Source organism: Scylla paramamosain, chromosome 23 (genome assembly GCF_035594125.1).
Source record: "Scylla paramamosain isolate STU-SP2022 chromosome 23, ASM3559412v1, whole genome shotgun sequence".
Classification (NCBI taxonomy): Eukaryota; Metazoa; Arthropoda; class Malacostraca; order Decapoda; family Portunidae; genus Scylla; species Scylla paramamosain.
The window spans coordinates 14,120,963-14,192,509 of record NC_087173.1 but is presented as its reverse complement, the minus strand read 5'-3'; the positions used below and the strand labels follow the sequence as shown (position 1 = coordinate 14,192,509).

Below are 71,547 nucleotides of genomic sequence, written 5' to 3'. Positions count from 1 at the left end.
ACTTGAAACAATGATCTTGGCAAGAACAAACTGTGATTCAATTATTGTAAACCAGCATGTTACTGAAGTCTCATCAAAGGGTGGTGGTTTGACGGCAACACCTGCGGTCACGGAAGGAACACTATCCTGCGACGCACTAGATGTAAGTAGCGAACCCTCGTCCTGGTTCGGCATAGTTCCAAGGGCATAGATTCCAAACAGGACAAAAGTAAAATAATAGAGTACCTGGAGGACCAGCATATAGTCACTGTGTAGTTATAGTCTGCCACCAATCACCACAGACCGTAGGCCATCCCTGCCTCCACGATGATCACGTTACGTCTGGTCACTCCGGGGTCACCACATGTGGAGCGGGGATCGGTACGGAAACCTTCCAGACAGGTGCCCTGAGTTTATTTGCGGGCGCTGTTCACAGGCGCAGTTAGATTCCTCAGACACGGTCACAGCAAATATACAACAACAGAGAGGCCCAAACTCCAGGTTGTGCTTAAATCACAATAAAGGAAAACCATTGCAGGCGTGTATGTGTGGTGTTTTTGGTAGGCGTCCAGTCAGCCGAATGCCGAGACCGTGGCAGTACCCAACGAGGTGTAAACCGCATTACTGGAACCTACCTCGAACTTCTAATGGTTTATCTATGTACTCCTACATGTGTGTGTGTGTTTGTGTGTGTGTGTGTGTGTGTGGCAAGGAGGGGGTGGAAATAACTATACATGACAGAAAGGTTTAAATGTGTGTGTGGAGGAAAGTGTGCATTAAAAAAATAAATAGGAATACAGAATGAGTGAAGAAGAGGATAATGAAGGATAAGGTAGAGGAGAAAGAATACAGCAAAGATGAAGAAAAAGATACTGAAAGATGAGATATGATAAGAAGGAAAAAGAATACACTGCAGGAGGAGAAAAAGGATGTAAATGAAGGATATAACAGAAAAGTATAATGAAAGATAGAATAGAAGCAAAAAGAACACAGGAGGCATGAAGAAAAGAATATTACTGAAGGATGCGAGAGGAAAAAACACACTCACCAAGGCCAACAAAAAGGAGGGAGAGAGAGAGAGAGAGAGAGAGAGAGAGAGAGAGAGAGAGAGAGAGAGAGAGAGAGAGAGAGGAATAAAATAAAATAAAATAAAATAAATAAAAAAATGAAAAGGCTCACTGAGGTGCCAGTCTCTACATGACAGAGCCAAAATAATTACTCTAAAGTTAAGAAGTGTCTTGTATAAGGAAGTACAGACACAGACAGGAGCTCCAGACTTTACCAGACTGACACCAATACTCACGTGGCAAAGAGGACTCCATGTACCAGCCGGCAGGGACAACAGCAACCTTGGCTATGAGTTGCTGTCTCACGTCTGATGCCTCAAATATGACGTTCTCAAAGGTGAGCATTGACACGGCCTCATCTGGTACATACAGCCTGACAAAGGGTCTGTTGTCAGTATTTGTATTGGGAAGATATGGGTGGTGTTTATTTATTTGTGTATGTCTCTCTGACGTTTTTATTTTATTTTATTTCTTTTTTATGCAGGAGGGACACCGGCCAAGGGTAACAACCCCCCTCGCCCCCTCCACCCCCCTCAAAAAAACACTTCATGCTGGTCCCTGAATAGGGTCCAAAGCGGTAGTCAAAACCTGAAGGATAAGTGTCTTGAAACCTCCCTCTTGAAGGGATTCAAGTCACAGGAAGTGGAAATACAGAAGCAGGCAGGGAGTTCCTGAGTTTACTAGAGGAAGGGATGAATAATTGAGAATATTGGTTAACTCTTGCATTAGAGAGGTGGGCAGAATAGGAGTGAGAGAAAGAAGAAAGTCTTGTGCAATGAGGCCGTGGGAGAAGGGGAGGCATACAGTTAGCAAGATCAGAAGAACAGTTAGCATGAAAATAGCAGAAGATAGCAAGAGATGTAATATGAGAAAGAGGCTGAAGACAGTCAGTTAGAGGAGAGGAGTTGATGAGACGAGAAGCTTTTGATTCCACACTGTCTAGAAGAGCAGTATGAGTGGAATCCCCTAGACATATGAAGCCTACATGGACAGATAAGGTCCCTGTACAGAGTTAGCAGCTGAGGGGGGGGGAGGAGAAAGACTGGAGGACACATTCCAGAACATCTAACTTCATAGAAGCTGTTTTAGCTAGAGATGAGATGTGAAGTTTCCAGTTTATATTATAAGAAAAGGGCAGACTGAGGATGTTCAGTGTAGAAGAAGGGGACAGTGAGGAAGAGGGGATAGTTATCTGAAAGGATGTGTTGGGTTGATAGATGGAAGAATTGAGTTTTTGAGGCACTGAATAATACCAAGTTTGCTCTGCCCCAATCAGAAATTTTAGAGAAATCAGAACTCAGGTGTTCTGTGGCTATCCTGTGTGAACTCTTTACTTCCTGAAGGGTTGAACGTCTAGGAAAATAATTTGAAAAGTGCAGGGTGGTATCATCAGTGTAGGAGTGGATGGGACAAGAAGTTTGGTTCAGAAGGTCATTGATGAATAATAAGAAGAGAGAGAGGGTGACAGGACAGGACCCTGAGGAACACCACTGTTAATAGATTTAAGAGAAGAACAATGACTGTCTACCACAGCAGCAATAGAACGGTCAGAAAGGAAACTTGAGATTAAGTTACAGAGAGAAGGATAGAAGCTGTTGGAGGGTAGTCTGGAAATCAAAGCGTTGTGCCAGACTCTATCAAAAGCTTGTGATATGTCTAAGGCAACAGCAAAAGTCTCACCAAGATCTTTAAAAAAAGGATGACCAAGTCGCAGTAAGGAAAACCAAAAGATCACCAGTAGAGCGGCTTTGATGGAACCCTGTACTGGTGATCAGATAAAGGTTGTTAAGTGATAGATGTTTAAAGAATCATCCTGTTGAGAATAGATTCAAAAACTTTAGATATGTAGGAAATTAAAGCAATAGGACGGTAGTTTGAGGGATTAGAACAGTCACTATTTTTAGGAACAGGCTGCATGTAGGCAAACTTCCAGCAAGAAGAAAAGGCAGATGTTGACAGACAGAACTGAAAGAGTTTGACTAGGCAAGGTGCAAGCATGGAGGCACAATTTCGGAGAACAATAGGAGGGACCCCATCAGGTCCATAAGCCTTCCGAGGGTTTAGGCCAGCAAGGGCATGGAAAACATAATTGCAAAGAATTTTAATAGGTAGCATGAAGTAGTCAGAGGATGGAGGAGAGGGAGGAACAAGCCCTGAATTGTCCAAGGTAGTGTTTTTAGCTAAGGTTTGAGCTAAGAGTTCAGCTTTAGAGATAGATGTGATAGCAATGGTGCCATCTGGTTGAAATAAAGGAGGGAAAGAAGAAGAAGCAAAGTTATTGGAGATGTTTTTGGCTAGATGCCAGAAGTCATGAGGGGAGTTAAATATTGAAAGATTTGGACACTTTCTATTAATGAATGAGTTTTTGGCTAGTTGTAGAACAGACTTACCATGGTTCCAGGCAAAAAATATAAAGCCTATGAGATTTTGATGATGGAAGGCTCAAGAACCTTTTGTGGGCCACCTCTCTATCATATATAGCATGAGAACAGGTTGTGTTAAACCAAGGTTTGGAAGGTTTAGTTCAAGAAAAGAGTGAGGAATATACGCCTCCATGCCAGACACTACCACCTCTGTTATGCAATCAGCACACAGAGATGAGTCTCTGACACAGAAGCAGTAGTCATTCCAAGAAAAATCAGCAAAATACCTTCTCTGGTTCCCCCAACTAGCAGGGGTAAAATGCCAGAGGCACTTCTGCTTATGGAATGCTGAGGAGAGATTGGAGCGATGGGACAAGCTACAAATATGAGATTGTGATGGGAGGAGCCCAACAGAGAAGAGGGTGACAGCATAAGCAGAAGGATTAGAGGTTATGAAAAGGTCAAGAATGTTGGGTGCATCTCCAAGACAGTTACGATTATGAGTAGAGTGTTGCACCAATTGCTCTAGGTTGTGGAGGATGGCAAAGTTAAAGGCTAGTTCACCAGGAAGGGAGAGGAAAGCCAAAGTTGGTGGTGAACATTGAAGTCTCCGAGAATGGAGATCTCTGCAAAAGGGAAGAGACTCAAAATGTGCTCCACTTTGGAAGTAGTCAAAGAATTTCTTATAGTCAGAGGAGTGAGGTGAGAGGTATACAGCACAGATAAATTTAGTTTGAGAGTGACTCTTGTCATAGGCAGATGGTGGAAAACTTGGAAAATTCAATAGTGTGGGCACAAGAGCAGGTTAAGTTGTTGCACACATAAATGCAACATCCAGCTTTGGAGTGAAAATGAGGATAGAGAAAGTATGAGAGAATAGAAATGGGGTTAATGTCAGTTGCCTCAGACACCTGTGTTTCAGTGAGGAAAAGAAAATGAGGTTTAGTAGAGGAGAGATGGTGTTTTACAGATTGAAAATTAGATCTAAGACTGCGAATGATGCAGAAGTTAATGAAGAAAAAATTGAGGGGGATGTCAAGACACTTAGGGTCAATACCAGAAGAGCAGTTCGACCTGGGGACGTTTGTGGTCCCCTCCCCAGATGGAGACTTTAAGGCTGGTGTAGGAGTTGTCATGATAATTTTGAATTTTGAGTGAAGGGTGTATGTGTAATTAGGTGCTTGTAGTTTTGTGTGAAGGAAGAGAGTTGTCTTTAAAGGGCAGGCTGTGACTTCCACCTTGTATAGGAAGACACAAAGAGAACTGTTCAGTGAGATCATAGCTGGATTTAATGATAAGTTCACAGCACTCCCTGATCCAGTGCTTTAGACTTCACTGGGAGTAATCATTTCAGCAGATGTCTACTACCTCCTCCTTGTAATATTCTCTTCTGTTTCTCACTTGGCATACCTCTGAATAACCTCAGTGTCCCTCAGCAGTCTTTGCCAGCAGTTCACCCACAAATGTCTGGCCCTGAGGAGGAGAGAGAAGAGGCTCAGGAAAGAAAATACAGTACAGATGCAATTTCTCTCAACTCCTGCCCTTTCTTATGGAAGGATAACAGATGAGGTATAATTTTACTTCCTTCATCTATCTATTTATCTATATACCAGGCCACCAATCCCAGACAAAAGCACCACTCACTCACATACACATCACTCACACTCTTAGGCCCATCAGTCTCTGGTGGGAAGGAACAGTCTTGTGGACCACCCTACAACACCCTAGCAACCATACTTATAAAACTCTGCTATGGTTACATCCTAGCTAGTAAGGGAACTTGAATTATGGGACTTGAGTGCTAAGTGACTGTCCTAGCAGGGGACTCTGTTGAGTTACTTTCTTAAGGTGCTAACACCACTACCGGCTGACATAAGCAGACATGTAGTGCTTTTTGATGAATCTTGCATGAAACGGCTGATAACGAGTAAAAATGATATGTATAATAAAACAAATATATTCATTTAATGGTTCTCAACAATAATCTGACTAGTTTAAGCTTAATTATTGAAGGTATTTATTTACCACTGTTGTCATTTTGTCAAAACAACAATCAGGTGGTGCCAACTTTGACTGCACACCAAGGTGGTGCATGCATCACTGTGTTACTGATGACCCTGCTGGTGGTCTGCTGTGAGGGCCCCAAGTCATCCACACTGATGTGTTGCATCTTGCCTGTTGTGAAGTACCACAGAGTGATGGACACTTGCATCTCAGGGGAGAGAGCCTTATTTCTTGAAATTGGTCTCTTCAGTATTTCCCACACAAAATCAATCACAATGATCCCAGTACAGACCAGCCGATATGTCTTCAGCTCAGTCATCCAACTCATTCAGGACTTCCTTCTTGTCATGAAAAGTCTGTTGCTGCTGCTGGCAGTGTCAGTGGAGTTAATCTAGCACAGCCTTGCTTGCTGATAGGATGCAATCTTAAAGGCAGGTTCACACTGGCTGTGATGCTACACTAGCTATACGATGCGTATGATGCAAAGCTGTGTAGCTTCCAGTCATTACTGCTTGTTGCTCCCCTAGGAAGAAAAGGTGCAAACTGTTTGCTATGGAACAACTTATAGAAGAACTACAGAAATACCCGTGGTTGTATGTTGGTCTTGCTGGATTTATTTCATGCACTCAATTTCTTTTTCTTTGCCACAGCTAGAAGCAGTAGTTCCTCCTCAAGAGACCACAGAGCAATGTCTCCCATGATGCTGCAGATGCACTGAGCTACTGAGTGATGTGACAATTGATGCAAGCACTGTCTGACAGCACAGCATCATTTACGGTGTGAATACTCACGTGGCAAGCATCGCATCGCCAGCGTCAGGCTATAGGATTGCACAGCCAGTGTAGCATTGCAGCCTAGGTGAACCCATCTTTTATGATGCATCTTGAGGACTTCAGACGGTATCTTTCAGAATTTAAGTGGCAAGTTCCACCATATTGAGGATGTAAAACGATGATTTAATGTTTAAGCAGTAATTTAGTGATAATGCATATGGTCCCAGGAGGTTTGGCTTAACAAAATGTAAACTTACAAGACTGTGGTCTGCTTTTGGTAAGGTTTTTTGAAACTGTTAACCGACAAACATGATTTATTTTTACTTACGGTAGCTATGATGCCTATTTAAGTGCGTACAAATTGTAGGATGATAGATAAAAAAATAAGAGGAAGAAAAGTTAATATATAAATTTCTATATCTATACAATTTTTAACTCATAACTCCTTAAAACTAAATCAACTCATTATTATCTAAAAATTATCAGTGACAAAAGTAATTACTGCTAAATCAATTTTATGCACATTCTACACAAAGATGTTTTTATAGTAGGGAAAAGATATATATTAGTGTGTGACTTTCAACGTAACTTAGAAAATGTGTACTTATGCATATGAAAAATATATCTTAATGAAATAAATAAAAATCTTTACATAAAATCTGTGAGCAATGCAGACATACACAACGAAAAAAGTAAATAGCACATAAAACTAATGATGAAGTATCACTTTAAAGAAGAAAGGCTTACATTTGAGAAGTGTGATTTATTGCATCATCAATCAACCCCTGCAACACACTCCATATCTGTGTGAATTGGGGTGTTCCTCTGCTTCCCCCTGCAGGGTGTGTCCATGGCTGCATCTCTGGCCTTCAGGTACTCCTCCAGTGTAGTGACAAACTCAGTACCAAGATAGTCTGAGTGTGTGTCCATGGCTGCATCTCTGGCCTTCAGGTACTCCTCCAGTGTAATGATAAACTCAGCTCCAAGAGTGTCTGTGAAGCCACTTGACAAGCAGCCTACATTGTAATTGCAGACGCCCGTCACAATTGGGAAGTTCACTGTCCTGTCTGAAGTATTCCAATACTTGGAACAATTCTCCACACTCATGAATGCAGGTGTTCATTGCAGGTCATGCCTTTGAGGCATCTCATCATCTTTTCATCTGACGTCAGATGATGCATCAAATGATACATCACAATTCATCACATCACCACTGTCAGGTTTGAAAACAGCTGATCTACTTTTTTCTATTACAATTTTTTTTTTACTCACAGCAAGGCCTGTAATGCACTAAGCATACTGAAGGTATGTGGTGGTGGTAGCTGGCCAAGTCACAGAAGTATGTATTTCCTGGGTCATGGCATTCTGTCATAGTCTTCACAGAAGATAATAACACAATTTCTCTCATAAATTTTATGAGTTGTGTGGGTGGTCTGACACCAGCGTGGCAGTACACACATGCCCTGTCCTCACCTTAGGCCAACTGAGTACTGACTCATTATCAAGTAACTACTGCCCCACTCCCTCCCCTCCCACCACTTAAGGATAACATGCCACACATCTGAAGAAAGTCTTAAAAAATCATGCACACACAAAAAAAAAACAGATACAGTACATGAAAAATAGCAAAACATAAGGAGTACCACAAGGTGTAATCTAAAGCCTGATTGTAAACAAGTCACACCCCAGACACACGGCTCAAACTTTGGCAGATTGTTGCCAAAGTGCTGGATGATTTTTCAGCGTGCACAGCCCAATTTTGTTTTTTTTGCATACATTTTCATTCAAAAATGTGGATTACAGTCCCTTAATTAACTTGGTAATTTCTGTCCATCTCCTCACCTTGAAAGCCTCACCATCAAACATTAAGCCAGAATTTTTGTAAACAAACTGAATGAATGTATCATGATAACATAAATAATACTGCTTTATTACTCCATACATATATGCAAAAAATAAACTTGATTTGATAATTCCTGTCTACCCTACCTTTAAAGTCTTGTCATCCAGGTACTGGGCCAGAGTCCTTGTCAATAAACTGAACACCTCTTGATAACAGAATGAATATTGTTATATTACTCTATCCAAAAAAATTTACCTTGATTTCTGTCCATTTCCTCACCTTCAATGCCTTGCCATCAAACTACAACCCAGAATCTTTGTCAACAAACTGAACACCTCATGATAACAATAATAGAAATGATAGTTTTATTACTTAAAAAAAAAATCAAATAAATAAATAAAAAAAAATCCTGTCTGTCTCCTCACCTTGAAAGACTTGTCATCCAGCACCAAGCCAGAGTCCTTGTCAACAAACTGAACACATCATGTTAACAAAGATTATACTGTTTTGTTACTCTTTATATGCAACATTTAAGGCAATCATGCCTGTCTGTCTCCTCACCTTGAAGGCCTGGCCATCCAGCACCAAGCCAGAATCCTCGTCAACAAATTGAACAGTGATGGCGATGGGCTGTCTGGCCTGCACTATGCTGGGCTGCTGCAGGACCATTGCTGCACTCATCTGTGTTGAGCTGAGGGAAGGCAAAAAGAAGAAATCACTTATGCACTGAGGGGAGACCAAAAGATGACCAGCTATTAGATCACTTATGTGACTCCAATAGCAAATAGTAAATACTGAGATCCTTTTCTCTCCTTTTTGGCATGTCAGACTTGAGGTTTTCAGTCTAGGCCTAATCCCTAGAGACTTCCATTAATGTACCCTGATTAAGTTAAATTTAAGAGATAGGAAGGAATTGGTTCTTAAATAGAGTGGTGGATGAATGGAATGGACTCAGTAATGAGGCTGTTAATTCTGATTCTTTTGTGAGCTTTAAAATAAGATTACACAGGTTTAAGAATGAGGATGATAGGTGGAAATAGGTAGGCATGTTTTGTACAGGGACTGCCATGTATAGACCTGATGGCTTCTTACAGCTTCACTTATTTTCTTATTCTTCTGTTCTTACACCAGACACTTATCCTTTGGATGGTCCTTTTGACCTCTCTTTAGGGGCTGGCACTCTCATTGGGCTTTTTTTTGCACTTTTTGTTGCCCTTGACCAGTCCCCCTCTTACATAAAAAAGACTTGTACCTACCTGAAGGTCTCCACCAGGGTGGCAGTGAGGACTGGAGCATAGCTGGGGAAGGTGATGGTGAAAGAGAGGTTGTACCCTTCCCCGGGCTTGCTGACAGACAGGTCGGTAAAGGTGGCAGTGCTGTTCCTGTAGGGAACTGTGGTGGTGCCAATGAGGATGGCACCTGGCGGAGCTCCTGACAAACTAGCCGTGACCTGCCAGGGATCACTCTTGTGGCCCAGGTCACTGATGGGTGCACCCTGAGGAGAGGATGAGAGAGAGAGAGAGAGAGAGAGAGAGAGAGAGAGAGAGAGAGAGAGAGAGAGAGAGAGAGAGAGAGAGAGAGAGAGAGAGAGAGAGAGAGAGAGAGAGAGAGAGAGAGAGAGAGAGAGAGAGAGAGAGAGAGAGAGAGAGAGAGAGAGAGAGAGAGAGAGAATAATTATTGGTGGATCTTTGAGTCCTTTCATGAGAAACAAAAAGGCCTGAAGGTTTATTACACACACACACACACACACACACACACACACACACACACACACACACACACACACACACACACACACACACACACACACACACATACAAAGACACACACAAGGACTGAATGAATACAGAGATGGGATAAGGAGTGTAGCCCAGCCCCTGTATACCACAAGTAGACAAACAAAGGTGATGGTGGCAAGAAATGTACATAAACTGATGGATGAATAAAGATGGAGACAGAACCAGAGATGTGTAGCTCAGGTCCTGTATACTACAACTACAGACACACCTCTTTACCCAGTACAGTGACAGACGGCTGCATTTCAAACACTGTGTACTGCACCACACTGCTGGGCACACCACTCAGCACCAATATACTGGATGGCTCGACATACTCTGTCACTGCCAGGCTCTCCTTGATCTTCTCTGCCACCTCCTTCTCCTGCTGCTTGTAGAACGGTTCGACATCTGGAATGACAACAGTGCCTTCCTCCTCTGTGGCTTTTGGAGGGGCTTCCTTGGGTGGTGGCTCGATGGGGTCACTCACCTGAGGAAGAGAGGTGGGGACTGGAGGAACACACTACCTCTGTTAATGATTCAGCTGTTGACAAAGTGCAGGAGGACATGATTCAAGGCAGTAAAGGGGCAGAGAACAGTGCCATTTTACCAAGAGGAGTTACAGGAGGGAGAGGTGATTCAAGTTAGAAAAGGGACAAAGAACAGTGTCTGCCTTAAGAGAAGGCACTGGAGGAAGAGATAACATAAGATCACAAAGGAACAGAGAGCAGAGATTCACTTTACCGAGAGAGAGGCACAGTTGCTGCACGATTCGTCCTGGAATCTATTGATGGCCTTTTCCAGACTCTGCACCAGCTTCTCATAGGGAATCACCTCCCCGCCAGTTGCTCCCTTCTCCCCCTCACCATTCAGGCTTGTAGTTGGAACGCTGGCCACTTCAGCCTAAACAAATTTAAGTTATATTCTTAAACATTTTGTTCTCTTTGGTAATTATTTTCATATATAATGAATAGTAAGAATCTCATAGGCAATTTTGTCACAGTCCTTGTTAAACTACCACTATCTATCTATCTATATACCAGGCTGGCAATCTCACACAGGATGGCCCAGAAAAAGCATCACACACTCCTGCACACATCACTCACACTCTCAGCTCCATTAGCACCTAGCAGAAAGGGACAGTCTTGTGGACTGTTACATCCCAGGAGCTTAGGCACAGCACAGCTGTCCACATACTTCCACAGCAAGGCATCACAGCATAAACTGGTTTAATTCTGCCCTTTCATGGTGAGATCATTCCCTATCACAAGAGTAATAAAAATGACCTTGAAAATCCAGACAAATTCCATTAGATCTACAATTAGTTGAAACTCCCAAACCTTTAAGAACAAGTCTTGCATGTTGAGCTACTAGCAAGGGAGACCAGGCAGCCCAGACAGCCAAACCAAACACAGCCACACCCAACATAGCCACAAACAACATGGTCACACACAACACACAGACCCAACAAAACCAGACTCAACACAGCCACACCAAACACAGCTGCACCCACCACAGTCGGACTCAACATAGACCAGACCCACCAACACACATCCTCACCATCACTTCAGCCAGCACTATACCCACCTCCAGCCTTCCCTGCTGTCTCTTGGAGTCCTCCCGCATAACACTGATGACCCTGATGTTGTCTGGGGATACCTCAAACAGGTTGGCCAGATTCATCACAAGGTTCTGCTCATAAAACTCATCTTCCTTCACCATGAGGCCACTGGTGAGGGTGATCACGGGTGTGGTCTTGATGTCAAGGACGTGGCCTCCGCGCAGCACCACATGGACCAGCTTGGCACTACGCTGGAAGTAATTGGTCCCTACTACCTGCAGGGGAGGGTCTGGGTGAGCTGGAGAGATGGCAATAGGGACAGGCATGCCACAACAGTGTTTCCCTTGCTTAAAATTATCAAGGAGAGCTATGACAAAACTGACAAGGAGAGACATGACAAGACTGATAGGAAGGCATGACAAAACTGACAGGAAGAGGCATGACAAAACTGACAGGGAGAGACATGACAAGACTGACAGGAAGGCATGACAAAACTGACAGAGAGGCATGACAAAACTGATAGGGAGAGACATGACAAGACTGACAGGAAGGCATGACAAAACTGACAGGGAGAGGCATGACAAAACTGACTGGAAGAGGCAAGGCTGAGTTGTTGTTCTGTTACCCTAAACTAGCAGGGAGAGACAAGGCAGAGCAGTTGTTCCTTTGCCCCAAACTGACAGGGAGAGGCAGGGCAAAGTACAGAGTTCCAGTGCTTCAAACAATACAACACAACACACAGCCATTCCTTACATTCCCTACACAACACAACACACAGTCATTCTTTACATTCCCAACACAACACAACCATCCCTTACATTCCAAACACAACACAGCACACAGCCATCCCTTACATTGTCCAGTGTGGGAAGGAAAGCCTAAGGGTGGGTGGGGTCCTCAGGCAACAGCTGAAAGCCAGCTGCAGAGATGTTAAGGTTGGCTGGGGGAACAAAGACACTATCCACATAGATGTCATAACGCTGAGGCTTTGGGAAGAAGATGCGTAGGACAACAGCCTCGGAGGATGGACTGTGTGGCAGGTGCAGACACAGCACCTGAGGATGTGATGTGAGTGGAGGATCAGTGTGGTGAGGTTAGGTTAAAGATGCAGCACCTGAAGCAGTAAGTGATTAGATTAGGTTAGATTAGGCTGGGTTAGTGTTGGGTGAGGTTGTGCTGGGTCAGTGTGGCTTAAGTGAGGTTAGGCTGGGTTGAATGATGTTAAGTTATGTGTCAAAAAGATTGGTGTGAATTGCCTGCTGTTTATCTCCAATTACTATTATTATTATACTGCTGAAAATTACTACAACTACTACTACCACGGCTGCAATCACTGTCTACTACTACTACTACTACCATTCCAACCACTGCAACTACTACAAGCACCATAGCAGTACCTGAGGGGGCGTGCTGGTCATGGCCATCTCATATGTCATCCCGGTCACCACAACTGAGAAGAAGGTTGAGATTCGCTCCTGACACATGTAGCCTGCACACCAGCCTCTGTCCATTGGTCCATTGAGGAGATCCACGTACCCACTGGGGCCTGGAGAGGAGGAGGAGGAGGAGGAGGAGGAGGAGGCGGCATTAATGACACTTACAAAAAATCCCAAGTGGAATTGACAATCTGGTAAATAGATTTAAAGGAACAAGATAAAAGTCTGGCACATCGACAGATTTATGGGGACAAGAGGAGAAGGTGACTTGTATTGCTCACCAGGGTTGGCAATGAGGGCGATGGGGGAGAGGCGCCACACCTCTGTGTCTGTGTCTATGCTCTCAATGATCATGAGGTGGCGACGCAGCGAGAAGCACTTCCATGCCTGCCACGATGGAACCACAGCACAGGAAGCATCACGGACAATGCCTGTGGGATGAGACAAAAGGAGAGTATGGGGAGTGTTAAGGGATCTCAAACAACAATAAGTCTTTAGTTTCTTAAGTGCCTGGTTTGGGTGCAGTGTGTGTGCAAGTGTGTGTTGTAGAGCTGTGTGGATATCTGACACACACACACACACACACACACACACAGGAAAAGTACAAGGAGACCTACATAGAACTATAAAAAGGGGGAAGATATGATAAAGAAAAGTAATAAGGAAAAGGATTTGTGGGTGATTATCCAGGACACACTGTCACCAGAGAAGCACATGTGGGAATTTTGGCCACGCATAGAGGATTTTTAGTAACATTAGAGTGGCTTTTACCTACATGGACATGAATATGACGAAAAAAATAATTACAACCATGATTATGCCCTGAGTTAGAGTACGCTGCAGCAACTGAGGAAACTGGAAAGAATGCACAGGACAGCAGCAAAGATGGTGCCAGAATTGAAGGAAAAGACTTATGAGGAGTGACTAAGAATGAGATTAATAACACTGGAAGAGAGAAGAGAAAGGGGAGACTTAATAACAGTGTGCAAATCAATAAACAGTATGGAAAAGTTAGACCGACAAGTTTTGGAGATACATGTAAATAAGGGAACAAGATGTAGAAGAGGACATACAAAAAGATTAAGAAGAGTAAATGTCTCAGTGACATCAAGAAATATAGTTTCCTATACCAAAGCACTGATCTCTGGAATAGTTTAAGCTGTAATAGTTTTACAGTTGCTAGTGTAAGCAAATTTAAAGAGAAACTGGATAACTGCAGCTATGGAGACAGGTCAAATGACATCAGGACACACACACACACACACACACACACACACACACACACACACATACACACTCCTTTACAATTTGTTTGTTCATCGTAACATCTAAACTGTACTTATTATCTTAATATTGCGACGTACTGTACTGCACATAAATGAAGAACCGAGAAAAGAGGAAGATGGAAGAAAGCATGGGTAAGAACTTTAGTGAATTACCTCGCCTCATTACGAAGGGAATGACTGATGGCACTGAAATATTACTCATTATCGTGACATTAACCATGGGTCTCTGTTTCATTTGCCATAATTTTGTACCACTCCTCACAAAGATATCTGAAGTGCTGTCTATTTTAAGGGAAGGAATTTGGGATTGATACCAGTACTCTCTCTCTCTCTCTCTCTCTCTCTCACCACAACACTCGTTTTTTACTGGTACCCTCCTTCCCTCATTCACTCACTTCATACTTTCACTCCGTTCATGACTTCTTTGCTTTATTCATTCACTCACTCACTCACTCACACAGCCGGTCAGTTCACCACACCATCATCTAAAAAAAAAAAATTATATATATATATATATATATATATATATATATATATATATATATATATATATATATATATATATATATATATATATATATATATATATATATATATATATATATATATATATATATATATATATATATATATATATATATATATATATGTGTGTGTGTGTGTGTGTGTGTGTGTGTGTGTGTGTGTGTGTGTGTGAGCGATTACGTTAATTTCACTTCAAAACGTTCTTCTAGTTTTAAAGACATCACTTTTTTTCATCATGGCGACTCCTACACCAGCCTCGGAGTCCCCATCTGGGGAGGGGACCATAAATGTCCCCAGGTCGGACTGCCTTTCCGTCGACGACCCTAAGTGTCTTGACACCCCCCTCAACTTTTTCTTCATTAACTTCTGCAACATTCGCGGTCTAAGATCTAATTTTCAATCTGTAGAACACCACCTCTCCTCTTCTAAACCTCATCTTCTTTTCCTCACTGAAACTCAGGTGTCTGAGGCAAATGACAGTAGCCCCTTTTCTGTTCCCTCCTACTTTCTCTATCCTCATTTTCGATCCAAAGCTGGATGCTGCGTTTATGTGCGCAATGACTTAACCTGCTCTCGTGCCCACGCTCTTGAATCTTCCGAGTTTACCACCATCTGGCTACGACTACAGAGTCATTCTCATACTAAATTTATCTGTGCTGTATACCTCTCTCCTAACTCCTCTGACTATAAGAAATTCTTTGACTACTTAACTTCCAAAGTGGAGCACATTCTGACCCTCTTCCCTTTTGCAGAGATCTCCATTCTTGGAGACTTCAATGTTCACCACCAGCTTTGGCTTTCCTCTCCCTTCACTGACCATCCTGGTGAACTAGCCTACAACTTTGCTATCCTCCATGACCTAGAGCAATTGGTGCAACACCCTACTCGTATTCCTGACCGTCTTGGAGATACGCCCAACATTCTTGACCTTTTCCTGACCTCTAATCCTTCTGCTTATGCTGTCACCCTTTCTTCTCCGTTGGGCTCCTCCGATCATAATCTCATATCTTTATCTTGTCCTATCACTTCAATTCCTCCTCAGGATCCCCCTAAGCGAAGGTGCCTCTGGCGTTTTGCCTCTGCTAGTTGGGGGGACCTGAGGCGGTATTTTGCTGATTTTCCTTGGAATGACTACTGCTTCCGTGTCAGAGACCCGTCTTTGTGTGCTGAGCGCATAACAGAGGTGATAGTGTCTGGCATGGAGGCGTACATTCCTCACTCTTTTTCTCGTCCTAAACCTTCTAAACCTTGGTTTAACACAGCTTGTTCTCGTGCTATACATGATAGAGAGGTGGCCCACAAAAGGTACTTAAGCCTTCCTTCACCAGAATCTCATGCACTTTATATTTCTGCCCGGAACCATGCCAAGTCTGTTCTCCAACTAGCCAAAAACTCCTTCATTAACAGAAAATGTCAAAACCTTTCAAGATCTAACTCCCCCTCGTGATTTCTGGCATCTAGCCAAAAATATCTCCAATAACTTTGCTTCTTCTTCTTTCCCTCCTCTACTTCAACCAGATGGCACCACTGCTATCACATCTATTTCTAAAGCTGAACTCTTTGCTCAAACCTTTGCTAAAAACTCTACCTTGGACGATTCTGGGCTTGTTCCTCCCTCTCCTCCACCCTCTGACTACTTCATGCCTCGTATTAAAATTCTTCGTAATGATGTTTTCCATGCCCTCGCTGGCCTAAACCCTCAGAAGGCTTATGGACCTGATGGGGTCCCTCCTATTGTTCTCCGAAACTGTGCCTCCGTGCTTGCACCTTGCCTAGTCAAACTCTTTCAGCTCTGTCTGTCAACATCTACCTTTCCTTCTTGCTGGAAGTTTGCCTACATTCAACCTGTTCCTAAAAAGGGTGACCGCTCTAATCCCTCAAACTACCGTCCTATTGCTTTAATTTCCTGCTTATCTAAAGTTTTTGAATCTATCCTCAACAGGAAGATTCTTAAACATCTATCACTTCACAACCTTCTATCTGATCGCCAGTATGGGTTCCGTCAAGGCCGCTCTACTGGTGATCTTCTGGCTTTCCTTACTGAGTCTTGGTCATCCTCTTTTAGAGACTTTGGTGAAACTTTTGCTGTTGCCTTGGACATATCATAAGCCTTTGATAGAGTCTGGCACAAAGCTTTGATTTCCAAACTACCCTCCTACGGTTTCTATCCTTCTCTCTGTAACTTCATCTCAAGTTTCCTTTCTGACCGTTCTATTGCTGCTGTGGTAGACGGTCACTGTTCTTCTCCTAAATCTATTAACAGTGGTGTTCCTCAGGGTTCTGTCCTGTCACCCACTCTCTTCTTATTATTCATTAATGATCTTCTAAACCAAACTTCTTGTCCTATCCACTCCTATGCTGATGATACCACCCTGCACTTTTCCACGTCTTTTCATAGACGTCCAACCCTTCAGGAGGTAAACATATCACGCAGGGAAGCCACAGAACGCCTGACTTCTGATCTTTCTCAAATTTCTGATTGGGGCAGAGCAAACTTGGTATTGTTCAATGCCTCAAAAACTCAATTCCTCCATCTATCAACTCGACACAATCTTCCAGACAACTATCCCCTCTTCTTCAATGACACTCAACTGTCCCCCTCTTCTACACTGAACATCCTCGGTCTGTCCTTTACTTATAATCTGAACTGGAAACTTCACATCTCATCTCTAGCTAAAACAGCTTCTATGAAGTTAGGTGTTCTGAGACGTCTCCGCCAGTTTTTCTCACCCCCCCAGCTGCTAACTCTGTACAAGGGCCTTATCCGTCCATGTATGGAGTATGCTTCACATGTCTGGGGGGGTTCCATTCATACTGCTGTTCTAGACAGGGTGGAATCAAAAGCTTTTCGTCTCATCAACTCCTCTCCTCTAACTGACTGTCTTCAGCCTCTCTCTCACCGCCGCAATGTTGCATCTCTAGCTGTCTTCTACCGCTATTTTCATGCTAACTGCTCTTCTGATCTTGCTAACTGCATGCCTCCCCTCCTTCCGCGGCCTCGCTGCACAAGACTTTCTTCTTTCTCTCACTCCTATTCTGTCCACCTCTCTAACGCAAGAGTTAACCAGTATTCTCAATCATTCATCCCTTTCTCTGGTAAACTCTGGAACTCCTTGCCTGCTTCTGTATTTCCACCTTCCTATGACTTGAATTCCTTCAAGAGGGAGGTTTCAAGACACTTATCCACTAATTTTTGACCACTGCTTTGACCCTTTTAGGGGACTGGCATTTCAGTGGGCATTTTTTTTATTAGATTTTTGTTGCCCTTGGCCAGTATCCTTCCTACATAAAAAAAAAAAAAAAAAAATCATAACAGTGATTAAAAGCAACATGTTATGGATCACAAGGCACATCAAAGTTACCCATTCAACATCGAGGAGAAACGTTTTTTGTGACGGCCACCCATCTGTGTATGAAAAATTAAATGGGAGACTCTGATAACTGAATGAGGTCTAACTTTTCTTTTGAACTACAATGTATAACGCTCATACGAATGTCGCTGTGGTTAACTTGATAGACGCAGGTATGAATGAAATCAAATATTTACGCAAGTGACTGTAGTAACTAAGGATTTTTCATGAAGTTACTTAGTATCATATATTTCAATTTACAATTTTGATATCGTGATCTTCCTATTCATCTTTTTTTGTTCAACAAAACACTAGTAGTGAAAATAGTATGAGCAGTGGTGACATTTACAAAGGTAGATGTAGAAGCAATAATAATCGCTGTTGTTATCGATATTGTTAGTTGCTTGTTGTTGTTAAGGTTTGGGCGGAGGAAAGACAAAAAATCATTATTCCCTCATTATTTCTTTGTGGGTGTCTCAGATGTGTATCTCTTACCGCCACGGGGACGATTTAACTTTCACGTGCAAGTTCACCGACAAATTCTACGAACGGAAATCAGAAGAATAATACCGATGATATAAAGTGCCACAGCAGCCCAACAGAGAGAACATTCTTATCTCATTTTTCTCTTGACGCTCCCACTTGTATGTATCTGTCTGCCTCACCTATCTGTGTATATAGAACTTGAAGTCTTCTGTGTCTTTACCAGGATAGCATAAGTAAGGATAACAGCCTTTTCCAAAACTTCATTGCTTCATATATCATTAGTGTTTTAGTTGTTATTGTTGTTCTTGTTGCTGTTGTTGTCATCATCGTCATTATCATAATCATCATCATTACTACTACTACTAGTTCTTCTGCTGCCTCTGTTGCTGCTGTTGTTACTACTGTAATTATGTTCAAAGCTATTGTTCATGCACGTCATAATCATTGTCTCCATCATCGTCATAATCTTTATCCTGTTTCTTAGAATGTATTGAGCTAAATGGTGTCTCAAAATTCTGCTGAACGTGTTGAGAGCAGAAGTTCTTAAGAGTTCATAAGAAACGCGGTTGTTTTTATGATAGGAATTCTTATGATCATGTAATTTCTTGTGTTATAAAGAAACATGCGATCCTCGCCACTAAAATGAAGAACACTCCAGCCTTGTGCACTGTGGCAACAACATGAATGCGCAAATATTCACCAATACGTGACCCTTCTCGTCACCCTATATTTATACAGAATGTGCTCTACTTCATCTGCAGTAATAAGGACATCGTGGTTTATAGAGTATTGCTACGGTCTTGATGTCTGATAAATCAACTGTATGCGGTTTCAAAACCTGCCGCCTCGTCCCACAGGTCGTGACCGGCATCCAGTGTTTCTAAGCTGCTGCCTCTTTTTGTGTATTTATCTCTTGTATGTCTTATGTTCCTTGTAGTGTTTTAATGTTGATTCTTATAGATCACATGGTACCTAGTGTATTATTACTTCTCTCCATTGGTTAAGAATGCGGTCAGTTCATTCAAACGTTTTTTTGTTTTTCTTAGGGTAAGTGAGGCAGTGCAGCGGAGTCGGACGGGTCAGTGTTGGTGTGGCAGTAGTGGTGTGAGGGTGCGTCGCTGTGAGCTCTGCCTGGCTGTGACTGGGCCGCTCCAGCCGGGGGTTGCCAGGTGGGTGGACGGACGGTCATTGCCAGGTAAAACAACAACAGCGGGCTGCTTGTGGAGGACACAGGTATGAGATGTGAGATCACCATCTCAGTCAGTAGCTAGTGTCTTATTAATTTTTTTTTTTTTATCTATATTACGAAGTTAGCTAGGCAATGACCAGTATCTGCTGTTGCCATCCTGCGATACTAATTTGCAGCATGCGCCATGGCAAGAAAAGATTAAAAAGACATACACATTACTGACCCAAAAGATTGTGAACAATAGTTACATTCCTCATCGGGTAATTGTAATCCCTGAATGTCAAATCCTAAGGTAATACTTCCCAGGCAGCAAAGTTATGAAGTCAGAATTGTTGCACCGATACCTGAGGAACTGTATGATAGAAATGATGCACCAAGAATTTATGATGCGATATTGGAGAGAAGCAGTCTGCCGCTGTGGCATTCTGAAGAACATTTTTTTTTTTTTAATGTAACGAGTCCCTTTTCAATGGCATATTCCTGTCCGTGTGTGTTACCTGAATTTTTTCTACATTTCCTCAAATCAAAGAGGTGCTTAACTAGTTTTCGACCCACGCTTATCAAAATATGCGCATCCCAGATGTCAGTTGGTTGAGCGGGTCACTTGTGGTTCCTCTTCCCATGATGATTTTGACTCCCCCCCCCTCTCTCTCTCTCTCTCTCTCTCTCTCTCTCTCTCTCTCTCTCTCTCTCTCTCTCTCTCTCTCTCTCTCTCTCTCTCTCTCTCTCTCTCTCTCTCTCTCTCTCTCTCTCTCTCTGCCTCCTTCATCACGTTTTTCTTACTCTCTCCTCTGCATCATTTCTTTTTCAAGCTTCATTCTTCTTCCTTCTTCGTTACTCATCATTGCACGTCAGCTCACCCTCCTCTTCCTCTGCATCCGCCGCCACTCTTGTTTCATTTCTCCCTCTTTCTTGCTTGACCCGATCCGTGTCTTCTTACATCCCCGCCTTCAGGTTTCCGAGACATAAATCTTAACGTTCCCTTTTAACATTTCCTCTTAACGGAGCCATACCCTTCCCCCGTGACGCTTCCAGTCTTCCTTCTTCGTGGCTCTCCTTTTGCAGGTGTGAAAACTCGAGCTGCAGTTCAAGGGATCAAAGGATGCATTTAGTGTCATCAGTCAGTTTTACATTACTTCGTTTCCTTTTGAATTTCATCTCGTGTGGATTGTAGGTAGAAATTTAACTCTCCTTATGTAACCTTTATCTGAACTTATACAGAAATGTTTCTCCTTTTCTTACCTCTTTTCCCCGTACAGTTAAGTATATACCAGTGGCACTCCAGTTGTTAGCTAAATCCAAACGTTTCCCTTCCTCCGTCTCATTCTTCCTCCCATTTACATATATAGCAAGTGTATCTCAGTATCAGGAAAAAGGAAAATTTTTGAACGTCTTCACAGAACCGTGTTTAGTCATATACTTATTTATATACTTACTTATACTTATTTATATATACTTACTTATTAATGACTAACTTGGGTGACGTGGCATGGGTGGAGAAATGAAAGCTCGACTGCGTGGGGTGAAGGCCATTGGTGGGGTTGGTCAGGGCGCAAGGGAAGGGTAAGTAAGGGCATGGGTGGAGCTCGGGCAAGAGTAAGGGGTCATCAAGACGTGAAGGCAGATTGAGGGATAAAAGGAAATGGAAGTAGAGAAGATACGGATGGGTGAGGGCGGGACATGTCGGAGCCGTCAGGGTATGAGTCGTGACCTGGGAGAATGGGCAGGGCACGAGAGAGAGAGAGAGAGAGAAACACGTGCCTACTGGAGCGTCTTCGGGAGATGGTAAGGGGAAGGAAGGGGGGGAAGTGCTGGGATGCTAGGGAGAGGAAGGGGGGAAGTGGAGTGGTGAGTCTTGCTGACAGTTAAGAGCTTGTCCGCTTATCTACACTTATACTTTCTCGTACTTAATTTTGGCAGATATTTATGTTATATTTACTAACCAATGCGTTTGTAACATAAGCACTTGTGTAAATGATATTATACTATTGAAAGCAATTGCAAATCCCGTTTTTTGTCAATAGAAGTTACAGTCTTCACTTTTGACAATTCTATTTTCGATGACTAGAAAAGTATGCAACCAAGGATAAAGTCTAATTGCTTTACGTCATTCAGAACCTACTTTCTTAATATTACTTTCGCATCAGTGATATTAATTTAAATTACAGGCGGGTTACTCGTCATTATCAATCCTGTGTAGCGAACGAAGCAACGAAACCCGAAATCCGAAATATTGACGGGCACGAAGGTTGAGGAAAGGTCAGGGTCGGGAACTCGAAACGTCTCATTTTCATTCGAGAGGGCTTCGGATTCTTGTTTTATTTCTGTAGGGTTCACTTGAGTCTTAACCTTTTTATTTATTTTTTTTTTTCCATGAGTGAGTGAGTGAGTGCGTACTTTCAAAGCTGCACCAGGAGGGATAGATGGACAACTGCATGTGCAACTTGGGTGCGGGACTCTTAACATTGGTTTGCACTGAGTCAGTCACATGAATCTTTATCACTCTTGCCCACGACTATGATGGTGAGGGAACAGGTTATCTGGGGGAGTGTAAACGTGATGAAGCGGGACCCGGATATATAAGGAATATGAGACCACTGCATTTTCATTTACTTTAAGATTAGAAGTTACTTTATTACTAGATGTTAGATGCTAATTATAGCAAGACGACAACAACACTGATAATGTATAACAAAGAAATGCAGCAGTAGTTAATAAACTAATAAATAAATTAATAAAAGTGTGTTAATATACATAAATAGCTAATAATGCAATAACAATATTAATAACAACAACAGTTACAACAACAACAACAACAACAACAACAATAAAAAAATAATTAAAAACAATAATAAAAACAACAATAAGAGCAACAGCACTCATTACTCCTAACAATCAGCTCGCTCTCTCACTATTAACGACACCAATCTCCCCTTTTCACCAGAGCATAACAGCCCACCAAACCATCCAGCCCATGCACAAAATCCCAACAGAGGCTACGATCAACTTTAAAAAAAATCAACGTGGTATTGCTTGAAGTTAATGAAGAGAAACAGAAAACCCTAGTCTGGTGAAAGATTGAGGGTTTAACTGAAATAACGCAGCGGATTACACCTACTAACAAGGCTCTGTCTCGTAATTTACTGCCGGGCCGCATTGATCGAACCCGCGCCGGTGGTGAGTGAAGTGTGCACAAGGACCTGATGTAGAGGCGATGCGAGTACCCACCTTTGTTGTCCTCGAATCAAAGGACGATGGGAGTATAGGTTGACCGCGTCCTGGCTGCCGCGGGGATTATGGTGTTCCTTTATTGTGTTTATCATGCGTTATATTATCCTCTTAATGGCTTTGTGTTAGAGGATTTAATACCACCAATGTACTTATTTTTCTCTCTATATCTGTACTTTTTTTCCTGGTCTTTGTTAACGTTTTAATTGATTTCTACCCGTGTCTCCTCATTTTACCGCCACAAGCATGTATTTTGATAGAAGCGTAAGTTTTGGTGTAGGTAAACGTAAAACTACACTGGGCTGGTGTTTGATAAACTTAGGTAAGTCAGCCTTTATACCCTCCATTTGTGTTTATAGAGGGTAAAAGAAAGAACAGGGATAGGAAGAGAAAGGAGAAGGAGGAGGAGGAGGAGGAGGAGGAGGAGGAGGGTCAAGCAAAGGAAGAGAGACAAGAAAATAACAGGGAGCGAGGAACGAAGAGTGGGGAAAAAATGCACTGGAGGGGAGGAGGACGATAAGAATTAAGAGGAAGTGGGAGGCAAAAAGTGTTCGTGGTTGGTGGCGGCGGTGGAGAAAGTTGAAGGAAATGAGCAAGGTATACAGTGCTTAAGGGAGGACACGGCATACATGCATCTCCTGTCACTGACCCTTACATCATTCTGAGTCGCTGATGGAACATGACCAAGGCTAAGGCATATAAGAGGGCAGGGAGAGAAAATGGGAGACGACCTGGAGTGTCAGCGTTGGTTGCTGAGGGAGTTACTGCTTACGGTGAGAAAGAGCAGGGTAGTGAAAGGACGGAGTGTTTATGCCAGGCAGCGGTGATAACATCGTAGATAATCCCCATTTCCGAGGCCTTATTTTAGTCTTATCTCCCTCGTACTTTACGGTCTAGAATGCCGGTGTGATATTAAGGGCTAATTAAGTATGTGACTGTGATCATTGACGACTCGCTGGTCAGATTGCAGTCACCCCGGGCGCTAATGAGGGAGCCCCGCCCGACAAGACAGTAGTGATGCACGCCAGCCCCTCCTCCCATGCTCATCCACCTGCAAAGCGACACCTGTCAGAGATTAAAAGCTGGTAATTAATCTCATTGTGACAGATTCTGTGAACATAAGCAGAAGTGGACACAGTTCCAACCAGCATTAAGACGTTCATTGGGTTTCCTGCGAGCTGCGAAGACCATTGAGATATAGTATACTGAAAATCACCTTAGATTTATTCCTCGCGCCTGTCTGAGCTCACAAGCATCAGCATAAAAGTAATTAAAGTACTCTGGCAGGATTTAAGCTTCGAAAACTCTTTTAAGTACTTTTTAAGAACACTTCATACAGGGAAGCTACTGAGAAAGCAGATCCGCCTCGGCAAAATAAGACCAGGGATTTATTTGCCTTTTTTTTTTCTAGTTAAGCCAGACAGGCAGCATTCCCCGGGCGCTGGCGTGCCGACCCTGGCCAGAGCTGGGGAAGAGAGGATAAGCAGGAAACGTTTGACTCTATGTTCACTTAGAAGATATTTATGTTCAGGTACACACACACACACACACACACACACACACACACAGACGTTGCTATACAAAGCCTACATAGAAAATTAGGTATCTTACTCTCCCAAATGCAGATTGACGAGACGCAAACAGGAAGGTGAAGGAGACAAGCCAGCCTTGTTACTTGTTTACCAACACACATACAAATATACAAACATAGATCCACGTACAGTACATGCAAATGGACTGACTAACTGACTCACTCAACATTATTCAGTGACTCGTGTATAATGTACACGAGTACTTCACATAATGCAGATAGGCAGGCCAGCTGGTAGCCTCATGTAACGTTGTGTACAAGTACTGTCACGCACGTATTCATACCTACAGTACATCAGCACACACACACACACACACACACACACACACACACACACACACACACACACACACACACACACACACACACACACACACACACACACACACACACACACACACACACACACACACACACACAAACAGGACTCCCTCTGTACAGTCGTTAGTGCTACATTTAAAAGTTAGTCCATTTTTCATTATTTTCAGTGTCACTTTCCCCCTCAGTGTCGTAACCATGAAAGCATGTGACGCCCACACCATTCTCACCCCGACCTTGCCCAGTCCTCACCTCCCACACGCTACTCTCCCTCCGTAATAGTGATACGTGACACTTCATAATGTAGTCTTATTTTTCGCCTTCACGAGTTTGGGATCTAGTACAAAGAATATTCAGAGGTGCTTTCCTATTTCTTCTACTTTTTTTTCATCTTCTTTATCTTCTTCTGTTCTTGTTTTCTTCTTGTCCTCCTTTTCTTTTATTCATCTATATATTTATTTATTAATCTATCTTTTTACTCCTCTTCTCGTTTGATACGTTAGACTTGTGGAGAAAAATAACGGAAAGTAATACACGATATTCGGTGGTTATGTGTACAAAAAAGTGTGTGTGTGTGTGTGTGTGTGTGTGTTAAGCGTGGGTGTGTTCATGACGGTCCCCTTGTGCGCGGCGAGCCTCTGAGTGGGTCATCTGGCGGGTGTAAGTGTTTGCTGGGCGTCCTGAGAGCGAGAGATGGAGCTTTAGGGCGCACGCTTTCTCTCTCTCTCTCTCTCTCTCTCTCTCTCTCTCTCTCTCTCTCTCTCTCTCTCTCTCTCTCTCTCTTGTCCAAGTTAGAATTTATTCCTGCATCTGACAGCCTCGCCCGCACACTGGAGTAATTATAGAATTAGTGTGACCTAAGACGGTAAATGGTTGAACTCAAAATGTCATGTACAGCGTGTTCGGATGTGTTGTTAAGGAGGATGCTTGAAAGTAGAGCCATCGGAAGAATATAAAGCTGCATTGTATCCAGTCTTAAATTTCACCAATAATATAATCAGGCATGTAATCATGAAAATAAATTTGTTGTCGCTTGTTGCGTGTATGTTAAAGTCTTCATGTCTCCCTCACATTCCGCTATATAATCAGAAAGGATCAAGAAGTGACACGGGTCTGAACCGCACGTCACTGTAGCCTCTCGGGTACGAAGGTCCACTCGTCAGGCAAGCAAATGTACAGAACGATGCCTTATTTCACTGGCCTCGTGGAGGTTACCGGACCTCCTGGGGGAGGCCACCATGGCGGACCGACACCCAAACATCCAATTAAGGAATTGAAGAGAAGGAGACTCAGAAGGAGAAGGACCCTCGCGTCTGACCAGTATGGCCAGAGCAACCTTTACTCACATCAGCGTCTACTTAGCGAATATCTAGTACCGCTAATGAAAGGCAAGGTTGAGGGAACACCAACGGAGCTAAACAGTTAACCCCGGCAAGTTACCTGCTGGGAGTCTGTGTATCTAGGAAATCTGAGAGTTGAATTATTAATGTAGAATCAGATGTGTGGCCCATGTGTGAGAAAGTGAGAGGTGAGGCGCTGAAAGCGAGGAGGGGCGACGCCGCCAGACACACCCTGTTTATTACAGGGTCGTCTCAGGTCCGGCGGGCAACTCTTTGTTCGACGACTTCTTTATGAGTGTTATATTTTCGCTCTCTGGGCGGAGCTGTTGCCAGTCTTTTGGACGGACAGGCGATCCTCGTGGGGTGGAAAGGAGTGGAGGAACGTGAGACTCAGAGTATCATTTCCTGTTACTTGATGTCGAGGTTAGTGGAATCTACTCGCCCTGCATTAAATAACGAAAGACTAGAAGCTGTCACACTTCAGTCATGAGGATATACGAGACCAGTGTCGCCTTTCCTGCATGCCATGAGTGTGCTTTTACCAGAGCACTTACTTTGTGTTTTGTGTGTTAGCAAGGTAGGCAGTCTGTGGATCTCAGTCCACTTAAGATAAGTATTTTATGAACTAATCTTCCGAGAAGAGTGGCGAAGTGTAAACACAGGATGATACATTGACCAGAGGTTTAAGTCCACAACCTGAGCCCAGCCACCATTGTAGTAGTTATGACTGGTCTCGCCTTAACACAGATTTAGAGGTTGTCAAGTGATGGGCGGCGGTGGTCGACATGGTCACCGGTGAGGGTCTTTATATGGGTTTCCTTGGCGGGGCTTTCGTTGCCGGAGATTTCTCATAACTCAGACTTTCCTACAGTTATTTAGTTGATGAAAATTATATATCATGCCCAATTTTTTTTCTTTACATAACCTTTTTTATGTTAGCGTTCAAGTACTGTAATAAAGAAGCGGACAGACAAAAAGAAAATAAGGAACAAAAGTAAAATGAGTGAATATGTAGACAATATTTTTTTAGTTTACAGACAGGGAGGTGAAGCTCGCAAGATATCGAAGTTTACCGGAAAACGTTCCCAAAGACATCATGTTTTTGGAGCAGGATATTGGCAGGATTTTTCGAGCGGAAACCAGACCGGTGATGAGGCCTGGGTTGTTGAAGGAATCGAAATTAAGGTGCCGCCCTAGGAGTTTGAATACTGTCAGAGCAAGGGAACGAAAGTTTAAAGGAGTTACTCAGAGAGAGAGAGAGAGAGAGAGAGAGAGAGAGAGAGAGAGAAAGGACACAGACAAATAGAAACGAGACTCTAAAATTGAAAGAAAAACATCGTCAGAGTTCAGACAATTGAATAAGAACGAAGATCAGAGTGAGGGAGGGAAGTGGAGAAGTGCCACCAGTGAGATGCGACTTCCAGCATGAGAAGAAGGAACAATAAATGCTACTGTACTGATAACTGGAAGACTGGTGGCTCTGAGTAAATGTGTAAAGGAGCGAGGACGAGAGGGACTGCTTTCTTTGGGGGTGACTGGGGACTGCAGGAGATTGTTGCCTACCAGGAACCAGGAAAGTAGATAGAGAGAGATCAGGTGCCAAGGCTAGAAACCTCACCAGCTGCTACTCATAATTAAAGTTTACATTGTGTGTGTGTGTGTGTGTGTGTGTGTGTGTGTGTGTGTGTGTGTGTGTGTGTGTGTGTGTGAATATTATAAGGAAGCTGCTATAAGTTTATGTGGTTGTAAAGGGCTGTAAATCTTAGAAGAACTTATTATTTTTATGAAGCTTTATGTTGTTTCAAATGTCTGAATTAAACTGTTATTATTACATGCGGCTTTATGCGGCTACAAATGTCTTAGGGAAACTGGTGCTATTTTATGTGGCTTTATATTGGTGAGCATATCTTAAGAAAAAAAAATTGTGTTGTTTCATGTAACTTTACTTAACACCTGCACACTATTATCCGCAAATTACCGTAAACTTAATTTTTCCGACTTACATTCTACACATATTCCCTTCTTTACGCATTGGGTGCCATTAATAGAAAACCTACAGTCGGAAGCTTTCCATAATCACCGGCATTTGAACTCTTAAGATGTTACGTCGCTCGCTAATTCGAAACACTGTACTTGGTTTCTTAAAGTAATACATATCCAGTCACTCTTAAAGAAACCCTCTCTTCTGAAGGCTGGTGGCGCAGGTGGTACGCATCAGTGTCTCGAGGGTTGATTTAGTTACAGTGACGTAACGTTGAGCACCACTTTTTTCACTGGTTTCTCCTCTTGCTGTCAAAACTCTCACCCTCTCCTCTCATTCCTGCCATATTTGATCCGACCTTCATGTCTAATTGTTGGTGTGTGTGTGTGTGTGTGTGTGTGTGTGTGTGTGACGAAATGTAACTAAAACGGTACTTTTTATGAATGTGCTTCCTTGTGAAAAGGTTGACGTGCAGTGGTAGTGTGTGGCTGACGGTCGACACGAGGTCCTGATGCGTGTTTGTGGCTGAATCCCTTTGCTAAGCCATGTTTGATTGGTGAGTGGTGAGTAGAGCTTGATGGTGCCAGGGGAAAAATCGTAATGGACGGGACCGGTTCGGAGTGGTGGGTGTCATCTGGGGGCAGGGATTGAGGCTGCAGTGATGTGCAATGTGATGGCGGGTCAGGAGTGATGGGGCACGCTCGGGTTAATGGTGGTGGCAGCTTGCGCAGGACTAAACTCCGTAAGCTCGCTTTATCTTAGTCTGATAATATAAAAGCATTTCATTGTAAGTTGCCAAGACGCCACGGTTCAGTGGAGACGCAGCCTTAACGCTCAAACACCCGTGGAGGGAGAGAAACTATTGGATTAAAACTCGAAAAAAAGAGCAAACCAGTCTGAAGCTTTTATTTTACCTTGTCTCAAATATAAAATAAGAAATTGAAAACTTAACCTGTGATATTTTATAGAGGACATACTTAAGACACCAAAAAAAAAAAAACGACCACGACTCTTTTTTTCTCAGGTCTTCAAAATATGTAAGCAATACTGGAAATAAATACTTTTTGAGAATTTCCCTCTGTTTCGGCATTATTTTCAAAGCATAATTTTCATACTTGCTTTATCTTGGCTTTGAGTTGAAGGTCAAAGGCGTTCTTCCTTGCACGCTATATTTGTGTTACTCTCATGTCTTACTGAATCTCACGGTAATCGCCAATTACTTAGGAACGCCAAAGAGGAAACTTTCGGATAACTTTCGTTTCTGATAATTGGTAGTAAGAGGAATTTGCGACGAGAAGCACGATCCTTAGACCAGACGGAATGTGTAATGGAAAGAAATATTGTGTAGTTGAGCAGTAGTTTTAACAGAAATTTTAACTCTCTCTCTCTCTCTCTCTCTCTCTCTCTCTCTCTCTCTCTCTCTCTCTCTCTCTCTCTCTCTCTCTCTCTCAAACTAAGATCCCTCATACACAATTATCACTAGCTATAAACAAATGACTAATATTTACTTATTTTTATTTTTTACATAACTGACGAATTTGATCAATATCACGTCTTCGAGTCACGCTATACTCGTATAGATTTTCCATGCAGTTTATTTCCCCCGAAGGATTGAGTGCGGCGTTGTATTTCCCCCAACACCTCTTCCCTCGCGGTGAGGCAAGAGGGAGTGAAGGAGGGAAGCCCGCCAGCCTTTCAATATCACTTCCCCCACACCCTCCGGAATAGACCATTTCTTGTGTATATTCGATAGTCAGCAGTGATATCAGTCTTCCGTGGTATTCGATACGCAACTCGGGCTTTATGTAACTGGTGTGTGTGTGTGTGTGTGTGTGTGTGAGAGAGAGAAAAATAATGAAATTGGCTACAAATTAAATAGGTGAATGGATAGATGTGGGGATACTTCGATAGATAGATAGATAGATAGATAAATGAATAGATAGTTAGACAAACAGACATATAAACAGATACGAGTAAATCAGTAGAAAAAAATATATATATAGACAAACCGCTAACCCTCGCAGCCATAGCAGGTTCCGACAGAAGAACAACCAAACCTTCACGATCTACACACATACCATTAACACCACCGTAATAGTTTGCCTCTTGTCCTCCCTTACAGCGTGCTGGCGGCCATGCTTGGTGTGCTCATGATGGGTGTGCTCTCCCCTAACGCCACGGCCTCCATCTTCCCCGCCGTTAACACCGCAGCATCCAGCAAAGGTAAAGTCAACACTAAGCCTTTTATTGAGCAGACGGGAACTTTGTGGTAGAAGGTCAGGCTATTGTACTCGGCCGACCAGTGTGATATGGACTTCTCTTTGTTGTTCCAGAGAGAGAGAGGGAGAGAGAGAGGGAGGGAGAGAGAGAGAGAGGGGGCGGGATAGGAAAGCTGATCAGAGCTACATGAAAAGTGATTAATGTAGATGAAATTAAACTGATCCCCAATTGTACCGGGTCTGCATTTCGCCCAGTCTGACAAAGGATGCGATGAAAGACTATTCAAAGTTAGCTTGCCTATACCTATTGTCTTCCATAATAAGGTAACTGCACTGAGCCCCAGAATGAAAACGATACCGACTGGTTATAATAGACCGTGTTTGTGTGTGTGTGTATATGTGTGTGTGTGTGTGTGTGTGTGTGTGTGTGTGTGTGTGTGTGTGTAGTTTCGCTTGGAGACAAAAAAAAAAAAGTCATGTAAAAAAATAAAAGTATTGATTAAATCTATGGCTTTTACAACAACAAACAAATTAAATCGAAACAAAACTAAATCTATCAACTTCGCAATTATGAACATCCTCGAAAAACAATCGAGTATTCTCGGATGTTACACTAATACACAAAATGAATCGAGCGAAAATTACTAGTCTATTTATAATCATGAACATCCTTGCACTGTACTACGAGTCAGTCCGTCCCCTCCATTCGCTCTGTCCCCTCCATTCGCTACCCTTGACACCGAGGCTACAGAAAGTAAACACTAGCAGAGCTAATGGCCGGGCATCCCTCAGCCCCCTAGCGGTGTTGACGGGGAAGGAGCGAATAGCAGCAGCAGTAGATACCCACGCCGCCAGAGGAAGTGGAGTGAAACTGGGTTAGCATACACAGTGGAGAAGCGATGAAGTGAGAGAGAGAGAGAGAGAGAGAGAGAGAGAGAGAGAGAGAGAGAGAGAGAGAGAGAGAGAGAGAGAGAGAGAGAGAGAGAGAATGTTCATATTTATGGGAGTCTGTTTGTTTTTCTTTTTTTCCTTTTGCTGTAAGAATAATGTAACACACACACACACACACACACACACCCCAGACAACTATCATCAACTGTTTTGAGTCTAACACGTCATACTAATAAGAGTTACGAGCCAGTAAGTCCATCCTCTCTTCTATCTATCGTCTGTTCTACCCACATATCAAGTCTCTCTCTTTCATTTTATTCGTTCATTATTTTATCGGAGTTTTCGTAGTGGAATTCGTATTGAATCTTAACACGAAGCTCCCTGTTCCTCATTTCGTACATTAAATTTTATGAGTAAACGGTTTGCTTTTATTAACTTAGGAGATTTGTTAATACTGTATCCACAAGTCATGCATAAAGAGTCTGTGGTTATGTGAAGCAAGTACGTACGAGCTTAAGATAAAACGTGACTTTCATAAATAAAGAAAACACGTATTTTCTTGTACTTCTCGAGGGTGATCGGAATTTGAAAAAAAAAAAAAGTCTCATTCATTCATAATAAAAGGAGAAAAATTGGGACGAGTAATCTTAGACTACTTACAGTCTGTACATAAGTAAGGTAACTAGACCAACAAATATACTACGCGACGAAAACAGAGAGAAAAAAAAAAAAAAGAATTTAAACACTGAAGCAAAAATTCAGAACTGACAGAGAAGATGGATGGGTGGATGGACTGAACAGATGAATGGATGTTTAGTTTGTACAAGAGCCTCCGCCCTCCTCCCCCTCTTTGGCTGACGAGCGGCGCAGAGGTGGTGGCGTGAGGCCCATGCAATGTGTTTCCCACGCGCCTAAATGTGTATGGATCTAATTGATTCAAATGTAAGGTCATGCGCTCCCTGCCCATAAATTATAGTCCCGTGATTTATGCTTCATTCTTGTTTCATGTGTGGGTGTGTGTGGCATAAACCCTTGCGTTAATTTTCATCATAAATAAGGGACATTAGTCATCTTAAAGCCTTTCTCTACTAGATAGTTACATTTATCTATAACTTGTAACACATTATTTTTTTTGTACTGAAGCCTTTTGAATAGTTATGTACCACACAAAAAAATTAATTAGCCCTCTGTTTTTTTTTTTTTTTTTTTTTTTCTACATCTCTATGCAAGCCATTTATACTCTGGAATGTTTTTTTTCCTGTTTCTGTATTTCCTCCTGTCTGCGACTTCAACTGTTTCGAAAAAAGGAATATCAAGACACCTCAGGAACTAAATTGGCTTCTCTCTCTCCCTTTCTTTCTCTCTCACGGTTCTCCTATTTCTATTCTCTCTTATGAAGCAGTACTCGAGTGGGTTTTTAAATACACTTTTTTAACCTTGACCGACCGACCTCATATATTGAAAAGGAAAAATAGTGTTGTGAATGACGGCTGGAGTTAAAAGGGTAATGAATATAGATTAGTAACCATCATGATCATCACCAATATCACCAACGCCAGTACCAAGACAGTCACCACCACAATCACTGGCACAATCACCTTCACCACCATTTCCTGGATCTCTGTAATCGGCGCTGTAATTTCACGACTCACTAACTTTGGAATAGACGCCACACTCTCGAGCTGATAAGATGAGATGTGTGTGTGTGTGTGTGTGTGTGTGTGTGTGTGTGTGTGTGTGTGTGTGTGTGTGTGTGTGTGTGTGTGTGTGCGTGTGTGTGTCTGAGTGTGTGTGTGTGTGTGTGTGTGTGCCTGTGTATGTGTCTGAGTGTGTGTGTGTGTGTGTGTGTGTGTGTGTGTGTGTGTGTGTGTGTGTGTGTGTGCCTGTGTATGTGTCTGAGTGTGTGTGTGTGTGTGTGTGTGTGTGTGTGTGTGTGTGTATGTGTGTGTGTGTGTGTGTGTGCCTGTGTATGTGTCTGAGTAAGTAAGTAAGTAAGTAAGTAAGTAAGTAAGTAAGTAAGTAAGTAAGTAAAGGTTTATTGCCCATTTGCATAAATACATTTGAGAAAGACATGTTTACAAAAGAAGTAAGATGGCAGAGACTGTCAAGCCGAAGCTTCCCGACAGTCACATATATGTACATAATTATGAATATTGTTTACACCAACACCAATTGGCAATATTTTAGGTAAACTATCTAAAGAATTATTTGAGTAACTAGACTAGTAATAATAGCAATAATAATTACAAGATTAAAGCTAAGGAAATTACAATAAATATACTGCAAATGCAAATATTGATAATAATAATAATAATAATAATAATAATAATAATAATAATAATAATAATAATAATAATAATAAAATAATAGTAATAATAGTAATAATAATAATAATAATAATAATAATAATAATAATAATAATAATAATAATAATAGTAATAATAATAATAATAATAATGATAATAATAATAATAATAATAATAATAGTAATAGTAATAATAATAATAACAATAACAATAACAATAATAATAATCATAATAATAATAATAATAATAATAATTATTATTATAATAATAATAATAATAATAATAATAATAATAATAATAATAATAGTAATAATAAAATTAAAAGGAAATTAGACGAAACATATCATGAAGGGAAATAAACACTACATATTGCAATACCACATTAGAAAATACATCTATAAAAATTTGCTATACATGGGACAGGCAAAGAATAAGGGAAATTTCAGATAGAAATGTTTGTTTTGTGTTCAAAATGTTAAATTTAAAATTATGTATTTTGGCAGTTATACAAATATGTCTTCAAAGATCTTTTAAAAGTTGGCAAGTTATCATTATGAAGAAGCATTTTTATTTCCGAAGGTAATGAATTCCATATTTGTGGACCGGAGCATAATACACTATATTTAAAGAGAGTCGTTCTGAATTGCGGACACATAAGATTGACATTATTACCCCGAATATTGTATGATGTCTGTACTAATTTAAAAGGTTGAGCTCCAGAATATTGTGTAAAATACTTATAAATACTTAACAGTAGGAAATGTTTATGAATATTTGAAAACTTCAGAAAATTTTGTTCATTATAAATGTTGCGTGTTGATTCAAACTTATTCATATGGAAAATACATCTAAATATTTTATTTTGAGCAATAGTTATTTTTTTTAATAAAAGACTGCCAGGTACACGCCCAGACTGCTACGCAATAGGTGAGGTGGGGATAACAGAGAGTGTAATAAATACTAGTGAGTGATTCAGTGGTGAGACAATTACGAACTCTAAACAAAATACCACACATCCTTGATAATTTATTTGTAACAAAAGATATCTGTTTACTCCAATTAATATTTTCATCTATATAGACGCCTAAAAATTTAGTGTATTCTACTCTATTCAATGTGTTTTCTGCAATAGTAACAGGGGGAAACTCATGATGTACAGAGCGATTTTGAAACATTATGTAACTTGTTTTTGCAATATTTAAGCTCAGACTATTTATTTTAGTCCAATGATAAATTTTTCTTAATTCTGTAACCAAATCTGTGTGAAGATTGTTAATATTTAAGTTGTTTAATAGTAAATTTGTATCATCAGCATATATAGTGAATTTGAATTTAGAGCTAACATTGACAATATCATTTATATAAATAAGGAAAAGAGTTAGTCCTAATATAGAACCTTGTGGTACACCCTTGTTAATTACTCTGAAGGAGGAATGTGTGAAATTGCAATATACAGATTGTAGCCTATTGCTCAAGTAATTTTCAATTAGTTTTAAAGGAATGCCTCTAACGCCATAATGGTTCAGTTTGGTTAACAAAATCTTGTGATTCAAAGTATCGAATGCTTTGGATAGGTCTAAGAATATTCCTATTAAAAATTGTTTTTGTTCTAGGAAGTGATACACATTAGAGGTGAAATGAAAAATAGCCGTTTCTGTAGAACGACGTGTCCTAAACCCATGTTGAGAGTCTGTAAGTAGATTATTATCTTCAAGATACTTAATAAGGCGTGCATTAATAACTTTTTCAAATACTTTACTGAAGGCAGGTAGTATAGAGATTGGTCTGTAATTTTTTATATCTGATCTATTACCTGATTTGAGCAAAGGTATAACTTTGGCTTTTTTTAGTGCCTCAGGGAAGATGCCTGTTTTTAATGTTAAGTTCACTATGTGGGTCAGTGGAAGGATAATGTCACTTACTGACCGTTTCATAACAACTGGGGAAATTTCATCATATCCACAGGAGGATGTTTTGAATGCCTTAATATATTGTTCAATTTCAAAATTTGTGGCTGGATATAAAAACATTGAAAAATTTGGAGAACATTGTAAATTATCTAGAAAATCATTACCAGTAGTTACTGTTATTTGCCCTCCTGCTTGTAGAAAGTGTTCGTTAAATTTATTTGGAATGTTAGAACAAGCTGGTTTGAGTTCTATAACGCTATTTGTACCGTCTGCCGACCTACCAAGTATGTTGTTTATTGATTGCCAGTGGGACTTAGGATTGCCTTGATTAGCTACCAATTGCTCTTGGTAGTACTTTTTCTTAGCTTCCTTTAAGAGCGATGTCAGTCTATTTCTATAAGTTCTGTATTGCTCTCGAAAGGTTAATGGCCACTTATATGCTAGCTTTTCAAGACGATGCTTTTCTTTGATACTCTTCTTTAATGCTGGGGTAACATGGGGACTGCGACTACTCTTGCTATTAATCTTAATTCTCTTCTTGGGGAAACAGTTATCATAGGTTGTCTGGAATTTGATAAAAAATAAGTTATAGGATTTGCCAGGACAGGTAGAATTAATAACATCAGACCAATCTATTTGAGAGAGTGTAGTACTGAATTTATCCAAAGCTTCTTCAGTAAACGTTCTTTTTGTTATATAAACAGGAGGAGATGGAATGTTGTTACATTTAAATAAGGAAACAACAGGAAAGTGATCAGTTATATCTGTTTTGATGACAAAATTACCTACATTGTTTTCTATAAAAGTGGACCAAATGTGATCTATAATGGTGGCGGAGGTGGCAGTAACTCGTGTCGGTAACGTTGTAAGTGGAGTCAGGGAGTAACTATACATTAAATTAATAAATTCTTGTATCTTGTTGTCATTATGTAGTAGTAAATTTAAATTGAAATCTCCAAAAATAAATATTTCATTATAGTTTGTATTCTTTGTGATAGTCAGAATTTCATTGAGAGCATTAATAAAGCTATTAAAATCACCCTGAGGAGGTCTATATATACATATGAACAAAAACATTTTACTATTACATTTTACTTCCACTCCCAAACTTTCAACATATGTTTCCATCCGATTGTATTCATTAATCTTACAACTTGTGTACTTATTGGAGATATAAAGTGCCACACCACCACCATATGTGTTCCTGTCGTTTGAGAACATTGTATATGCTGGCAAAGTGTACACTGCTGAAATATCAGGGTCAAGCCTAGTTTCGGTGAAGCCAAGTACATCGTATGTTATGTTTTCAGTCAAAACTGTTTCTTTAAAGTACTGAAAGTTGGTGGACATTGATCTAATGTTAAGCAGAAATACGTTAAAATCACTATTTGTACTTAAGGAAGAAAAATTTTCAAGATAAACATATTTAGAATCAGGAAAGGAAATATTTCGGGACCTAATATAAAATTGGTTTACATCAAGATCATTATTATAACTGCTATCCTGCACACTGAAGGGATCAAAGCTTTCACTGACGTCTTGTCCTAACATATCGCGTAAGCCAACAGCATTCAATAATTCTTCATCAGAAACACTGTTAAAAGGAAACAAAAAATTATCTGACATTGGAAGAAGTTATATGAAAAAATAAATGAATCAAATGTATCAGATATATTAATAACAGATTGTAAAATACAAAACTAGGGTTCTACTTATTTTTGTTGCTTCGTAGATCTCTCTTGCTCTCTTTCTGCTTGACTGAAACAGCAGCAGCAGCATCAGCAGCAGCAGTAGCAGCAGGCGACCCACCAGACTGTAGGGCAGGGAATAGCAAACGAGTGTCGTCCCTGCCAGTCCATGCTCCAGCAGTGTTCGTGTTAGTAGCAGTCCTCAAATTTCCTCTCGCGCCGCTCGCCAAATCACCACCAACAACACCTCCCTCACCGCCCGCCAGTCTGTCGTCCGTAGCATCCTCCGTCCTTCGTTGACCTTGTCGTCTTGCACCGTCCTCACTCTGTTTCTCCCGTATAATAAGCTTTGTGTGGCGGAAAAACGCTATCTTTCCGTCAGCCTTGGCTTGCTTATACATAGGCAACTGAGCATTTCTCACCGCTAATGACGCTGTGGACAGATCTTCATTTAAAAATATGTTGGTACCCTTCAGGTGCTTCCCTCGCCTCAATGCAGCCTCGCGATCACCGTAACGATTGAAACGAGCCACAATAGTGCGAGGTTTGGTGTCTTGTCGTGGTCCAACACGGTGAGCTCGCTCCAATACAATACCAGGTAGCTGAAGCTTTGACTCTAGGAGAGATGTTACAGCAGTTGCGGTCTGCTCCCAGGTTTCATTTTGTTGCTCTTCTAGTCCGCTGATTCGTAGGTTCTTCCGCCTGCTGTAGTCTTCTTGATAAACTACTTTATCTTCTAGGTTTTTAATCATAAGAGTAGATGAGTCCAGTTGTTGAATTAGTTTACCAATTTGTAGTTTATCTTCCTTCCTCTCTGTCTTATGTTGATTGGCAGAAGATTTCAGCTCATCAACTTCGCGCTGCGTATATTCCAGGCTTGTAATAAGGTCTGATACTTTGTTCTCTAGCTTGTTTATTTGGTCCTGCATCTGTTTCACGACGGCATCCAGCGCTAACTTGTATGCTCGTTCCTGCGATTCAAGCAGCAGCTTGAGTGTCGATGAGTCCATGGTTAGTCCAGCAGCAGTGACGTCAACAAGATCCCTTATGCGCATGCGCGGAGAAGAGCGCGCCAGCCAGGTGGGGCTTTAATCCAGATGCTTGTTTTAACCTGGTTTATAAGGCTAGATCTGAGTCACTGTAACACTTTAACCACCTTAGCTAGTTAACGGTATACTTATGTAACTTGCAGTATAGGTTGTTGTCTTGCAGAAGCTGTAGAATCCTTGTAGATCTTGAAAAATGTGGGCAGATTCAACAGTGTTGGTGTAAACAAACGGTGGCGCCCGGTGTGTGTGTGTGTGTGTGTGTTATGATAAACAACTGAACTAAACTCGTATGGTTTCGTTTCCGTATCTATATTTGTCCAGTTCTTCGTTAAGTTCTATTCATTTAGTTTATTATTCTCTCTCTCTCTCTCTCTCTCTCTCTCTCTCTCTCTCTCTCTCTCTCTCTCTCTCTCTCTCTCTCTCTCTCTCTCTCTCTCTCTCTATCTATCTATCTCTCTCTCTGTGTGTGTGTGTGTGTGTGTGTGTGTGTGTGTGTGTGTGTGTGTCGGAGTAACGAATGTAGCGCCCGTTCATATATCACCATCAAGTAGCAGGTGATTACATTCATGGAGGCTGCTCGAGTTTCCGTGTGTGGGGAGCGAGATAACACCTGCCGGGCCGCCGCGGAGCCCAGGTAGCGGCGACATCACTGTTCCTTGGCTAGAGGGTGGGGAAGGAGGCAGGGAAGGGCCACACACGTTCATCCCTCTCTGTATTCATTCCTTCCTCTTCCTTTCTTCCTTCATCTACCGCCTTCTCTTTCTCTGCTCCATTCATCTACCTTCTCCCCATTCGTCTTATCTCTTCTGCTGGTTGTATATGATTCAATTTAAGGCGTATCTTAAATACTATATTGATCGTAAATATTATGCTTTAATTAATTCCCTGATAGCATCCTTCAGTCATATTAATTTCCTCGTAGAATATCCTGCTGCGATGATATTTCTCTCGGCACAATATAGCGACACGTTGATAATGTTTTCATGGAATACTTTGTACATATTCCTTCCACTGTCTGCAGTTGGTAAAGACTGCTTCCAGTACGACCGTCTAATTCTGACCCGCATTCCAGATCTCTTACAGCGGCGGAAGAGGAAATGGTTCCAGAGTAAAAGTAAAAGTCACAAGAGTTTCTGAAGTTACTTTGCGGAAAAAAATCTGTCTTGACTCTTGCAGAAAAAAAAAAAAAGGTAGGAATGAGAGCGTCGGGGAGTATGCAGAAGCAGGTGTCTCATGCGTGTTGGCGGCTGAGGGGAAGAATATATAATGTTCTCTACTCCTTGCTGGGGAAATGAGTGTGTCTGTGGTGAAGCGTATCCGACTTTCGTTTTTTTTTATTTTTTATATATACTTTTGGTCATAGTAAAGGTACAGTGTGCGATTGGGTGACTGTGGTGTGGGTGCTTGCAGTTAGTGGAGTGTCTCGGAGGTGCTTTGGGGCCTGAGCTAATGCAGGAAAATCAATGAGGAGAAAGTTGTCTGTCATTTGGACGATTGTATGAGGGAAAGGAGGAAAGATTAGAGCGAGCGAGAGAGAGAGAGAGAGAGAGAGAGAGAGAGAGAGAGAGAGAGAGAGAGAGAGAGAGAGAGTGTGTGTTTGTGTCTTTGCCAACGTCTCTCTGTCTGTCTGTTTCCGTGGGTATTTGTTTCAATGTATCACAGTCTGTCGTCCCTTTTGTTTGTTCCTTCTGTCTGTCTGTTGGCTTTCGTCTTGTTGTCTTTTGGTGTTTGTATGCCTGTGTCAGTCTGTCAAGGTCTGTTTGTTTGTTCGATGTGTTCCTGTGTACCTAAGTCTGTGTCTGTGCCACTGTCAGTATCTGGATTGTTATCGAGTTAGGCAGCAAGGCTCATGAGACTTGACAGTGGACACACATGGCGGGTTTAGAAGCGTTCCCCGACAGGTGCCGCCAGCTGTCACAATACTCGCCCTTGTGTTTGTTTTATTTTTTACTCGCTGACTGTGCCGGCATCGTCCCATCCTCTTCACGTGTGTGTGTGTGTGTGTGTGTGTGTGTGTGTGCTGACATACTAAAGGAAGCTAAATTCTAGAGTCAGCTTGCAAGAGAAAGGAGTTTATGCGTATGGCGTGCAAATGTTTTCTCGCTAACTTGCTCTTCGCTGAGAGTTTCATGATGATGCAAGATTGCGGGAGTCACTTAACACATCCAAACTTTACCATCGCCGACTTGCTTTGTTTATTTTGCTGTTAGCACGTTTTGCCTCACTCAAGACTTCTTCATAATGGCCATGAGGGAGAGTGTTAAGTTGTTTACTCACCCGGGTGTCATCAGCGGGTATCGACTGCTCGTACAACCTCGCGCGCATTGCCTAGAGCCTCGCAGGGACAATAAAAACAACAGCTGCAGGAGGGTAAAGATAGTTGACAGCTCAAGGACGGACATTCGTCGCTTACATATTAGACACTTAGTAGAGCTGCTACTCGTAAGTTCCCAATCTGCACACTTCGTTCACATTTCGGAAAATGACCTAAAGCGTGAGTGTCTGCGCTCTATCACTACTGCCTGAGGAAACCCGGGGGCTTCTTTCATGAACTAATCTCGTAAGGAAATTAAATAAAGCAAAAGAATAAAAGAACGTAGGAGGCAATGACTCTTTCAAACGCACAGGGAAGGTTAAAAAAGGGGATATGATCTCTCGCCCTCCACTTGGGTAATAGAGTGGGAAGCTCGTCACGCCCCAGACGCTGTAAAAAGCCAACACTATCAGACGCAGGAGGCGGAGCATCTAACCCTGACTGCTATTTATGCCAGAGGTGTAAGTGATGCCGTTAAATCTCTGATGGGAAGTTCTCAAGTGCTGGCAAGACGAACCAGACGCTTCTCACGGTTGCATGAGTAAACAACATCACTCAAGACACTGCAGTATTTTTTCATCCTCCACTTAACGTACAGCGAGTGGAGTTCCTGCGTGAGATTGTCGCGGAGTGAGGAATAGCGGGTATCATTTTCCTTTAATTATATCCATGAATTACTGGTTCACATACGGAATTCCTGTTTCCCTTTTCACTCTAGGAATGGAAAATTTTATCTACAACCAGTTCGAGGCTCGTCGGCGAGAGCTATTGATCTGTGAACGACGGTCCCCCGAGGCAGCCCAGTGACCCACACACGCCGCCACTGAGGATAACATTTTTCTCCTCAACACTGTTTTACGAGAGGACAGTCGGAGCCGCGGTTTTGGCTTACAGTAACGAGGTTGTCAAAGTGATGTACGGGACAGCTAACCTACACGAGAGGATCTGTCGCCCTGAGGCTCGACCCTTAGACGTGAAGGTGAAGCTTTTTGTATGTGTATGTGTGTATTTGTATGTGCATCGGATTCTTTTGTTATAGCGAGGCACTTCGGGATATGAGTCAGGTTGAGCGAATTCAAGTAGTTATGTAGCTGTAATAACAGAGGTGTCACATAATTTCAGAGTACTTTTTGTTTGAAATTTCATGGAAATGTAAGGGAAATGGAAGTCTGCGGGACCCTCGATGCGTGTGGCTGGCTAACTAGAAGAATATTTTGTGTGTGATTGCAGCACCGTTTCTCAAGAATGCGTGACTAACAGATTTTATGACTTGCACCGAAACTGTTCAGAATTCTTGGCTGTATATAACCTTTTCGAGATTGAACCGCGGACCACTACTGACTGTATGACTAAAGATGACATCACCAAGACCCGGTTTGCTTTATGGCTTTCCATGCATTCAAGTCGGCACAGCAGTCCTTTGTAACCCGTGTACCGCTGGCCCGGCTGGACTGCAGTGATCACTCCTGCCTTCTGCCTTTATTGGTCCTAGGGAATTCCACCAGTGTAAGAGTAGCAATGAAAAATCTATACGTCCGCCATGCAATAACTAACACAGACCAACAACTTGACCTCGGACGAGTCTCAGGAGTACGACCCTTGAGAGTGATAACGTTCCTCTCTCTCTCTCTCCCTTCCTCCCTCTCTCCGTCCACCAGTGCTGTCACCAACATACTACCGGACCAACACAGCCGCCTCAGGCATCACGCCATTGCCCTCTCGATCATAAAGTAACATTCCAGTGAGGTCAGCACCTGGACGTCTGTGGAGGTAGTTTCTAGGGACGCGCGAGAGGAAGGTAGTGGAGGGCGGAACCCTTTTTTGGAGGTCATAAAGGCTTCCAGCAGAGCGAGTGACGGTGCCCTTGGATAGAAGAAAGAGGTGGAGAATCAGGAAAATAGACGAGGTGTTCTTGTAGGAGGAGGGATAGAGCAAAACCTACGCCCAGAATAAAAATCAAGACTGAAGCGTATGGATGTGCAGAGAGTGAACGTAGACCAGAATGGGAGGCTCTATGTTCTTTTGCGAGGTACAAATAGAAGAATAAACTTAAAAATGTACCTGGCAGAGGGATGAAAGCCAGGTATTCCAGAATGTGCGGAATGACGGGCATGAAAACAGAGGGTAAGATACCATGAGAGGCGAGGAGGGGAAGGGAGGCTATGGAGCGCCTTGTGGCGCTCACGTGGAAGGCAGTGGGGCAGAGAGAGGTTGGTTGTGCAAGGGTTGTTGACGATCCCCCGAGACAACCGTTACGACGGCCCGAGAGAGAGAGAGAGAGAGAGAGAGAGAGAGAGAGAGAGAGAGAGTTGATGAATAGATACACAAGCATGCATTCACGTACTCTCTAGCTGAAAGACTGAGCGCGCGCGCGCACACGCACACACAAACACACACACACACACACACACACACACACACACACACACACACACACACACACACACACACACACACACACACACACACACACACCACGACTGCTGCGGATATAATTCACTTTCCAGACAATTTGGTCGTGAAAGACTGGACATGAAACGTGATTAGCCTGTCCACTGTTTCCACCCACTGCCACCCACCAGACATTCCACCTCTTGCATGTTACCGCCACCCGCGTCTTGTCCCTGACCGTGTGAAGGAAGCTCCGCCGCGCCGCGCCTCTGGTAATATGGACAGGAGGACGGTAATCGCTTCCCGAACCCCTTCCTCGACCCCCTGCTGCTGCTTGTCATAAGTTACTGTCGAGCGCATGGAAATTGTATGGGCGGAAATTGTCGTATGTAAATTGATCCGTAAATTACATTGAGAGCATTGTGGCGAGGTGAATTACCGTGACGCACTGGATATGTTTATCTGTTATCCCTCCCGACGGGCGTGTTTAATATTCGAGGACAGCGACTTCCATTGGTTCTTGTGAGCGATGACAGCGAAGTGATGAAAAGTTTAGTGAGGGCGTGAGAGATTGTGGCTCATGGTTATTTCATCACGTATAACTCTTCACTTAAAATGGAAGGTGTGAATGTGCTACGGTGAGACGAACCAGCTACGTTTTTGCTCGCAGACTACCACATTCTCTTTTATGGTGTGATTAAATGCTACATAAATTACAAATGAAGACGTACAATGTTTTTGTGCTTAAACACTTTGGCCTGTATTCTCAAACGCATCGGCCGATCAAAAGAACTAGTCTTAAATGGTATGGAAGTGATTAGTCAGGTTTTCATGAGTTCTCTTTCATCATTTGTGATACAGAATCCTTGTTAAACTTTCATTAGAGTCATAAAAAGAATACTTTCAAAATCTCAGTAACTTTGGTTAGAACCTATTAAAAGCATTGGAGATAAGACTCCGAAGCGCTTGAGCCTACGGACGTGCTCAACGAGGTTGCCTCTCTCTCAGGGGGGGCGGCGCCTTGCTGGAGGAGGGGGGTCGGGTATTGGTCGGCCCGCGTAGTGACAGGATTATGTACGGTGTTTGTCCTGCCACGTTATTGGTTTCGGGTGTTAACTTCCTCGCTTATTGGCAGCGACGGCTGCTGCCTCAAACTTTTCAGCAGAGTTAACGAATCGGTTTCTTTTCCGTGAAGCGCTCTGCCTCGAGGACCTCTCAGTCTTCACAGCCTTGGGTTCTTGAGAGTCCTGGTGTTTGACCGCCTCATATTTAGGACCACCTTGATCCTTACCTGTCCTGTGCAGGTACTCGGTGAGAGGTGAATCGATACCTTGCGGTGTAGGGTTGTACCGCCTCTCGTGACTTATATGTAGCTGACTATGTAGCTGACTTGTTTTTTTTCTTTTTGGTAGGCGAAATAGATGTCAAATTAATTATAGTGATGTTTTTAGTTATTTTTTCCTTTGTGCAGGTGTGACTGGCAGAGAATAATGATTAGTGATGCTTGTGGTGATGTCTGTTGAGGTTTCTGGTGTTGTAGGTGGAAGGTGATGATGTTAAAGGCAGTGATGAAAGTGGCAGTGATTCTTTTGAGTGTTCTGTCATATTTGTTAAAGTTTTCAGTTAATTTATCTTTGTGGTAAGTGAGATAGATAGAGAATAATTATATTTTTTAGGCTTCTCTTATTTTCTCGCGTTCTTATAAAAGAGGTCGAGATTGCACGTACAAATTTAAGACGACAAACCAAAACCGTTAGTTCAGCATTTCAAATTACACAAGTTTCATGTGTAATTTCATATACAGAGAAGCAGAGGCATTAATTTAATATGTTCCTTATTTGTTATGATGAAAGGTAAATAAAGTGACCTGGACATCCATCCACAGGTGCAGTAAAGGTCACGCCAGGACACAGCCACGAGGACTGTCAGGTCAGGGAGAGATACAGCATTCCATTCCTCTCCATTCTTGACAGCAGTGAAAAGGTCACCAATATTGTGCCAGAGTTTGAGGTCAGGGAGAGGAAATTGAGCCTGTGTTTAGAAATGCTTTGCTCTCACCAAGATTATTTGCAAAGGCCACAGAGATACCTAGCTGGGTTCTCAAGATTAATAATGTAGAAATGTTGTTAATCTATCACTAGAACCATTAAAACATTCTTGAAAACCCGTATTATTTCATGATGAGTATTTTTTCAAGGCTACAGAGATACCTAACTGGGTACTCAAGATTAATAATGTAGAAATGTTAATCTATCACTAGAACCATTAAAACATTCTTGAAAACCCATATTATTTCATGATGAGTATTTTTTCAAGGCCACAGAGATACTTAGCCAGGTTCTCAAGAGTGTTTCTCCTGTTAATAATATAGAAATGTTGTTATTGTGTCACTAGAACCTTACAAACATTCTTAAAAACCTGTGTAGCTTCATCTAGAGCCCTTTTGAAATAGTGGAGGTCTGGCGCCGAGATGTTTCAGAGCGTAGGCCTTAGATGCATGAAAGGTGTATAATATTCATTGTGGTTCTTGAGCTATGATAGTATTTGTAAAGTCTTGCTAATGATGAACTGTAGCAGTACTGTTGTCTGCACTGTTTACCACCACAAAGACTGACCTAAGTCTTGCTAATGATGAACTGTAGCAGTACTGTTGTCTGCACTGTTTACCACCACAAAGACTGAGGGTGGTGGTTTATGAGATCCAGTAATACCATTCATTAAGTCTTAAACTATTAACTGCATCATCACTACTGTCCTCACTATTAAGCATAACAGGGCTTCACTCCCCTCACAGGGTTTGCTGAGGTTTGAGGCGCGGGGGGCAGTGCCGTCGGCCCTGTCGGCACTGGGGCTGTACAGAGGGTGCCACGCCCACCCCATGACGGTGCCTCGCTGTAGCAGGACGCAGGATGTCATTGAGCCCGTGCTGAGGCTCCAGTGGTGAGCAGATGGTGATGCTGCAGATGATACTGGCATGTTGATTATTATAATTAGCCACAAACACTTGCTTGCTTACTTTCATGTCTACACAGGTTCGCTTGGTGCAAGGAGTTGGCACAGGAGGCGTCCGAGGCTGTGCAGAGCGGCCGTCTGAACCTGGTGCCACAGCTGCACAGGAGGGCTTGGCATAGCTGGCTGGACAACATCACAGACTGGTGTGTCTCCCAGCAGCTCTGGTGGGGCCACAGAATCCCAGTGTACCACATCACTGCAGCAGACGGCTGGGAGGTGTGGGTGGCGGCTGCTTGGAGGAGGATGCAAGGCGGAAGGCTGTGGAGAAGGAAGGTGTGTGTTTACCTAGTGTTAGTTTGGATGGTCTAATATATGGCAGAAATGTTTACTTTTTATTGTTTTTCCTTCAGTTGATGTACATTCTTTGTGTTGTATCTCATAGTGTGTTCCTATTATCAGTATTTCCGTGGTGCAAAGCTGTACCTAATTGTAGTTTTCCCTACAGTTGAGGTGCAGTCCTTGTCTGTATCACCTTTATTAACCTACTCTGGGTACCCTTCTATATTTCTGTGAGGAAAAACTGCATTATTTTATATCATTCAAGTGTGTGTGTGTGTGTGTGTGTGTGTGTGTGTGTGTGTGTGTGTGTGTGTGTGTGTGTGTGTGCAAACCCTCATTAAAATAATAAACCTCATGTAGCAATAGATAATAAAAGTCTTGACGGCTACGTTAATAATCGCAACTTTCCGTCTTCACCCTGTGCTCCTCCCCAGGCACACCCTTGGCCTCCATGTCCACCCAGCAGGAGGAAGATGTTCTGGACACCTGGTTCTCCTCTGGCCTGTTTCCCTTTGCCTCGCTGGGCTGGCCGGGTCAGGGGAGGGGAGAGACCATGCCTGACCTTGCTCGCTTCTACCCAACGACCTTGGTGAAGACGGGTCACGACATCCTCTTCTGGGTGGCTCAGATGGTCATGCTGGGACTCAACTTGACAGGGAGGCTTCTCTTTAAGGTGAGGCCATCTGGGTCTTGCTCTCCTGGTCCTGTTCTCTGTTATTGATCTTGTTTTTGTTCCTTTGTCTTAGTGTTATCAGAAACTCAGGTAACTAATTGTAGGTGTGTAATTAGTCCATATTTTCATTGGTATATAACTAAAATATCTGTTAATACTGTAAACTCTAGCATTACTAATTGTTTGATAAAAAGATGGAGATTTCAGAAGGCTAGTAATGTTTATAGGTGGTGATAGATTGAAAGAATTGACTACCTGCGTGTTACCTCTCCTTCCTCATATAATTTGATAATAATTGTTACCAGTATTGCCTGTGCTATATCACTTGTTATATGACCCTCCCTCCCCAGACTGTGCTGCTGCATGGCCTCCTGTGTGATGGTGGCGGCCACAAGATGTCCAAGTCCTGGGGCAGTGTGATAGACCCCCTGGATGTCATCAATGGGGCGTCCCTGGAGGTGTGTGACTTGCTGGTGCTGGAGTGTGTTCTGATGTTCATTGGGTGTGGTGAGCAGTATCTTGACAGCAGTTGATACATGAATATCTGTGAAAGCTTCTTAGCAAGTGTATTTTTTTGAAGGAGCGCTAAAGACAGAGAGAGATTTTTAGATGTGATGGCAAAAATTGTTATTATAATTCTGTTTTCTCTCTTTTCTCCTTCTTTGTCTTTTCATCTCTTCTCTTTTCTTCTTTTCCCTCTTCTCTACTTCAAGTTTCCTGCTCATCTGTGTTCTCTTCTGTTTTTCATCACATTTCATCCCTTCCCTTCTCCCTCGTAGTCTCTCATCCTCTCACCACCCCTTCATGCCCTCAGGTACTGTGCGAGAGGGTGGAGGGGAGCCTGAATGCATAAGAGGTACTCACTGGTATCAGGATGAACTCCCCCACAGGCATCCCAGAGTGTGGAGCTGATGCCCTTCGGTTCACTCTGTGCTCCACCAACTTCAAGAGTCACTGTGGCATAGATAGATGAACGTGTATGACTGTGGTGCTTCGAGTCTTGTGTGGAGTTACCAGGTTGGTGTATGGATGAATAAATGGAGTAGAGATAAGATTTTGGTGAGTGCTCTTGTAAGATCAGGGTAGGAGTGCTTCTCGTCTCTGTCAAGGGCTAAGGTGATGAGTGTTGAGTGAGTGTGAGGGTGAAAATTGTGTGTTTTGGTATATGTAGGAGATAAGATTGTAGTGAGTGCTCTTGTAAGGTTAGGGTAGGAGCGCTTCTCGTCTCCGTCAAGGGCTAAGGTGTTGTGTGTTGAGTGAGTGTTTGAATATATTTGTAGGAGATAATATTTTAGTGGTTCTCTTCCCCAACAAGGGTTAACGCATTGAAAGAGTGTTGTGGGTGAGAGTAACGGTGAAAGTTGTGTGCCTTGTCTTGGTATATGTAAGAGATAAGCTATAATAAGTGTATTTGTAAGGTTAAGGTAGTAGTGCTTCTCTTCCCCAACAAAGGTTAAGGTGTTGAAAGAGTGTTGTGAGTGTGAGGTGGGTGTGAAAGCTGTGTGCCTTGCCTTGTTATGCGTTTGTACATCTCTTATAACACTTCCCTGCCTGATCAGCTGTGTTTCCATCTTTGCCCTTGTGGTGTGTGTGTGTGTGTGTGTGTGTGTGTGTGTGTGTGTGTGTGTGTGTGTGTGTGTTATATATAAAATGTAAATAAATAACTACATTTCTACTCTACTGATGGGAGAAACACGCTTCTAAAAGGCTCTATTCGAAGTGGCACAGGTTTTTAAGGATGTTTTTTATGGTTTTAGTGACAAATTAACATTCCTACATAACTAACAGGAGAAACACTCACGAAAACCTCTGCTAATCATCTTTGTGGCCTTTGGAATCAATCGTGAGAGAGAGAGAGAGAGAGAGAGAGAGAGAGAGAGAGAGAGAGAGAGAGAGAGAGAGAGAGAGAGAGAGAGAGAGAGAGAGAGAGATGGGAGAAAAGACACACACACACACACACACACAAGAGGACATGGAAGAAAATTAAAATAATCACTTGCAGAAGGGGCATAAAGAAGTTTAGCTTCCTTCATAGAAGCATAGCGGCATGGAATGGACTGGAAGGGGAAGTGGTGTGTGCTACAAATATTCATGACTTTAAGGAAAAGTTGGATAAAAAACAGTTATGGAGACGGGACAGTACGAGCTTAGCTCCTCTCCCCCATGTCACAACTAGGTAAATACAACTAGGTAAACACACACACACACACACAGACCTTAGCTAACAATTTCACACATTCCTCCTTCTGCCCACTGAGTGGGTGTGTATCTGCATGTGGGTGGTTGTGTCACCTGACTGCAATCCTCAAGAGGTGTGTGTGTGTGTGTGTGTGTGTGTGTGTGTGTGTGTGTGTGTGTGTGTGTGTGTCTCTCTCTCTCTCCTCTCTCTCTCTCTCTCTCTCTCTCTCTCTCTCTCTCTCTCTCTCTCTCTCTCTCTCTCTCTCTCTCTCTCTCTCTCTCTCTCTCTCTCTCTCTCGAGTGAAATAGTTATCGAAACAGCCTATTAAAGAGAGAGAGAGAGAGAGAGAGAGAGAGAGAGAGAGAGAGAGAGAGAGAGAGAGAGAGAGAGAGAGAGAGAGATGAAGGGGAGGGAAGGCCCATAGCCAAAAGGTGTGAATGGATTTACTTGATCCCCTTCCTTTGAGTGAACTGCCGCCCTTCGTATGGAAACTTTTACTTGTTAAGTTAATCCACCAAAGATTAGAAGATGTGGAAGGTTGAGTGGAAAAGACCTGCCCATCATTTTTGTGAGTGACTTTTACCAGAGACGAGGGTGTGAAAAAATTAGTTATCCATCTTGTCCTACCACATCTTTCCTGACTCCCAGACCAACATGAAGCATTTCTTTTCTTTCACAGCCATGTCTATGCACTATACTGGCTAGAAATTGCACAATCTGCTTCTTTAATTGTTTCCTTTCTTGAATGTGCATATAAATGTTTTCAGCTGTGCATTCCATGCTGTGTAATGTTGTAGTGAATGATTAAATTCTAGACTAAGTTGTGAGTCAAACATGTATCAAGCAGCAGGAGTATTGATGTGTGCGTTTTCCCTGCAGGTGGTAACATGGAGAGCAAGTGGAAGAAACCTTGGGGGACTTCCATGACTCAGGAACAAGCACACCTCACTGGGAGCCTTGTGACTGACAGGTGGTTCAGGTGAATACTGTATTTTGTTGGCACAATTGAGAATTCTCTGTCCAAAATTCCAAAATCTGAATGTTTTTAATTGTCATGTCATGTAACAGATGGAAAATCCCACAAAGTGGTGGAAAGGTTTGCACTGCAAAAGAAAAGAAAATAAAAAGAAAGAAATGATGAATTGTAAACCCCACAGACCAAAGCTCTGATGCTTGACTTACTGCAATGGGAGGCACCAAAAACTGGCAAGTTGTCATCACACACACATACTCTGAAGATGTGATGCTCAGTTTTTTAATCTGACTGTGTGCTGAGCGCATAACAGAGGTGATAGTGTCTGGCATGGAGGCATACATCTCTCGCTCTTATTCTCGGCCTAAACCTTCCAAACCTTGGTTTAACACGACCTGTTCTTGTGCTATACATGATAGAAAAGTGGCTTACACAAGTCATTTGAGCCTTTCATCACCAAAATCTCATGCACTTTATATTTTTGCCCAAAGTCATGCCAAGTCTTTTCTCCAACTAGCCAAAAACTCCTTCATTAATAGAAAGTGTCAAAATCTTTCAAGATCTAACTACCCTCATGACTTCTGGCAACTAGCCAAAAACATCTCCAATAACTTTGCTTCTTTTTTCTCTCCTTTATTTCAATCAGATGGCACCACTGCTATCACATCAATCTCTAAAGCCGAACTCCTTGCTCAGACCTTTGCTAAAAAGTCTAACTTGGATGATTCAGGGCTCGTTCCTCTCTCTCCTCCACCCTCCTCCTCCTCCTCCTCCTCCTCCTCCTCCTCCTCCTCCTCCTCCTCCTACTACTACTACTACTACTACTACTACTACTACTACTACTACTACTACTACTACTACTACTACCTATTAAAATTCTTTGCAGTGATGTTTTCCTTACTACTACTACTACTACTACTACTACTACTACTACTACTACTACCTATTAAAATTCTTCGCAATAATGTTTTCCATGCCCTCACTGGCCTAAACCCTCGGAAGGCTTATGGACCTGATGGGGTCCCTCCTATTGTTCTCAAAAACTGCGCCTCTGTGCTTGCACCTTGCCTAGTCAAACTCAACTCTGTCTGTTAACATCTACCTTTCCTTCTTGCTGGAAGTTTGCCTACATTCAGCCTGTTCCTAAAATGTGTGACTGTTCTAATCCCTCAAACTATGTCTTCTTGTTTTAATTTCCTGCCTATCTAAAGTTTTTGAATCTATCTTCAACAGAAAGATTCTTAAACATCTATCACTTCACAACCTTATATCTGATCACCAGTATGTATGGGTTCTGTCAAGGCTGCTCTACTGGTGATCTGGCTTTCCTTACTGAGTCTTGATCATCCTCTTTTAGAGATTTTGGTGAAACTTTTGCTGTTGCCTTAGACATATCAAAAACGTTTGATAGAGTGATACAAAGCTTTGATTTCCAAACTACCCTCCTACGGTTTCTATCCCTCTCTCTGTAACTTCATCTCAAGTTTCCTTTTTGACCGTTCTATTGCTACTGTGGTAGACGGTTACTGTTCTTCTCCTAAATCTATTAACAGTGGTGTTCCTCAGGGTTCTGTCCTGTTACCCACTCTTATTATTCATCAATGACCTTTTAAACCAAACTTCTTGTCCTATCCACTCCTATGCTGATGATACAACCCTGCACTTTTCCACATCTTTTTGTAGATGTCAAAACCCCTCAGGAAGCAAACAGCTCATGCAGGGAAACCACAGAATGCCTAACTTCTGATCTGAAGAAGAATGAAACAAGAATGAAGAAATGAAGAAGGAAATATAAAAATAGAAAGAATGAATGAGGGAAGAAGATGATAAACACGACAGCAGGTAGCAAGAAGGTATCACCACCCTGATAGAGAAGAGGCGAGACGTGGCCACCGAGAAGAACAACAAGGTGCGGTGAGTCATCACAACACTAACAGGGCCGGAGATTAGCACAAGATTACAAGAAGAGGTACTCAGGAGGCCATCAATGAATTAGTATACGAGGGAAGCAGAGGTCACCAGGAGCAGATGATGTGGACAACACGGACAGCCGGCACACCATAGGAACCGCCGCCTTCTTGTTCCTGATTAGAAGATGCGATTACCAAAGCTACTCAGGAATGAATCTTATTGAAAGTTAAGAGAAAATAAACTGTCTGATCGAAGTATGGGAAGAAAAATAGAGTTACTTGAAAGTGGACCTTGCGGAAAGTATAGGAAAATGAACCATATGATCAAAGTTTGAGAAAATGAATATACCTACTTGAAAATTAACCTTATTGAACGTTACAGGAAAATGAACCGTATGATCGAATTACTGGAAAATAAATGTTATAGCAACGGGAGCCTTGTTGGGACAAAAGGTCGCTATAACATCACGTGTATATTACAAGGTGTAGGAGACGGGAATAGACAGAAGCAGACAGAGAGACAAGCTACACCAGAGAGGGTCAAGATGGGCAAGGTCCCTGTCACAGTGCCAGTAAGTAGAACCAGATAGTTGTAATGCAATCACAGTAAAATGTTGGTGTTATATTTTGACAGAGAGGGATTGGGTGGTGTGGGATGTGTTCCTCATTGAATATTACCTGCCAGGTTTGTGTAGGATGTGATTTATCAGTGAGTATTAAATATGTGAGTGATTTGAATCGGAAGTGTAATGTGAAGTGTTCCAGATATTTAATAAAATTTATTTGAAGAGAGATGAAACTATTTTCGTATTTTTTTCGTTGTTGTCGTAAGTCGTATATGATCGTCTGAGTGTAAATATATGTAAATAACACAAATTAGGTAAAAATTATAGAAACTTAAAGCGTTCCCTTGAACCCACAAAAGCCAGTCTTATAGATTAAGGACTCACCAACACCGTGCAAAGTAGAAACACGACATTACAACGTGGCGGCGCCAGTGACAGTGATATGTGTTGCATCATTCATAACAGACAGGACAGTATCTCATCAATAAGAGGACCACACCTCGGTGAGGAACATTTGTCCCATCACGGATCTGAGAGGTAATTGTTATTCAAATGTTAAGGAAAGAATACTTCTATAGAGCGGAATAAAAGTAATGTTTGTGTTGTTCACGTTGATGGTCGGTCAGTTCAGCAGTGACATGAAAGTCAGCTGCCAGACAAGGCGGGAGTTGCTTCGGGTATCAGTGTGGCAGCTTTTCCCCGACATGAGGGGCGATTAAAATTATCAGATACTGCGATTCTTCCAGTGGCCACCTCCCCAGCTCCCCGCCGCCAGTGGTGTGATACAAGTAGTAATCTTATCACTCTTGTCTTGACTCGCCTGTGGAGTGTTGGCGGTGGAGTGAACACGTAGTACCTCTGGCAGCATCACCTGGCGGCGCTGGTAACGCGGAGAAACATAGGTGTTGAAGCTGCTCTTCATCCACCCATGCTGCCCCTCTCACCGCATCAAATTTTCTCAATACTAATTCCTTTGGATCTTCATTAATGCGTCTACCCCCGTGAGTGAGCCACATGAAGCACACGTCAGCATCACCACCCTTGGCTTGACACGCTCCCACAGCAACAAGGTGCATGCTGGCGTGTGTGTCAGAGCCTTACAGCGACCTGTTGCCCCCACACGGCTTCCATTGCTATAAGATTTATTTGCCATTACTTTAGTTTATTTTACTATAACTTTAAGTGAGCTTATGTTTTGACTAACTGGTTAATTGCATCTCCATCCAATCAGGAGCAAGGAGGCGGAGTGTGACGCGCGTTGTGGCACCAACACAGAGGCAGGCAGCCTGAAGCAAGGGCAGTAACACAGAGGCAGGCAGCCTGAAGGAAGGCCAGCAACACAGAGGCAGGCAGCCTGAAGGAAGGCCAGCAACACAGAGGCAGGCAGCCTGAAGGAAGGCCAGCAACACAGAGGCAGGAGTTTGAGCCATGGTGAGTGTTGTCCTCAGCAGTATTGGAAATATATATATATATATATATATATATATATATATATATATATATATATATATATATATATATATATATATATATATATATATATATATATATATATATATATATATATATATATATATATATATATATATATATATATATATATATATATATATATACATATTAAATGAATGGTTGTGAATGAGGGGGAAAACATGAAGGTTAGGGGTTAATGGTGGAGGAAAGATTGACAGTAGCAGCAGCAGCAGCAGCAGCAGCAGCATGAGGTGTTTGATGTGGAGAGCGTGCCGAGCTGGGTGGAGTGAGTCCCTCGCGCCGCCTCTTTGTTGCAGGATGACAACGTGGAGGAGTGTCCAGTGTGCCTCACCACCTTTGACGACACCCTCTGGCGGCCACGCAACCTGCCCTGTGGCCATGCAGTGTGCTCGCCGTGCATTGACGGACTGAAGCAGCAGGGTGCCATCACGTGCCCCACCTGCCGGGCGAGTCACGCCGTGCCCGAGGCGGGCCAGTTCCCCATCTCCTATATTACAGAGGGCCTTATCAGGAGACTGAGAAGACTGGCCTCTCTGCCAGCCGAGCCAGGGAAGCAGGCAGCCCCACCAGTGACACGGCCTGCACCAAAGGCGACAACGGGATTCAGCAGGAAGGCACAGTCCCTGCTGCAGGAGCAAGAAGTGAAGGTCCTGGCTGCCATCCGCTCCTGCCAGGAGGAGCAGAGCCAGCTGGCCGAGTATCTGACAACCCTCGGTGGCTGGAGCAGTCGCCAGCAGCGGCTGCAAGACGAGCTGCAGACTCTGGTGGACCAGAGCAAGAGTGCCCAGGAGGCGGTGCACCGCGAGGAGTCCCGGGTAGAGGGCAGGCAGGAGGAGGTGCGGCAGAAGGAGCAGCAGCTGCACGCCGCGCTACAGTCGCTGCGCACGGCCGCAACACGGCAGGAAGCTTACGAGGTCATTGAGGACACAGACCATCTGGTGGAGAAGGACAGTCAGACAGAGGGGTGTCTGGGAGTGTTTCCCGACGTTCACGCCGTCACCACCGTCACCAAGGTGGGTGTGGCCTCACACTTGTTGTGCTTGCAGGTCACTCCTCTGGCCACGGTCAGTGAGTGAGTGAGTTTATTGAGCACACCTCAAGCTGTGCATACAACACTCACATACAACACAGTGTTTGTAGTCCCAAACATGTGCTTTACTCCACAACAATGTTAAAGCATTAAACTCCAAGTAGCGCGTCAACACTTCATCAGTCACTTGTTGAGTTACAGTGGTACACAGTATTAAACTAATTACAAACACTTACTTCAAACCACCATTATTAACACTCCTGCCTAGATCATTTACCTCAGGCCACGCCTCCACCACACGTCCCTCCATTTGCACAGTACCCTACACACACACACACACACACACCGCCTCACTGCCGCGCTGTGTTTCAGGTGGCAGAGGCATCGCGCGCAGCCCTGCAGGCCGCCACCGCTGCCGCTGCTGCCACACAGGCAGCCCTGAAGGCAGCGGGCACTGCTGCTGCAGCCTCGGGGGACTCCAGCCTCCCAGCAGCCTGGGCCGAGGCCTCCTCCATCGCGGATAGGCTGCAGGCCCTGCTGGCGCCGCCCCTGACGGTGAGTGTGGCAGGCCTCGAGTGTCACTGCTGCCCGGCGCTGCTCTTGCTGCGCGGCTCACGGCTCTTTCTCTCTCTCTCTCTCTCTCTCTCTCTCTCTCTCTCTCTCTCTCTCTCTCTCCTGCCAGTGTGGGGTGATGTGCTAAGACGGGTTTGCAGGGGCTGTTTTTCCAGCCGGCTGGTCAGCCGAAAGCCTTCACACGGTGGAGAGCAGCCGCTGGCCCGCTGGCCCGCTGCATCACAACGAAAACAATCAAGATGGAATCGTCCTCCAACGAGCTGGCTGCTATGGCTGTGGTTTTGCTGTGCTTGAAGAGAAAGCAAAGGAAGAAATGAGTGTGGAGTTGTTCATGGTGTATATAGTATGGCAGGCTGTGGTACTGTGGTGCTGTGGTACACACGTGCTGGGGCGGTGGCTGCCTCAGTGCCTGGTGTATATAGCCTGGCAGGCTGTGGTGCTGTGGTGCTGTGGTACACACGTGCTGGGCCGCTGGCTGCCTCAGTGCCTGGTGTATATAGCCTGGCAGGCTGTGGTGCTGTGGTGCTGTGGTGCTGTGGTACACACGTGCTGGGCCGCTGGCTGCCTCAGTGCCTGGTGTATATACCCTGGCAGGCTGTGGTGCTGTGGTGCTGTGGTGCTGTGGTACACACGTGCTGGGCCGCTGGCTGCCTCAGTGCCTGGTGTATATAGCCTGGCAGGCTGTGGTGCTGTGGTGCTGTGGTACACACGTGCTGGGGCGGTGGCTGCCTCAGTGCCTGGTGTATATAGCCTGGCAGGCTGTGGTGCTGTGGTGCTGTGGTACACACGTGCTGGGCCGCTGGCTGCCTCAGTGCCTGGTGTATATAGCCTGGCAGGCTGTGGTGCTGTGGTGCTGTGGTACACACGTGCTGGGGCGGTGGCTGCCTCAGTGCCTGGTGTATATAGCCTGGCAGGCTGTGGTGCTGTGGTGCTGTGGTACACACGTGCTGGGCCGCTGGCTGCCTCATTGCCTGGTGTATACAGCCTGGCAGGCTGTGGTGCTGTGGTGCTGTGGTAGACTCGTGCTGGGGCGCTGGCTGTCTCACTGACCACATAAACAAACATAAAGTTCCTCATCTGTTTTCCACAATTTTTATAAATGAATGTAAATATTTTATTTATTTATTGTACATAATGGCAGACAGTCAATGGTTATTACTAAAACACTTGCCAACAACATTCCTCCTATTTTCAATTTTATATTGAGAGTTGCTCTCATTTGACCCGGGAAAAATGGAGGCAAGGCGGCCCACACACCGGCTTCCCGGCTGCTCCGGCAATTCAGCAAATCGCGGCTGCATTTCGTTCCCGGCTGCACGATCCCGGCTAAAAGCAGCCGTGAATTGCCTCATGTAAAACCCCCTTTACACTGAGTAGGCTGCTCAAGGCCTAAAGGTTTGCTGCTGCTGCTGCTGCTGCTGCTGCTGCTGCTGTTGCTGCTGCTGCTGCCTTTTGAAATGTACATCTTGTATCCCTTCTCCAAACTGCCAGCCTGGCTTACTGCCTCCTCCTCCCTGCAGGCCGAGGACCTGCACAGCCTAACACAGCGTGCCAGGGGCCTGGTGGAGGCTGGCCTTGTCTTCGCCGTCCACGACGTGAAGGGACAGACTCGGCACGCAAGGATCAGCCTTGAAGACGGCAGCCTTTACCTCCACTCCCTGCAGGCCCAGGCCCTGCCGAACTTCATCGCCACCCTGCAGGTGGGTCAGGGCGTCGCGCCCCGCCCTGGTGCCACCACCGCGTGGCTGGAGGGAAGGGGACTGCCTGTCACAACACTCACGCACCCGTTCTCACCCTTACCCTCCCTCACCTGGTCCACCACACCCTGCCCCTCCGCCAGCCACTGTCCCTCCCTCCCTCCCTCCCCGCAGGCCCACACTTCCTGCCCTGCCCCTCCGCCAGCCACTGTCCCTCCCTCCCTCCCTCCCTCCCTCCCTCCCTCCTTGCAGGCCCACACTCCCTGCCCTGCCTCTCTGCCAGGCACTGTCCCTCCCTCCCTCCCTCCCTCCCTGCCTGCAGGCCCACGCTGCCCGCCCTGTCCCTCCGCCAGGCACTGTCCCTCCCTCCCTCCCTCCCTGCCTGCAGGCCCACGCTGCCCGCCCTGTCCCTCCGCCAGGCACTGTCCCTCCCTCCCTCCCTCCCTGCCTGCAGGCCCACGCTGCCCGCCCTGCCCCTCCGCCAGGCACTGTCCCTCCCTCCTTCCTTCCCTGCAGGCCCATACCCTCCCCACACTCCCCGCCTTTCCCCTCCGCCAGGCACCGTCCCTCCCTCCCTCCCTCCCTCCCTCCCTGCAGGCCCAAACCCTCCCCACACTCCCCGCCCTGCCCCTCCGCATGGCACTGTCCCTCCCTCCCTCCCTCCCTCCCTCCCTGCAGGCCCAAACCCTCCCCACACTCCCCGCCCTGCTCCTCCGCCAGACAGTGTCCTTCCCTCCTTCCCTCCCTGCAGGCCCTCACCCTCCCCACACTCCCCGCCCTGCCCCTCCGCCAGCCACTGTCCCTCACTCCCTCCCTCCCTCCCTCCCTCCCTCCCTCCCTCCTCCCTGGAGGCCCACACCCTCCCGACACTCCCCGCCCTGCCCCTCCGCCAGGCAGTGTCCCTCCCTCCTCCCTGGCGGTGGGGGCTGTCACAGCAGCACCGTGAGGGCTGCACCGCTGCCCTCCCTCCCCCTCACTGGTGCCCCTGGCGGTGTGGCAGGCGGGTCTTGTCCTCCTCCTCACAGTGCCAGTACTCATCACGAGGGAATCATCATCTCAAACACCACCAATAATCAGAGTAATGAGCGTCATCACAGAAAAAAGGTCATTGTTGTCATTATTCATGTTAGTATTATTATCATTACTATTATTATTGTTACTGTCAACAGTGATATGGAGATGGTGATAATGATGGTGACCACGACAGCCATGGTGACGATGACACTAATAGTTATGACAGTAATGAGAACACTATCAATACTCATAAACGTTTAAAAAATAAGAATACTTCTGATGCTGCTACTGATGATGATGATGATGATGATGAAAATTGTAATACCTAGAACTGTAATAATGATAACACTGCTACTAATAAAAAAAATAATGATAGTAATAATAATAATAATAATAATAATAATAATAATAATAATAACAATAATAATAATAATAATAATAACAACAATAATAATAATACTTCTATTACTACTATCAACAACAACAACAACAACAACAACAACAACAACAACATGTGTTCCAGATGGGGAAGGTGGTGCCGGCCGCCCCCCCCTGCGAAGTGTTCCTGGACCTGGCGTGGCCCGGCAGCGCGGCGCGGCGGGTGGTGGTGAGTCTACCCCAGGACACCCCCAGGGGCCGGCAGTTCATGCTGCTGTGCTCGGGCCAGCGGGGCGCCTGCTACGCCAACACCAGGCTGTTTAACGTGATGCGTGAGGGACAGCCGGGGGAGTGTGTGGTGGGAGGAGACTACCAGACAGGTGATGGGAGGGGAGGAGCCGCCCTGCTGCCTCACCTTGACCAGGGTGAGTACTGGCAGTCAGGCAAGGCGGGGGCTGTGTGGTGGTGGCGGTGGCGTGGTGACCCTGCCCGTGGTGCTCAGTTCAGCATCACCACCCGGGGCGTGCAGCGTGGTAGTATTTGGTGTGGTGTCTTTGGCCAGGTGGTGCGGGGCCTGGAGGTGGTGCAGGAGGCAGCCCAGCACCGCCCCGTTACTGAGGTGACTGTGGTGCAGTGTGGCGTGGTGCTGTCAAGATAGTGCTGCACCACACCACACACCACACACCACCACACCACACCATTGCCAATATTATTATTTTTTTTTTAAGAGGAAAGAAGCAAACACACACACACACACACACACACACACACACACACACACACACACACACACACACACACACACACACACACACACACACACACACGGACACACAGACAGACAGACAGATAGACAGACACATACAGACAGACACACACACACACACAGTTCAGCGTGCATGTCGTGGTGCTGGCAGTGTGTTGTGATGGTGGCGGTTGTTGGTGTAAATACTGGCGGCAGGACACACCACTTCACACATTGGTCCTTCACTAACAACACAAATAAAGTTTTCCTCAGCAAACACTTCTGTCACCAGTGTTCACATTACTGGTCCACACTGTCTCATCTTGCTTCTCCTCAATAACATTATTGTACAAACACAAATCTTGCCTTTCATTTTCCTTTAAGTGGAAGTGAAAGGCCGCGCTGCACCCTCAGTTACACTTGTGCTCCTCTTCTTACCATTACCATTATTGTTACTCTTATTATTATTATTATTATTATTATTATTATTATTATGATCATCATTATTATTATCATTATTATTACTAATATCGTCATTCTTCTTCTTCTTCTTATTATTCTTATTATTATTATTATTATTTTTATTATTATTATTATTATTATTTTTATTATTATTATTATTATTATTATTATTATTATTATTATTATTATTATTATTATTATTATTATTATTATAATGATAATTATTGTTTTTATTTTCATTATTACCACTATGATTATCATTATTATTACTACCATCATTAATTTCTTATCATAATAATAATAATAATAATAATTACTATTATTATTATTATTATTATTATTATTATTATTATTATTATTGTTGTTGTTGTTGTTGTTGTTGTTGTTGTTGTTGTTGTTGTTGTTGTTGTTGTTGTTGTTGTTGTTGTTGTTGTTGTTGTTGTTGTTGTCGTTGTTGTCGTCACTATTATTTTTATTATCATTATTGTTTTCATTATTATCATCAATATATTATTATTATTATTATTATTATTATTATTATTATTATTATTATTATTATTATTATTATTATTATGTTATTATTTTTATCAGTATGATTAACATAAGCATTTTTTGAAATTTTCATTATTGTCATTCTAAATATCATCATTACTAGTATAATCATTGTTTTCGTATTATTATTATTATTATTATTATTATTATTATTACTATTATTATTATTATTATACTTTTGTTGTTGTTGTTGTTGTTATGAATATGATCGTTGTTTTTATTATTATTATTATTATTATTATTATTATTATTATTATTATTATTATTATTATTATGTTAACATAATCATTATTTTTATTTGTATTATTTCCATTATAATTATTATCATTATTAGTAATATCATTGTTTTCTTATATATATATATATATATATATATATATATATATATATATATATATATATATATATATATATATATATATATATATATATATATATATATATATATATATATTGTAGTTGTTGTTGTCATTATTATTATTATTATTATTATGATTAACATTGTTTAACTTTCATTAATGTCTTTATATTTATTATCACTTTTATTATAATCATTAATTTCTTTATTTTCATCAATATATACAAAATACAAAAAAAAAAAAAAAAAATGGCACACCAAATAAATGTATGTTTGTAAGTTTGGTTTAGTCAGCGGCAATCTGCGCCGTTCTCTTTGAAGGCTGCGTTGATGGAAGGGGTGACTGCACCAATGTCACTGCTCGACGCTCTGCGCTCAAAACTTGTCAGGCTTGACTTTCCTTGTTGACGCAATACACGGAGGGGATGTGCCGCAACACTGCAGCTAAAGCAGGGAGGATGTAGGCACTTGCACAGCCATACCAGTGACATGTAATGGCTACACCGCTTGTTTGGGTGGAACAAAAGCAGGGGATGTGGGCACTTGCACAGCCATACCAGTGACATGTAATGGCTGCACCGCTTGTTTGGGTGGAACAAAAGCAGGGGATGTGGGCACTTGCACAGCCATACCAGTGACATGTAATGGCTGCACCGCTTGTTTGGGTGGAACAAAAGCAGGGGATGTGGGCACTTGCACAGCCATACCAGTGACATGTAATGGCTACACCGCTTGTTTGGGTGGCTCATGAATAACAACATAATGAAGTTAAACAAACGCAAATTTTTGTGAGAGGAGGAGCAAAGGGATTTATGTTGTAGCATTGTTTGAGTGACCACTATGTGTATTAAGTACAGAAGTGACTTGTTATACTAGAAGCACCGCAGGATAGCAGAGCTGCGTTAAAAAGACACTTAGTGTTGACAAACTTGTCTTGCAGGAAAGATAAGGAACGGTGCAAACGAAAGCAGAAGCTAGACTAGAGGAATAATGGCAGAGGTGAGGCAGCAACATGGTGAGGAAGACAGCAGAGGAGAATATGACTGGGGCAGGAGGTGGTTAGTTAAAGCAAGCACAGGGCCAGTGTAGTGAAGGCCTCTGCTCTCACCAACACTGTCAGCTAAGGCCACAGAGATCACTGGTCGGGTTTTTTAGTGTTTCTCCTGTCAGTAATGTAAAAAAAAAAAAAAAATGTTAATCTGTCACTAGAAGCGTCAAAACCTCCTTAGTAGCCCGTCTCACTTGAAGCAGAGCCTTGTGGGTGTAGTGGTGGTGCGGTGCAGAAAGGCTGCACAACACTAGCTTGTGTAGAGGCGAGAGGCGATGGAACGCTTCATTGTGGAGTGCTCTAGATGTGAGCGACACAGAGGCACACTTTTAGAGAGGCAATTCTGGGAGCCACAGGTGAACCAGCGTGGTGGTGGCAGACCACACCAGACAAGGGAGGAGGTGCTTACACACAGAGGCAGCTGGCAGTGCTGCCAGTGTGTCGTGGCAAGGAAGAAAGGGAAGGGACCCTAAAAGAGATGAAAAAGTCCCTTGTGCACGCCTGGGAAGTACGCCTGAGGGAGTTTAGGTGTTAAATTAGAGGAGACATGTTGACTCTGTGCTCTCTAGCGGCTGACTTGCGGAAGACGTCACGAGAACAAGATCAAGATTAAGAACATCGTCATTGTTGCCTTGTTTTACCTTTGTCACAGTGGTCCTCCTCCTGCTGTCCGTGTGTCTGTGTGTGTGTGTGTCTTTTGAAGGCACCTCTCAGGCCGCTGCTGTCTCCTCTGCCTGGTGAGTGGGCTCTCTCTCTCTCTCTCTCTCTCTCTCTCTCTCTCTCTCTCTCTCTCTCTCTCTCTCTCTCTCTCTCTCTCTCTCCTTCCTTGGGCTCTTTTCCCATATCTCCTTCTACTCCTCCTCCTCCTCTTCTTGTTTGTTTCGTCAGTCTTTCCTTGCCATCCAACTCTCTTGTATCCTCCCCACAGTAGCAGAATAGGAGAGCATCTAGCTCTCGTTCCCAGTCAGCTACAGCCCACCCTTGAGAGGAGTTGGTTGCCTCCTGACGTATGGTCAGGAGGCAGACACATGGAAGAGACTGGGTGGCAGGGAAGTGAAATGTGTGGGACTGAATGAATGGAAGAATGAGATAGAAAGAAAGAAGACCTTGGAATGGTACAAGGAGAAAGAGGCCCCGAGGTATGAAAGGTGATATGATGGAAGCCTGGGCGGTGATCTTCTCTTCCGAGCGAGGGCACAGTGTATGGATGTGAATGCAAGGAGTTACAGGTGGTCTGAGTCCCGCAGCAAAGTGTGCCAGATGTGTGACATGGGAGAGGATGAGACGGTGGAACATGTGGTGCTGGAGTGTGTGAAGTATGCCAGAGACAGGAATGAGATGATGCAAGTGATACTGACTGAGTTAGGGCATGATAGGAATGAAAGAGTGGAGAAGACAGGAAAGGAATGGATGGTGTTGTTGCTGGGTTAGCAGCTGGTGGGGGGGGGGTTAGCAGCTGGGGGGGAGGGTGAGAAAAACTGGTGGAGACGTCTCAGAACATCTAACTTCATAGAAGCTGTTTTAGCTAGAGATGAGATGTGAAGTTTCCAGTTTAGATTATAAGTAAAGGACAGACCAAGGATGTTCAGTGTAGAAGAGGGGGACAGTTGAGTGTCATTGAAGAAGAGGGGATAGTTGTCTGGAAGGTTGTGTCGAATTGATAGATGGAGGAATTGAGTTTTTGAGGCATTGAACAATACCAAGTTTGCTCTGCCCCAATCAGAAATTTTAGAAAGATCAGAAGTCAGGCGTTCTGTGGCTTCCCTGCGTGATAAGTTTACCTCCTGAAGGGTTGGACGTCTATGAAAAGACGTGGAAAAGTGCAGGGTGGTATCATCAGCATAGGAGTGGATAGGACAAGAAGATTGGTTTAGAAGATCATTAATGAATAATAAGAAGAGAGTGGGTGACTACATTAAGCAAAGAAGTTAAGCTTTTTAGTGTTCATCTGAGCGTCCCCCTCCCCCTCTCTCTCTCTCTCTCTCTCTCTCTCTCTCTCTCTCTCTCTCTCTCTCTCTCTCTCTCTCTCTCTCTCTCTCTCTCTCCACACATACACATCACTCCCACGCCCCCATCACGTCACCTCACAACTCCACATCACGACAAATTAGTCACGGGGGCGGGAAAAAAGCCAGGCACAGGAGGCACGCGGAGGAAATAAATAAATGCGTAAGCAGGACAAAAAGCCGAGCGAGCCACCACCAGCCTGCGTGTGGTGGTTCTCAGGGCCAATTAGGTCCCGCTGAATCGCTCCCTAATTGCTGTCTGGGAATATGTACGACTGTGGTTGTGGTTATCTGTGATTGTTGATGTTGTTGTTGTCGTTGTTGTTAATGGTGATGGTGGTGGTGGTGGTAAAAAAAAAAAAAAAACGTATTTTAGTATATACGTGTGTTTCGGTAAGAACAAATTGCTTGTAGTTGTTGTAGTGGTAGTATGTGTAGTAATAGTAGTAGTAGTAGTAGTAGTAGTAGTAATAGATGCTGAAGGTGTTATTTTATTTATTTATGATTTTTTTTTTTTTGTAAGCATTGGAAGCTCCTCTCTCTCTCTCTCTCTCTCTCTCTCTCTCTCTCTCTCTCTCTCTCTCTCTCTCTCTCTCTCTCTCTCTCTCTCTCTCTCTCTCTCTCTCTCTCTCTCTCTCTCTCATTCATTCATTAATTCATGGTTCATTAATTTAAAGAGCTTTTCTTTTCGTTTACTGCAATTTTTTTCTGTTTTGCTTTTTAATGTTCGAATTATATACTAAAGGCTGTAAAGGATGTAATTGTATGCAGTTATTCTATGAGCTAAAATTATAAACAAACTTCTCTTTTCCTTTTCATTTTTTTTTTCTTTTCAGTCTTTCTTTTCATTTTCATTTATTTTTTTCAGGCATTTTTTTTCCTTTTGTCTTATTCTTTGTTTCTTCTTCCTATCTTCCGTTCACTCACCCTCACTCAGTATCTCGTCTGCATGAAGTTTCTCTCCGCTCGTCCTCACTTCTCTACCACACACATCCCTCACCCCCACAACTCCTCCATCTCTCCTCCTCCTCCTCCTCATCCCTCAGGCCCTTTTTCTTCCTTTTAGTCTTACACCTCTCACAGTTATCTTTTTCACTGCTCTTCCTTGCTCTTGTATCCATTACTTTCTTCAGACTGTCTAATTATTCCATTCCTAGTTTTTCCATCCTTTCTTTCCCCGTCCGTCCACTCATCTCATTTTTGGTCTTCCTTTGAGTCTTACACCTCTCACAGTTCTCTTTTTCATCGCGTTCTTGATCTTCACAATCTTTCTTATACCTAACACTCGCCTCACTTTCCATTCAATTCCTACTTGTTATTTCCTTCCATTTTTCACCTCTTTTCCTTTTAACAGGCTCTAGTGGAAGTTACTGGTGTTGTTTTAAGGGTGTTTTGTAGATTCCAGTGATGGTTTAGTAAATATTGCGCATTACCAGTGGGGAAAAGACTTTTATGAGCCTGATTAGTTATTTCGGAACTTTTGAAAAAATACCGTAGTTATCCTTTTCACCATTCCTTCTTCTCTCGTTTTCTTCGCTGGGTTAGACATTATTTCTGCTCTATGTTCTTAATTTAAGTTCTTCCTTTCACATCTCTCTCTCTCTCTCTCTCTCTCTCTCTCTCTCTCTCTCTCTCTCTCTCTCTCTCTATCTACTCTCTCTCTCTCTCTCTCTCTCTCTCTCTCTCTCTCTCTCTCTCTCTCTCTTGCCCTATTTCTTATCACTAATTATTGTACCATATCTTTCCTCACAAAAATTGCCATTATCCATCTTGTGAACTTTCATTTTCTTTCTTTATACCTTATTTCCCTCTTCCCTCTCTCTCTCTCTCTCTCTCTCTCTCTCTCTCTCTCTCTCTCTCTCTCTCTCTCTCTCTCTCTCCTCTCTCTCTCTCTCTCTCTCTCTCTCTCTCTCATATTTTTCTTTTGTATATTTTTTCGATTTTCTCTTTTTATCTGTTATGATCTATATCTATATATATATATATATATATATATATATATATATATATATATATATATATATATATATATATATATATATGTATATATATATATATATATACGAGTATATATATATATATATATATATATATATATATATATATATATATATATATATATATTTTTTTTTTTTTTTTTTTTTTTTTTTTACCAACGTATTTTCCGCCAATGAGAGAGAGAGAGAGAGAGAGAGAGAGAGAGAGAGAGAGAGAGAGAGAGAGAGAGAGAGAGAGAGAGAGAGAGAGAGAGAGAGAGAGAGAGAGAGAGAGAGAGAGAGAGAGAGAGAGAGAGAGAGAGAGAGAGAGAGAGAGAGAGAGAGAGAGAGAGAGAGAGAGAGAGAGAGATGGGGAGGGAGTAAGATTATGTACGTACACACCCTATAAAAAAATAAAAAATCTAGAGAGAAAAAACAAAACAAAACAAAAATGACTAAACGAATACAAATTGTCAAACAAAAAAGTAATTCACTGAAAAAAAAGGTTCTGACTCTCGAGGGAAGCCAGGAGAGAGAGAGAGAGAGAGAGAGAGAGAGAGAGATCGTATCCCACAAACCACGGCCTCAGGAAGCCAAGATCTCATGCATTTCTAACTTTCCTATTTGAGCAGGATACAGTATGAAGCAAACCGCGCCGAACCTTCCCTACACCCTCCTGCAGCGCCCCCGGCAGTAGAGGAGACCCTAAACCTTAAGTAACCTCACTGAACGTAACCTAATCTAACGAAATGTAACCTAGTCTACCGTATCGTAATGTAACCAAACTTAACGTAATAATGACATTGCTACTACTACTACTACTACTACTAATAATAATAATAATAATAATAATAATAATAATAATAATAATAATAACAATGATAATAGTAATAATAATAATAACATCAACAATTAAAGATATATCCACCAACAAACCATTTGCACATACAATAAACATCAGGAAAAATTGTTGTCTTAGTTTACAATAATTATTTTGCACTACTATAAATACAAAATAATAAAAAAAAAAAAAAAAACACAAGTAAAACAGATAAGATCATTTTAAACATTAAGAAACGCAACCTAACTTAACCTAACCTAACCTAACACCTCACAGGACGCTGTAATGCTAACTCCACTATGATTAATCCTAGTCTTGCTTCGGGAGTCCTATACATACATTCCTTACGTCCGTCCTCCGCAGCCAGTCTATTGAAGGGCCCCGTGATAGGATCTGGGCGAGGGGGCGGGGCGGGAGTGAATATCTTACGCGGAGGGTAGTTATCGTACCTCACTCCCTCGGTAATTACAGGAAGATGTTCGTTTCATGCTCTCTACTAACGTGTTTTCGGGTGATCTCCATTACTCTTGGCGCTGCAGTGTTTACAGACGTCTCTATCGAGGTGGTGATGGCTGGCTGGTTGGCTGATTGGCTGGCTGCATGGTTGACTGGCTAGCTGGCTGGCTGGCTGACTGACTGACTGACTGGTTGGCTGGTTGTCTGGCTGAGTTGCTGACTGACTGACTGACTGGTTGGTTGACTGGCTGACTGGTTGACTGGGTGGCTGACTGGTTGAGTAGTTGGTTGGTTGGATGGTTGGCTGGTTGACTGGCTGGTTAATTGGCTGACTGGCTGAATGGGTGACTGGCTGACTAGCTGGTAGACTAGCTGGATAGTTAGTTGAATAGATGGTTAGTTGACTGGCTGACTGGTTGACTGGTTGACTGGCTGACTGGCTGGGTGACTGGCTGGCTGGCTGGGTGACTGGCTGACTGGCTGACTGGTTGAGAAGATGCATGACTAAACGTTGACTTTTTTTTTTATTTTTCAGTATCTCTTGCATATTTCACTGTTTTCCGTCTCCTTATTCATGCTACCTTTGTTGTCTTGCTCTTCATTCTACCGTCTTTATTTCTCTTTTTTCACTCGAGTACCTCTCTTTTCTTCTCCGTTTTGCTCCTTCTCTCTTCATCGTCTTCATTCCATTAGCTTTCTTTCTATTTCTCGTTCCCTCTCTCATCTTCACTCTCGCTACCTCTCTTTTTCCTCCTTCTCATTCCTCTATTTCTGTTTCTCTTCCTCCCTCCCTCCCTTCCCCTTACTCCCTACCTCTCTTGTTGTTGTTGGGCAGGTAGGACACGATTTGCCCTGCCAACGGGCCGGGTTGCTGCTGCTACTACACCGAGTCTAGCATTAGAGGCAAGGAAGGACGGCAAGCAAACATGATCACCCAAGCCTCTCTTCTCTTTCTTCTCTTTACTCTCATTCCCTTCCTCTTCCTTACTCTCTTTACTCTTCTTTACTTTACTCTTCTTTACTCAAATCCTTCTTCTCACTTTCTTTTCTTCTTCTCTTCCTTTTCTTCACTTCAATCCTCTTCTTTACTTCTTCCTCTTCCTCCTCACTCTACTCTTTCTCTTCCCCATCCTCCTCCCCCTTCTTCTCCTTTGCTCTTCACTTCCTTGATTCGTTTTTTTTTGTTTGTTTTTTCGTGTACATTTCACACACACACACACACACACACACACACACACACACACATACACACACACACACACACACACACACACACAGTCTCTCTCTCTCTCTCTCTCTCTCTCTCTCTCTCTCTCTCTCTCTCTCTCTCTCTCTCTCTCTCTCTCTCTCTCTCTCTCTCTCTCTCGTCTCAGTGATGCTATCTCCTTTTCTTATTCTTTATTCTACTTCATGTTCATTTCTCCTCTTCTTCGTGCACTTCCTGCTTCTCCTCACTTCCACCTTTCCTTTTTGTTTTTCACTCCACTTCCTCTCTTCGTCTTCCTCACTTCACTCCTCCACTTCTTCCCTTTCACATTTCACTCCCTGTCATCCTCATCCTCCCCCCCTCCTCTTCTGCTCTTCACTCCCGCCCTCCCTTTCTCTTCGTTCTCTTTAATTCTTCTTTTCCTCACTCCTCTTCGCTCCACATTTGTGTACTACCTTCTCATCCACTCATCCACTGGTCCAGCTCTCTCTCTCTCTCTCTCTCTCTCTCTCTCTCTCTCTCTCTCCACACACGTCTCTTTGTGTTCAGTGCACGCCTCGCCCCTTATCTCCCCGCCCCTATTGCTGTCGCGGACCTGAGGGCGGCCTCTATTTACTCTTAAAAGGCAAGTTATCAGCGGTGTTCCTCAGGGTTATGTTCCGTCACCTCTTCCCTTATTCATGTCCATCATTTCTTTACCTCCCCGTCGTGTCTCATTTGCAGGGTCGCGGTGCTGTGGATCTGTCGCGGTGGTGAGGGCGGCGGCTGTCCTTCAAAGGGGCCGTAAGTTGTCGGGTTGTTGTGAGTGGTGTTCCTCAGGGTTGTGTATGTGCTGTCATCTCTTCTATTACTCATGTGTATCTTCATTTTTTTTTCTTTTTTCCCTGGTACCTTTCCGTCATGTCTCATTTGCTGCTTCACTCATCTCTCTCAGTAGGACCGTGGCGTGTTGAGGTGTTGAAGTGTTGAAGTGTGTGTGGTGTTCCTCAATCTACCTAGTGCTGTTATGGTTTTTTTTCAGTGTTTTCGCCATTGATACTTGCTGCCTAATGTATTCCTCCGCTTTGTCCCCTTACTCCCGTACATGAACTATTATAAATGCACGGGAGAGTAATAAGATAAGAGACAGGCCTAGTATGCTCAGTCTTTCCTCCATCATTTATCTCCTCCACTTGACATATTTTGTTAGTTGCCCCCATTACTTCCTTAAAAAAAAAAAAAAATGTGGAGCTATTTATCATAACGGTGGAGAAAATAGGAAGAGAAATATTTATTTATTTATTTTTATTTACATATTGATTAATTTATCAATTTATGTAAGAGGGGCTCCGGGCAAGGACAACAAAGGATCTGAAAATAAAAAGAAAAAACCCACTAAGGGTGCCAGTCGCCAGAAAGTAGTTCAAATGAATTATCCAAAATTATAAGAGAAATTATTATTCAGTCATCAGAAATACAACAGTGATTCTTTTAGCCGCCAGCAGATAGATTTACCTGTGATTGAGAATCACTGGTGTAGAGTTACAATATGAAAGCGGAAAAACAAGACGCAGCTAATTATTAAAACCGATTAAAGCAAAGTCTTTGAAAGCCGTTGGAAAGAGAGAACTCCCGCCACAATGCCGCGTCACGTTACAATGTTGCTGTTTCTGTTTGTCGTGTGGTTTTGTGGCCTCGGCAGCAGCTACTGATTGAAGACATGCGATCCTGTTCCTCCCTGTGTAGCGCTGCAAACCATGAATCATTCAACGTATTACTGGGGACTTGCTTTTAACCCATTCAGTACTGTCTACAATTTTTCGCCTTCAAAAGATAATCCGTTATTAATGAAGATGAAAACGTGAAGACATAACTATGCAAATAACAAACTAAACCTGATTATAAAAATGGTCATCCAAAACTTGATAAAACCACTAAACTGTATACAGAATATAATGAAACTCATACCACGGCGCTGAAAGGGTTAATCATGGTAAGAGGAGTCCATGTTTTAAGGAACACACCACATTCTTAAACGTCACGACGCCTTATCTTCCAGAGTAACAACAGCTCATGCAAACTTCAAGACATTTCTTTAATTCTGGACAATTCCCTTGGTCTTTGGAAACTGGGACCTTCAGTAGGTCTTTACCTTCTGCCTTTCTGTAGCTCTCGGCCAGAGACTTTCTTACATAAAAAAAAAAAAAAGTTATTCTATTTTTCCAAGGCAGTTTTCGTGATTCTGCATCACTGAAAAAAAACACCCACGAGAACCCGACTAATCATCCCTGTGGTCTTTCAGAACACTCCTCGCAAGAAACCAAGACGTTCAAGAATATGGGTCATGGCCTGCACACCTCCTCTGCACCACTCCAAGGACACGACCATGTAGCAGAGCACCAAGGAAAGTAAATAGTCCTTGAGGAACACCAAATCGCTCCTTCCTATCCTACTACCAAACAAGATAGAATGATACTCTTGTCTTGTCTTGTCTTGTCTTCTGTTGCAAGATAGTGGAGTGTACTAGTTTTCACTCGGATGAACCTTCCTCTTCGGCCATCCAGAAGCAGAGGGAAGAAAAGGAAAGTCCAGCCCATCACCTCTTGCTAATGGAGACCCAGAGAGACACCTGAACTGGGCCCATATACTAAAAAACTTCGCTCTCTCACCAGGTAAAAAGCTACGAAATCACAAGAGAACACAAAGGAAGACAAACAGCAACAAACCTTGAAGTTCTCACTAGGCTGTATGTATAACTATCCTACACTAACTATTAACGAAAAAACAGGATAGGAAAGTAGAGGGCTGAATAAGCAAAGCAGAACGAAGACAAACACCAACAGATCTTAAGGTCCTGACTAAGCTGTATGTGTAACTGTCCTTCACTAACTACGAGTGGAAGAGACAGGATAGCAGAATAGAAGGCTGAATAGCAAAGAAGAAGGTTGGTTAGCAAAGTAAAATAGAGAAATATTCTTTCGGATGATAGAAGGCAGGGAAGAGAGGAAGGGATGGTGGATAAATGAACTGGAAGATAAGAATTGATAGAAAAAGAGATTAAAGGTTGTGAAATTAATCGGTTGTGTAGCAGGATAATTTTTCGGCCGACGAAAGGAAGGGAAGACAGGAGAGGATGACGGACAGGTCGTAAAATTCGTTGTTTTTTCGAACCCTACAGAGATGATTAGACAGGATCTCGTCAGTATTTATCTTAACTGTGATGTAATTTCCTTGTTAAACTACTCCCAAAACCATAAAAAAAAATCACCGTTGAAA

At 43.1% G+C, this 71,547-nt stretch overlaps 3 protein-coding genes across 10 annotated transcripts; 2 read left to right on the top strand and 1 right to left on the bottom strand.

The window, feature by feature from the left end:
* Positions 1-4,675: 4,675 nt before the first annotated feature.
* On the bottom strand, positions 4,676-13,845 carry LOC135112259 (fibrocystin-L-like). The gene is made up of 8 exons (XM_064026522.1): positions 13,083-13,845; positions 12,763-12,911; positions 11,392-11,640; positions 10,549-10,707; positions 10,037-10,294; positions 9,286-9,524; positions 8,591-8,720; positions 4,676-4,882 (listed from the first exon to the last, which is right to left on the bottom strand). The coding sequence occupies exons 1-8, from the start codon at positions 13,153-13,155 to the stop codon at positions 4,832-4,834; spliced, it is 1,308 nt and encodes a 435-aa protein (XP_063882592.1). The 5' UTR covers positions 13,156-13,845; the 3' UTR covers positions 4,676-4,831.
* A 32,170-nt stretch (positions 13,846-46,015) lies between these two features.
* On the top strand, positions 46,016-47,831 carry LOC135112262 (uncharacterized). Its single transcript, XM_064026532.1, has 4 exons — positions 46,016-46,148; positions 46,589-46,827; positions 47,178-47,285; positions 47,642-47,831. The coding sequence occupies exons 2-4, from the start codon at positions 46,606-46,608 to the stop codon at positions 47,678-47,680; spliced, it is 369 nt and encodes a 122-aa protein (XP_063882602.1). The 5' UTR covers positions 46,016-46,148; positions 46,589-46,605; the 3' UTR covers positions 47,681-47,831.
* LOC135112258 (uncharacterized) lies at positions 47,707-70,716 on the top strand. 8 transcript variants are annotated; one of them, XM_064026518.1, is made up of 8 exons: positions 53,038-53,480; positions 53,687-53,886; positions 54,246-55,013; positions 55,352-55,534; positions 57,073-57,252; positions 58,787-59,066; positions 69,016-69,075; positions 70,574-70,716. In XM_064026518.1, the coding sequence occupies exons 2-8, from the start codon at positions 53,884-53,886 to the stop codon at positions 70,681-70,683; spliced, it is 1,584 nt and encodes a 527-aa protein (XP_063882588.1). In that variant the 5' UTR covers positions 53,038-53,480; positions 53,687-53,883; the 3' UTR covers positions 70,684-70,716. The 8 variants fall into 8 exon arrangements, with proteins under 8 accessions (XP_063882586.1, XP_063882588.1, XP_063882590.1 ...); XM_064026516.1 differs by lacking the exons at positions 53,038-53,480; positions 69,016-69,075; positions 70,574-70,716 and adding exons at positions 47,707-47,844; positions 49,886-49,985 and having other exon boundaries at positions 58,787-59,746; XM_064026520.1 differs by lacking the exon at positions 69,016-69,075.
* The last annotated feature ends 831 nt before the right edge of the window (positions 70,717-71,547 follow it).

Bases quoted from the DNA above. Each gene is read 5' to 3' on its own strand.
- LOC135112258 (XM_064026516.1), top strand. The intron at 55,014-55,351 runs GTCAGTGAGTGA...GCTGTGTTTCAG, and splicing joins AGGTCACTCCTCTGGCCACG to GTGGCAGAGGCATCGCGCGC. The intron at 57,253-58,786 runs GTGGGTCAGGGC...CATGTGTTCCAG, and splicing joins ACTTCATCGCCACCCTGCAG to ATGGGGAAGGTGGTGCCGGC.
- LOC135112262 (XM_064026532.1), top strand. From the start codon at position 46,606: ATGTCCACCCAGCAGGAGGAAGATGTTCTGGACACCTGGTTCTCCTCT. The intron at 46,828-47,177 runs GTGAGGCCATCT...CTCCCTCCCCAG, and splicing joins CAGGGAGGCTTCTCTTTAAG to ACTGTGCTGCTGCATGGCCT. The intron at 47,286-47,641 runs GTGTGTGACTTG...TCATGCCCTCAG, and splicing joins TCAATGGGGCGTCCCTGGAG to GTACTGTGCGAGAGGGTGGA.
- LOC135112259 (XM_064026522.1), bottom strand. From the start codon at position 13,155: ATGATCATTGAGAGCATAGACACAGACACAGAGGTGTGGCGCCTCTCC. The intron at 12,912-13,082 runs GTGAGCAATACA...CCTCCTCTCCAG, and splicing joins CGCCCTCATTGCCAACCCTG to GCCCCAGTGGGTACGTGGAT. The intron at 4,883-8,590 runs GTGAGGAGACAG...TCTCCTCCTCAG, and splicing joins TGGATGGCCAGGCCTTCAAG to GGCCAGACATTTGTGGGTGA.